Raw genomic sequence first — 65,991 nt, forward strand, 5'->3', positions numbered from 1 at the left:
CCACCTCTCTCTGCCTCTCGCTGGCCTTCTCTGACTTTCTCTGTCTTTTTCGGTGTCTTTCTGTCACTCTCTGTCTCCCTCTATCTCTCGCTGTTTCTCTCTATTTCTCTCTGTCTCTTTCTCTTTCTGCCCCTCTCTGTCTCACCTTGCCTCTCTCTGTCTCTCTCTGTCTCCCTCCGTCTCTCTCTGTCTCTCTTTGTCTCTCTCTGCCTCTCTCTGTCCCGCTCTGTCTGTCTCTATCTCTCTCTGTCTCTCCCTGTCCCTTTCTGACTTTCTCTGTCTTTCTCGGTGTCTCTCTGTCACGCCCTCTCTCCCTCTACCTCTCACTGCTTCTCTCTGTCTCTCTCTCTGTCTCTCTCTGGCTCTCGTTGTTTCTCCATCTCTCTCTCCCTTTCTCCGTTCCTCTCTAGCTCTCTTTGTGTCTGTATCTCTCTCTGTCTGTCTCTGTCTCTCCTTGTCCCTCCCTGTCCCTCTCTGACTTGCTCTGTCTTTCTCGGTATCTCTCTGTCACTCTCTGTCTCTCTCTATCTCTCGCTGTTTCTCTCTACTTGTCTCTGTCTCACTCTGTCTCCTTCTGTCCCTCTCTGTCTCTCCTTGCCTCTCTGTCTCTGTCTCTCTCTGTCTCTCTCCGCCTCTCTCGGTCTCTCTCCGTCTCTCTCTCTGTCTCACTCAGCCTCTCTCCGTCTCTCTCTGTCTCTCTTTGTCTCTCACTGCCTCACTCTGCCTCTCTCTGTCCCTCTCTGTCTGTCTCTGTCTCTCTCCATCTCACTCTGTCTCTCTTAGTCTCTCTTAATCTCTCTCTGCCTCTATCTGTCCCTCACTGTCTGTCTCTGTCTCTCTCGGTCTCTCTATCTCACTCTGTCTCTCTCTGCCTCTCTCTGTCTCTCTCTGTCTCTCCCGGTCTCTGTCTCTGTCTCCCTGTCTCTCTCTACCTCTCTCTGTCTCTATCTGCCTCTCTCCGTCCCTCTCTGTCTCTTTATGTCTCACTCCGTCTCTGTCTCTTTCTGTCCCTCTCTGTCTCTCCTTGCCTCTCCCTGTCCCTCTCTGACTTTCTCTGTCTTTCTCGGTGTCTCTCTGTCACTCTCTGTCTCTCTCTATCTCTCCCTGTTTCTCTCTACTTCTCTCTGTCTCTCTCTGTCTCTCCCGGTCTCTGTCTCTACCCTCCTGTCTCTCTCACCCTCTCTCCGTCTCTCTCTATCTGTCTCTCTCTCTATCTGTCTCTCTCTGTCTCTTTCTGTCTATCTCTGTCTCGCTCTGTCCCTCTCTGACTTTATTTGTCTTTCTCGGTGTCCCTCTGTCACTCTCTGTCTCTCTCTATCTCTCGCTGTTTCTCTTCACTTGTCTCTGTCTCTCTCTGTCTCTTTCTGTCCCTCTCTGTCTCTCTCCGTCTCTCTCTGTCTCTCTCTCTGCCTCTCTCTAACTCTCTGCCTCTCTCTGTCCCTCTATGTCTCTTTCTGTCTCTCTCCGTCTCTGTCTCTTTCTGTCCCTCTCTGTCTCTCCTTGCCTCTCTCTCTCTTTCTCTGTCTCTCTCTGTCTCTCTCCGCCTCTCTCGGTCTCTCTCCGTCTCTCTCTCTGTCTCTCTCAGCCTCTCTCTGTCTCTCCCTGCCTCTCTCTGTCTCTCTTTGTCTCTCACTGCCTCACTCTGCCTCTCTCTGTCCCTCTCTGTCTGTCTCTGTCTCTCTCCATCTCACTCTGTCTCTCTTAGTCTCTCTTAATCTCTCTCTGCCTCTCTCTGCCTCTATCTGTCCCTCACTGTCTCTCTCTGTCTCTCTCGGTCTCTCTATCTCACTCTGTCTCTCTCTGCCTCTCTCTGTCTCTCTCTGTCTCTCCCGGTCTCTGTCTCTGTCTCCCTGTCTCTCTCTACCTCTCTCTGTCTCTATCTGCCTCTCTCCGTCCCTCTCTGTCTCTTTCTGTCTCGGTCCGTCTCTGTCTCTTTCTGTCCCTCTCTGTCTCTCCTTGCCTCTCCCTGTCCCTCTCTGACTTTCTCTGTCTTTCTCGGTGTCTCTCTGTCACTCTCTGTCTCTCTCTATCTCTCGCTGTTTCTCTCTACTTGTCTCTGTCTCTCTCTCTGTCTCTTTCTGTCCCTCTCACTCTCTCCTTGCCACTCTCTGTCTCCCTCCGTCTCTCTCTGCCTCTCTCTGTCTCTCTCCGTCTCTCTCTGCCTCTCTCTGTCTCTCTCCGTCTCTCTCTGTCTGTCTTGATCATTAGCTTTCTGCCGCTCTCCGTTCTCTCTGGCTCTCTTTGTTTCTCTATCTCTCTCTCTCTCTCTCTCTCCCTCTCTCCGTCTCTCTCTATCACCCTCTCTCTGTCCCTCTCTGTCTCACTCTATCTCTCGCTGTTTCTCTCTACTTCTCTCTGTCTCTCTCTGTCTCTCTTTCTGTCCCTCTCTGTCTCTCCTTGCCTCTCTGTCTCCCTCTGTCTCTCTCTGTCCCTCTCTGTCTCACTCTATCTCTCGCTGTTTCTCTCTACTTCTCTCTGTCTCTCTCTCTCTCTCTTTCTGTCCCTCTCTGTCTCTCCTTGCCTCTCTGTCTCCCTCTGTCTCTCTCTGTCTCTCTCTGTCTCTCTCCGCCCCTCTCCGTCTCTCTCTGTCTCTCTCTGTCTCTCTCTGTCTCTCCCGGTCTCTGTCTCTACCCTCCTGTCTCTCTCTCCCTCTCTCCGTCTCTCTCTCTGTCTCTCTTTGTCTCTCACTGCCTCACTCTGCCTCTCTCTGTCCTCCTCTGTCTCTCTCTGTCTCTCCCGGTCTCTGTCTCTACCCTCCTGTCTCTCTCTCCCTCTCTCCGTCTCTCTGTATCTGTCTCTCTCTCTCTATCTGTCTCTCTCTGTCTCTTTCTGTCTCTCTCCGTCTCTCTCTGTCCTTCTCTGACTTTCTCTGTCCTTCTCGGTGTCTCTCTGTTACTCTCTGTCTCCCTCTATCTCTCGCTGTTTCTCTCTACGTCTCTCTGTCTCTCTCCGTCTCGTTCTGTCTCTCTCTCCACTTCTCTCGGCCTCTCTCTGTCACTCTCTGTCTCCCTCTATCTCTCGCTGTTTCTCTCTGCTTCTCTCTGTCTCTCTCCGTCTCTGTCTCTTTCTGTCCCTCTCTGTCTCTCCTTGCCTCTTTCTGTCACTTTCAGCGTCTCTCCGTCTCCCTCTGGCTCTCGTTGTTTCTACATCTCTCTCTGCCTTTCTCCGTTCCTCTCTTGCTCTGTTTGTATCTGTATCTCTCTCTGTCTGTCTCTGTCTCTCCTAGCCTATCCCTGTCCCTCTCTGACTTTCTCTGTCTTTCTCGGTGTCTCTCTGTCACTCTCTGTCTCTCTCTATCTCTCGCTGTTTCTCTCTACTTCTCTCTGTCTCTCTCTCTCCTTCTGTCCCTCTCTGTCTCTCCTTGCCTCTCTCTGTCTCTCTTTGTCTCTCTCTGTCTCTCCCTGCCTCTCTCTGTCTCTCTTTCTCTCTCTCTGCCCCTTTCTGCCTCTATCTGCCTCTCTCTGTCTCTCTCTACTTCTCTCTGTCCCTCTCTGTCTCTCTCTATCTCTTTCTGTCCCTCTATGTCTCTCCTTGCCTCTCTCTGTCTCTCTCTGCCTCTCTCTAACTCTCTGCCTCTCTCTGCCTCTCTCTGTCTCTCTCTGTCTCTCTCTCTGTGCCTCTCTGGCTCTCTTTATTTCTCTATCACTTTCTTCCTCTCTCCGTTTCTCACTGTCTCGTTCTGTCTCTCTCTCCACCTCTCTCTGCCTCTCGCTGGCCTTCTCTGACTTTCTCTGTCTTTTTGGGTGTCTCTCTGTCACTCTCTGTCTCCCTCTATCTCTCGCTGTTTCTCTCTATTTCTCTCTGTCTCTCTCTCTTTCTGCCCCTCTCTGTCTCACCTTGCCTCTCTCTGTCTCTCTCTGTCTCCCTCCGTCTCTCTCTGTCTCTCTTTGTCTCTCTCTGCCTCTCTCTGTCCCGCTCTGTCTGTCTCTATCTCTCTCTGTCTCTCCCTGTCCCTCTCTGACTTTCTCTGTCTTTCTCGGTGTCTCTCTGTCACGCCCTCTCTCCCTCTACCTCTCACTGCTTCTCTCTGTCTCTCTCTCTGTCTCTCTCTGGCTCTCGTTGTTTCTCCATCTCTCTCTCCCTTTCTCCGTTCCTCTCTAGCTCTCTTTGTGTCTGTATCTCTCTCTGTCTGTCTCTGTCTCTCCTTGTCCCTCCCTGTCCCTCTCTGACTTGCTCTGTCTTTCTCGGTATCTCTCTGTCACTCTCTGTCTCTCTCTATGTCTCGCTGTTTCTCTCTACTTGTCTCTGTCTCACTCTGTCTCCTTCTGTCCCTCTCTGTCTCTCCTTGCCTCTCTGTCTCTGTCTCTCTCTGTCTCTCTCCGCCTCTCTCGGTCTCTCTCCGTCTCTCTCTCTGTCTCTCTCAGCCTCTCTCCGTCTCTCTCTCTCTGTCTCTCTTTGTCTCTCACTGCCTCACTCTGCCTCTCTCTGTCCCTCTCTGTCTCTCTCTGTCTCTCCCGGTCTCTGTCTCTACTCTCCTGTCTCTCTCTCCCTCTCTCCGTCTCTCTGTATCTGTCTCTCTCTCTATCTGTCTCTCTCTGTCTCTTTCTGTCTCTCTCCGTCTCTCTCTGTCCTTCTCTGACTTTCTCTGTCCTTCTCGGTGTCTCTCTGTTACTCTCTGTCTCCCTTTATCTCTTGCTGTTTCTCTCTACGTCTCTCTGTCTCTCTCTCCACTTCTCTCGGCCTCTCTCTGTCACTCTCTGTCTCCCTCTATCTCTCGCTGTTTCTCTCTGCTTCTCTCTGTCTCTCTCCGTCTCTGTCTCTTTCTGTCCCTCTCTGTCTCTCCTTGCCTCTTTCTGTCACTTTCAGCGTCTCTCCGTCTCTCTCTGGCTCTCGTTGTTTCTACATCTCTCTCTGCCTTTCTCCGTTCCTCTCTTGCTCTGTTTGTATCTGTATCTCTCTCTGTCTGTCTCTGTCTCTCCTTGCCTCTCCCCGTCCCTCTCTGACTTTCTCTGTCTTTCTCGGTGTCTCTCTGTCACTCTCTGTCTCTCTCTGTCTCTCTCCGCCTCTCTCCGTCTCTCTCTGCCTCTCTCTGTCTCTCTCCGTCTCTCTCTGCCTCTCTCTGTCTCTCTCGGTCTCTCTGTGCCTCTCTGGCTCTCGTTATTTCTCTATCACTTTCTTCCTCTCTCCGTTTCTCTCTGTCTCGTTCTGTCTCTCTCTCCACCTCTCTCTGCCTCTCTCTGGCCTTCTCTGACTTGCTCTGTGTTTCTCGGTGTCTCTCGGTCACTCTCTGTCTCCCTCTACCTCTCGCTGTTTCTCTCTGCTTCTCTCTGTCTCTCTTTGTCTCTCTCTCTGTCTCTCTCTGCCTCTCTCTAACTCTCTGCCTCTCTCTGTCTCTCTCTGTGCCTCTCTGGCTCTCTTTATTTCTCGATCACTTTCTTCCTCTCTCCGTTCCTCTCTGTCCCGTTCTGTCCTCTCTCCACCTCTCTCTGCCTCTCTTTGGCCTTCTCTGACTTTCTCTGTCTTTCTCGGTGTCTCTCTGTCACTCTCTGTCTCCCTCTATCTCTCGCTGTTTCTCTCTATTTCTCTCTAACTATGTCTGTCTCTTTCTATCCCTCTCTGTCTCTCCTTGCCTCTCCCTGTCCCTCTCTGACTTTCTCTGTCTTTCTCGGTGTCTCTCTGTCACTCTCTGTCTCTCTCTATCTCTCGCTGTTTCTCTCTACTTGTCTCTGTCTCTCTCTCTGTCTCTTTCTGTCCCTCTCACTCTCTCCTTGCCACTCTCTGTCTCCCTCCGTCTCTCTCTGGCTCTCTCTGTCTCTCTCCGTCTCTCTCTGCCTCTCTCTGTCTCTCTCCGTCTCTCTCTGTCTGTCTTGATCATTAGCTTTCTGCCGCTCTCCGTTCTCTCTGGCTCTCTTTGTTTCTCTATCTCTCTCTCTCTCTCTCTCCCTCTCTCCGTCTCTCTCTATCACCCTCTCTCTGTCCCTCTCTGTCTCACTCTATCTCTCGCTGTTTCTCTCTACTTCTCTCTGTCTCTCTCTGTCTCTCTTTCTGTCCCTCTCTGTCTCTCCTTGCCTCTCTGTCTCCCTCTGTCTCTCTCTGTCCCTCTCTGTCTCACTCTATCTCTCGCTGTTTCTCTCTACTTCTCTCTGTCTCTCTCTCTCTCACTCTTTCTGTCCCTCTCTGTCTCTCCTTGCCTCTCTGTCTCCCTCTGTCTCTCTCTGTCTCTCTCTGTCTCTCTCCGCCCCTCTCCGTCTCTCTCTGTCTCTCTCTGTCTCTCTCTGTCTCTCCCGGTCTCTGTCTCTACCCTCCTGTCTCTCTCTCCCTCTCTCCGTCTCTCTCTCTCTCTCTTTGTCTCTCACTGCCTCACTCTGCCTCTCTCTGTCCCTCTCTGTCTCTCTCTGTCTCTCCCGGTCTCTGTCTCTACCCTCCTGTCTCTCTCTCCCTCTCTCCGTCTCTCTGTATCTGTCTCTCTCTCTCTATCTGTCTCTCTCTGTCTCTTTCTGTCTCTCTCCGTCTCTCTCTGTCCTTCTCTGACTTTCTCTGTCCTTCTCGGTGTCTCTCTGTTACTCTCTGTCTCCCTCTATCTCTCGCTGTTTCTCTCTACGTCTCTCTGTCTCTCTCCGTCTCGTTCTGTCTCTCTCTCCACCTCTCTCTGGCCTTCTCTGACTTTCTCTGTCTTTCTCGGTGTCTCTCTGTCACTCTCTGTCTCCCTCTATCTCTCGCTGTTTCTCTCCATTTCTCACTAACTCTCTCTGTCTCTTTCTGTCCCTCTCTGTCTCTCTCCGTCTCTCTCTGTCTGTCTTGATCATTAGCTTTCTGCCGCTCTCCGTCTCTCTCTATCTACCTCTCTCTGTCCCTCTCTGTCTCTCTTTATCTCTCGCTGTTTCTCTCTACTTCTCTCTGTCTCTCTTTCTCTCTTTCTGTCCCTCTCTGTCTCTCCTTGCCTCTCTCTGTCTCTCTCTGTCTCTCTCTGTCTCTCTCTGTCTCTCTCTGTCTCTCCCTGCCTCTCTCTGTCTCTCTTTCTCTCTCTCTGCCTCTTTCTGCCTCTATCTGCCTCTCTCTGTCTCTCTCTACTTCTCTCTGTCCCTCTCTGTCTCTCTCTATCTGCCTCCCTCTGTCCCTCTCTGTCACCCTCTATCTCCCACTGTTTCTCTCCATCTGTCTCTGTCTTTCTCGGTATCTCTCTGTCACTCTCTGTCTCTCTCTATCTCTCGCTGTTTCTCTCTACTTGTCTCTGTCTCACTCTGTCTCTTTCTGTCCCTCTCTGTCTCTCCTTGCCTCTCTGTCTCTGTCTCTCTCTGTCTCTCTCCGCCTCTCTCGGTCTCTCTCCATCTCTCTCGCTGTCTCTCTCAGCCTCTCTCCGTCTCTCTCTGTCTCTCTTTGTCTCTCACTGCCTCACTCTGCCGCTCTCTGTCCCTCTCTGTCTCTCTCTGTCTCTCCCGGTCTCTGTCTCTACCCTCCTGTCTCTCTCGCCCTCTCTCCGTCTCTCTGTATCTGTCTCTCTCTCTATCTGTCTCTCTCTGTCTCTTTCTGTCTCTCTCCGTCTCTCTCTGTCCTTCTCTGACTTTCTCTGTCCTTCTCGGTGTCTCTCTGTTACTCTCTGTCTCCCTCTATCTCTCGCTGTTTCTCTCTACTTCTCTCTGTCTCTCTCTCTCTTTCTGTCCCTCTCACTCTCTCCTTGCCTCTCTCTGTCTCTCTCGGCCTCTCTCTGTCACTCTCTGTCTCCCTCTATCTCTCGCTGTTTCTCTCTGCTTCTCTCTGTCTCTCTCCGTCTCTGTCTCTTTCTGTCCCTCTCTGTCTCTCCTTGCCTCTTTCTGTCACTTTCAGCGTCTCTCCGTCTCTCTCTGGCTCTCGCTGTTTCTCTCTACTTGTCTCTGTCTCTCTCTGTCTCTCTCCGCCTCTCTCCGTCTCTCTCTGTCTCTCTCTGTCTCTCTCTGTCTCTCTCTGTCTCTCTCTGCCTCTCTCTAACTCTCTGCCTCTCTCTGCCTCTCTCTGTGCCTCTCTGGCTCTGTTATTTCTCTATCGATTTCTTCCTCTCTCCGTTTCTCACTGTCTCGTTCTGTCTCTATCTCCACCTCTCTCTGCCTCTCGCTGGCCTTCTCTGACTTTCTCTGTCTTTTTCGGTGTCTTTCTGTCACTCTCTGTCTCCCTCTATCTCTCGCTGTTTCTTTCTATTTCTCTCTGTCTCTCTCTCTTTCTGCCCCTCTCTGTCTCACCTTGCCTCTCTCTGTCTCTCTCTGTCTCTCTCTCCCTCTCTCCGTCTCTCTCTATCTGCCCCTCCCTGTCCCTCTCTATCTCTCTCTATCTCTCGCTGTTTCTCTCTACTTTTCTCTGTCTCTCTCTGTCTCTTTCTGTCCCTCTCTGTCTCTCTCCGCCTCTCTCCGTCTCTCTCTGTCTCTCTCTGTCTCTCTCCGTCTCTCTCTGCCTCTCTCTGTCCCGCTCTGTCTGTCTCTATCTCTCTCTGTCTCTCCCTGTCCCTCTCTGACTTTCTCTGCCTCTCTCTCTCTCTTTCTGTCCCTCTCTGTCTCTCTCCGTCTCTCTCTGTCTGTCTTGATCATTAGCTTTCTGCCGCTCTTCGTCTCTCTCTATCTACCTCTCTCTGTCCCTCTCTGTCTCTCTTTATCTCTCGCTGTTTCTCTCTACTTCTCTCTGTCTCTCTCTCTCTCTTTCTGTCCCGCTCTGTCTCTCCTTGCCTCTCTCTGTCTCTCTCTGTCTCTCTCTGTCTCTCCCTGCCTCTCTCTGTCTCTCTTTCTCTCTCTCTGCCTCTTTCTGCCTCTATCTGCCTCTCTCTGTCTCTCTCTACTTCTCTCTGTCCCTCTCCGTCTCTCTCTATCTCTCGCTGTTTCTCTCTACTTCTCTCTGTCTCTCTCTATCTCTTTCTGTCCCTCTATGTCTCTCCTTGCCTCTCTCTGTCTCTCTCTGTCTCTCTCTGCCTCTCTCTAACGCTCTGCCTCTCTCTGCCTCTCTCTGTCTCTCTCTGTCTCTCTCTCTGTGCCTCTCTGGCTCTCTTTATTTCTCTATCACTTTCTTCCTCTCTCCGTTTCTCACTGTCTCGTTCTGTCTCTCTCTCCACCTCTCTCTGCCTCTCGCTGGCCTTCTCTGACTTTCTCTGTCTTTTTCGGTGTCTCTCTGTCACTCTCTGTCTCCCTCTATCTCTCGCTGTTTCTCTCTATTTCTCTCTGTCTCTTTCTCTTTCTGCCCCTCTCTGTCTCACCTTGCCTCTCTCTGTCTCTCTCTGTCTCCCTCCGTCTCTCTCTGTCTCTCTTTGTCTCTCTCTGCCTCTCTCTGTCCCGCTCTGACTGTCTCTATCTCTCTCTGTCTCTCCCTGTCCCTCTCTGACTTTCTCTGTCTTTCTCGGTGTCTCTCTGTCACGCCCTCTCTCCCTCTACCTCTCACTGCTTCTCTCTGTCTCTCTCTCTGTCTCTCTCTGGCTCTCGTTGTTTCTCCATCTCTCTCTCCCTTTCTCCGTTCCTCTCTAGCTCTCTTTGTGTCTGTATCTCTCTCTGTCTGTCTCTGTCTCTCCTTGTCCCTCCCTGTCCCTCTCTGACTTGCTCTGTCTTTCTCGGTATCTCTCTGTCACTCTCTGTCTCTCTCTATCTCTCGCTGTTTCTCTCTACTTGTCTCTGTCTCACTCTGTCTCCTTCTGTCCCTCTCTGTCTCTCCTTGCCTCTCTGTCTCTGTCTCTCTCTGTCTCTCTCCGCCTCTCTCGGTCTCTCTCCGTCTCTCTCTCTGTCTCTCTCAGCCTCTCTCCGTCTCTCTCTGTCTCTCTTTGTCTCTCACTGCCTCACTCTGCCTCTCTCTGTCCCTCTCTGTCTGTCTCTGTCTCTCTCCATCTCACTCTGTCTCTCTTAGTCTCTCTTAATCTCTCTCTGCCTCTATCTGTCCCTCACTGTCTGTCTCTGTCTCTCTCGGTCTCTCTATCTCACTCTGTCTCTCTCTGCCTCTCTCTGTCTCTCTCTGTCTCTCCCGGTCTCTGTCTCTGTCTCCCTGTCTCACTCTACCTCTCTCTGTCTCTATCTGCCTCTCTCCGTCCCTCTCTGTCTCTTTCTGTCTCACTCCGTCTCTGTCTCTTTCTGTCCCTCTCTGTCTCTCCTTGCCTCTCCCTGTCCCTCTCTGACTTTCTCTGTCTTTCTCGGTGTCTCTCTGTCACTCTCTGTCTCTCTCTATCTCTCCCTGTTTCTCTCTACTTCTCTCTGTCTCTCTCTGTCTCTCCCGGTCTCTGTCTCTACCCTCCTGTCTCTCTCTCCCTCTCTCCGTCTCTCTCTATCTGTCTCTCTCTCTATCTGTCTCTCTCTGTCTCTTTCTGTCTATCTCTGTCTCGCTCTGTCCCTCTCTGACTTTATCTGTCTTTCTCGGTGTCCCTCTGTCACTCTCTGTCTCTCTCTATCTCTCGCTGTTTCTCTCTACTTCTCTCTGTCTCTCTCTCTCTCTTTCTGTCCCTCTCTGTCTCTCCTTGCCTCTCTCTGTCTCCCTCTGTCTCTCTCTGTCTCTCTCTGTCTCTCTCCGCCTCTCTCCGTCTCTCTCTGTCTCTCTCTGTCTCTCTCTGTCTCTCTCTGTCTCTCTCTGTCTCTCTCCGCCTCTCTCCGTCTCTCTCTGCCTCTCCCTGTCTCTCTCTGTCTCTCCCTGCCTCTCTCTAACTCTCTGCCTCTCTCTGTCTCCCTCTGTCTCTCTCCGTCACTCTCTGTCCTTCTCTGTCTCTGTCCGTCGCTGTCTCTTTCTGTCTCTCTCCGTCTCTGTCCCCTTCTGTCTCTCTCTGTCTCTCTCTGTCTCTCTCTGTCTCCCTCTGTCTCTCTCTGTCTCTCTCCGCCTCTCTCCGTCTCTCTCTGGCACTCTCTGTCTCCCTCTATCTCTCGCTGTTTCTCTCTATTTCTCTCTGTCTCTCTCTCTTTCTGCCCCTCTCTGTCTCCCCTTGCCTCACTCTGTCTCTCTCTGTCTCCCTCCGTCTCTCTCTGTCTCTCTTTGTCTCTCTCTGCCTCTCTCTGTCCCGCTCTGTCTGTCTCTATCTCTCTCTGTCTCTCCCTGTCCCTCTCTGACTTTCTCTGTCTTTCTCGGTGTCTCTCTGTCACGCCCTCTCTCCCTCTACCTCTCACTGCTTCTCTCTGTCTCTCTCTCTGTCTCTCTCTGGCTCTCGTTGTTTCTCCATCTCTCTCCCTTTCTCCGTTCCTCTCTAGCTCTCTTTGTGTCTGTATCTCTCTCTGTCTGTCTCTGTCTCTCCTTGTCCCTCCCTGTCTCTCTCTGACTTGCTCTGTCTTTCTCGGTATCTCTCTGTCACTCTCTGTCTCTCTCTATCTCTCGCTGTTTCTCTCTACTTGTCTCTGTCTCACTCTGTCTCTTTCTGTCCCTCTCTGTCTCTCCTTGCCTCTCTGTCTCTGTCTCTCTCTGTCTCTCTCCGCCTCTCTCGGTCTCTCTCCATCTCTCTCTCTGTCTCTCTCAGCCTCTCTCCGTCTCTCTCTGTCTCTCTTTGTCTCTCACTGCCTCACTCTGCCGCTCTCTGTCCCTCTCTGTCTCTCTCTGTCTCTCCCGGTCTCTGTCTCTACCCTCCTGTCTCTCTCTCCCTCTCTCCGTCTCTCTGTATCTGTCTCTCTCTCTATCTGTCTCTCTCTGTCTCTTTCTGTCTCTCTCCGTCTCTCTCTGTCCTTCTCTGACTTTCTCTGTCCTTCTCGGTGTCTCTCTGTTACTCTCTGTCTCCCTCTATCTCTCGCTGTTTCTCTCTACTTCTCTCTGTCTCTCTCTCTCTTTCTGTCCCTCTCACTCTCTCCTTGCCTCTCTCTGTCTCTCTCGGCCTCTCTCTGTCACTCTCTGTCTCCCTCTATCTCTCGCTGTTTCTCTCTGCTTCTCTCTGTCTCTCTCCGTCTCTGTCTCTTTCTGTCCCTCTCTGTCTCTCCTTGCCTCTTTCTGTCACTTTCAGCGTCTCTCCGTCTCTCTCTGGCTCTCGTTGTTTCTACATCTCTCTCTGCCTTTGTCCGTTCCTCTCTTGCTCTGTTTGTATCTGTATCTCTCTCTGTCTGTCTCTGTCTCTCCTAGCCTCTCCCTGTCCCTCTCTGACTTTCTCTGTCTTTCTCGGTGTCTCTCTGTCACTCTCTGTCTCTCTCTATCTCTCGCTGTTTCTCTCTACTTGTCTCTGTCTCTCTCTGTCTCTCTCCGCCTCTCTCCGTCTCTCTCTGTCTCTCTCTGTCTCTCTCTGTCTCTCTCTGTCTCTCTCTGCCTCTCTCTAACTCTCTGCCTCTCTCTGCCTCTCTCTGTGCCTCTCTGGCTCTGTTATTTCTCTATCGATTTCTTCCTCTCTCCGTTTCTCACTGTCTCGTTCTGTCTCTATCTCCACCTCTCTCTGCCTCTCGCTGGCCTTCTCTGACTTTCTCTGTCTTTTTCGGTGTCTTTCTGTCACTCTCTGTCTCCCTCTATCTCTCGCTGTTTCTCTCTATTTCTCTCTGTCTCTTTCTCTTTCTGCCCCTCTCTGTCTCACCTTGCCTCTCTCTGTCTCTCTCTGTCTCCCTCCGTCTCTCTCTGTCTCTCTTTGTCTCTCTCTGCCTCTCTCTGTCCCGCTCTGTCTGTCTCTATCTCTCTCTGTCTCTCCCTGTCCCTTTCTGACTTTCTCTGTCTTTCTCGGTGTCTCTCTGTCACGCCCTCTCTCCCTCTACCTCTCACTGCTTCTCTCTGTCTCTCTCTCTGTCTCTCTCTGGCTCTCGTTGTTTCTCCATCTCTCTCTCCCTTTCTCCGTTCCTCTCTAGCTCTCTTTGTGTCTGTATCTCTCTCTGTCTGTCTCTGTCTCTCCTTGTCCCTCCCTGTCCCTCTCTGACTTGCTCTGTCTTTCTCGGTATCTCTCTGTCACTCTCTGTCTCTCTCTATCTCTCGCTGTTTCTCTCTACTTGTCTCTGTCTCACTCTGTCTCCTTCTGTCCCTCTCTGTCTCTCCTTGCCTCTCTGTCTCTGTCTCTCTCTGTCTCTCTCCGCCTCTCTCGGTCTCTCTCCGTCTCTCTCTCTGTCTCACTCAGCCTCTCTCCGTCTCTCTCTGTCTCTCTTTGTCTCTCACTGCCTCACTCTGCCTCTCTCTGTCCCTCTCTGTCTGTCTCTGTCTCTCTCCATCTCACTCTGTCTCTCTTAGTCTCTCTTAATCTCTCTCTGCCTCTATCTGTCCCTCACTGTCTGTCTCTGTCTCTCTCGGTCTCTCTATCTCACTCTGTCTCTCTCTGCCTCTCTCTGTCTCTCTCTGTCTCTCCCGGTCTCTGTCTCTGTCTCCCTGTCTCTCTCTACCTCTCTCTGTCTCTATCTGCCTCTCTCCGTCCCTCTCTGTCTCTTTCTGTCTCACTCCGTCTCTGTCTCTTTCTGTCCCTCTCTGTCTCTCCTTGCCTCTCCCTGTCCCTCTCTGACTTTCTCTGTCTTTCTCGGTGTCTCTCTGTCACTCTCTGTCTCTCTCTATCTCTCCCTGTTTCTCTCTACTTCTCTCTGTCTCTCTCTGTCTCTCCCGGTCTCTGTCTCTACCCTCCTGTCTCTCTCACCCTCTCTCCGTCTCTCTCTATCTGTCTCTCTCTCTATCTGTCTCTCTCTGTCTCTTTCTGTCTATCTCTGTCTCGCTCTGTCCCTCTCTGACTTTATTTGTCTTTCTCGGTGTCCCTCTGTCACTCTCTGTCTCTCTCTATCTCTCGCTGTTTCTCTTCACTTGTCTCTGTCTCTCTCTGTCTCTTTCTGTCCCTCTCTGTCTCTCTCCGTCTCTCTCTGTCTCTCTCTCTGCCTCTCTCTAACTCTCTGCCTCTCTCTGTCCCTCTATGTCTCTTTCTGTCTCTCTCCGTCTCTGTCTCTTTCTGTCCCTCTCTGTCTCTCCTTGCCTCTCTCTCTCTTTCTCTGTCTCTCTCTGTCTCTCTCCGCCTCTCTCGGTCTCTCTCCGTCTCTCTCTCTGTCTCTCTCAGCCTCTCTCTGTCTCTCCCTGCCTCTCTCTGTCTCTCTTTGTCTCTCACTGCCTCACTCTGCCTCTCTCTGTCCCTCTCTGTCTGTCTCTGTCTCTCTCCATCTCACTCTGTCTCTCTTAGTCTCTCTTAATCTCTCTCTGCCTCTCTCTGCCTCTATCTGTCCCTCACTGTCTCTCTCTGTCTCTCTCGGTCTCTCTATCTCACTCTGTCTCTCTCTGCCTCTCTCTGTCTCTCTCTGTCTCTCCCGGTCTCTGTCTCTGTCTCCCTGTCTCTCTCTACCTCTCTCTGTCTCTATCTGCCTCTCTCCGTCCCTCTCTGTCTCTTTCTGTCTCGGTCCGTCTCTGTCTCTTTCTGTCCCTCTCTGTCTCTCCTTGCCTCTCCCTGTCCCTCTCTGACTTTCTCTGTCTTTCTCGGTGTCTCTCTGTCACTCTCTGTCTCTCTCTATCTCTCGCTGTTTCTCTCTACTTGTCTCTGTCTCTCTCTCTGTCTCTTTCTGTCCCTCTCACTCTCTCCTTGCCACTCTCTGTCTCCCTCCGTCTCTCTCTGCCTCTCTCTGTCTCTCTCCGTCTCTCTCTGCCTCTCTCTGTCTCTCTCCGTCTCTCTCTGTCTGTCTTGATCATTAGCTTTCTGCCGCTCTCCGTTCTCTCTGGCTCTCTTTGTTTCTCTATCTCTCTCTCTCTCTCTCTCTCCCTCTCTCCGTCTCTCTCTATCACCCTCTCTCTGTCCCTCTCTGTCTCACTCTATCTCTCGCTGTTTCTCTCTACTTCTCTCTGTCTCTCTCTGTCTCTCTTTCTGTCCCTCTCTGTCTCTCCTTGCCTCTCTGTCTCCCTCTGTCTCTCTCTGTCCCTCTCTGTCTCACTCTATCTCTCGCTGTTTCTCTCTACTTCTCTCTGTCTCTCTCTCTCTCTCTTTCTGTCCCTCTCTGTCTCTCCTTGCCTCTCTGTCTCCCTCTGTCTCTCTCTGTCTCTCTCTGTCTCTCTCCGCCCCTCTCCGTCTCTCTCTGTCTCTCTCTGTCTCTCTCTGTCTCTCCCGGTCTCTGTCTCTACCCTCCTGTCTCTCTCTCCCTCTCTCCGTCTCTCTCTGTCTCTCTTTGTCTCTCACTGCCTCACTCTGCCTCTCTCTGTCCTCCTCTGTCTCTCTCTGTCTCTCCCGGTCTCTGTCTCTACCCTCCTGTCTCTCTCTCCCTCTCTCCGTCTCTCTGTATCTGTCTCTCTCTCTCTATCTGTCTCTCTCTGTCTCTTTCTGTCTCTCTCCGTCTCTCTCTGTCCTTCTCTGACTTTCTCTGTCCTTCTCGGTGTCTCTCTGTTACTCTCTGTCTCCCTCTATCTCTCGCTGTTTCTCTCTACGTCTCTCTGTCTCTCTCCGTCTCGTTCTGTCTCTCTCTCCACTTCTCTCGGCCTCTCTCTGTCACTCTCTGTCTCCCTCTATCTCTCGCTGTTTCTCTCTGCTTCTCTCTGTCTCTCTCCGTCTCTGTCTCTTTCTGTCCCTCTCTGTCTCTCCTTGCCTCTTTCTGTCACTTTCAGCGTCTCTCCGTCTCCCTCTGGCTCTCGTTGTTTCTACATCTCTCTCTGCCTTTCTCCGTTCCTCTCTTGCTCTGTTTGTATCTGTATCTCTCTCTGTCTGTCTCTGTCTCTCCTAGCCTATCCCTGTCCCTCTCTGACTTTCTCTGTCTTTCTCGGTGTCTCTCTGTCACTCTCTGTCTCTCTCTGTCTCTCTCTACTTCTCTCTGTCCCTCTCTGTCTCTCTCTATCTCTTTCTGTCCCTCTATGTCTCTCCTTGCCTCTCTCTGTCTCTCTCTGCCTCTCTCTAACTCTCTGCCTCTCTCTGCCTCTCTCTGTCTCTCTCTGTCTCTCTCTCTGTGCCTCTCTGGCTCTCTTTATTTCTCTATCACTTTCTTCCTCTCTCCGTTTCTCACTGTCTCGTTCTGTCTCTCTCTCCACCTCTCTCTGCCTCTCGCTGGCCTTCTCTGACTTTCTCTGTCTTTTTGGGTGTCTCTCTGTCACTCTCTGTCTCCCTCTATCTCTCGCTGTTTCTCTCTATTTCTCTCTGTCTCTCTCTCTTTCTGCCCCTCTCTGTCTCACCTTGCCTCTCTCTGTCTCTCTCTGTCTCCCTCCGTCTCTCTCTGTCTCTCTTTGTCTCTCTCTGCCTCTCTCTGTCCCGCTCTGTCTGTCTCTATCTCTCTCTGTCTCTCCCTGTCCCTCTCTGACTTTCTCTGTCTTTCTCGGTGTCTCTCTGTCACGCCCTCTCTCCCTCTACCTCTCACTGCTTCTCTCTGTCTCTCTCTCTGTCTCTCTCTGGCTCTCGTTGTTTCTCCATCTCTCTCTCCCTTTCTCCGTTCCTCTCTAGCTCTCTTTGTGTCTGTATCTCTCTCTGTCTGTCTCTGTCTCTCCTTGTCCCTCCCTGTCCCTCTCTGACTTGCTCTGTCTTTCTCGGTATCTCTCTGTCACTCTCTGTCTCTCTCTATGTCTCGCTGTTTCTCTCTACTTGTCTCTGTCTCACTCTGTCTCCTTCTGTCCCTCTCTGTCTCTCCTTGCCTCTCTGTCTCTGTCTCTCTCTGTCTCTCTCCGCCTCTCTCGGTCTCTCTCCGTCTCTCTCTCTGTCTCTCTCAGCCTCTCTCCGTCTCTCTCTCTCTGTCTCTCTTTGTCTCTCACTGCCTCACTCTGCCTCTCTCTGTCCCTCTCTGTCTCTCTCTGTCTCTCCCGGTCTCTGTCTCTACTCTCCTGTCTCTCTCTCCCTCTCTCCGTCTCTCTGTATCTGTCTCTCTCTCTATCTGTCTCTCTCTGTCTCTTTCTGTCTCTCTCCGTCTCTCTCTGTCCTTCTCTGACTTTCTCTGTCCTTCTCGGTGTCTCTCTGTTACTCTCTGTCTCCCTTTATCTCTTGCTGTTTCTCTCTACGTCTCTCTGTCTCTCTCTCCACTTCTCTCGGCCTCTCTCTGTCACTCTCTGTCTCCCTCTATCTCTCGCTGTTTCTCTCTGCTTCTCTCTGTCTCTCTCCGTCTCTGTCTCTTTCTGTCCCTCTCTGTCTCTCCTTGCCTCTTTCTGTCACTTTCAGCGTCTCTCCGTCTCTCTCTGGCTCTCGTTGTTTCTACATCTCTCTCTGCCTTTCTCCGTTCCTCTCTTGCTCTGTTTGTATCTGTATCTCTCTCTGTCTGTCTCTGTCTCTCCTTGCCTCTCCCCGTCCCTCTCTGACTTTCTCTGTCTTTCTCGGTGTCTCTCTGTCACTCTCTGTCTCTCTCTGTCTCTCTCCGCCTCTCTCCGTCTCTCTCTGCCTCTCTCTGTCTCTCTCCGTCTCTCTCTGCCTCTCTCTGTCTCTCTCGGTCTCTCTGTGCCTCTCTGGCTCTCGTTATTTCTCTATCACTTTCTTCCTCTCTCCGTTTCTCTCTGTCTCGTTCTGTCTCTCTCTCCACCTCTCTCTGCCTCTCTCTGGCCTTCTCTGACTTGCTCTGTGTTTCTCGGTGTCTCTCGGTCACTCTCTGTCTCCCTCTACCTCTCGCTGTTTCTCTCTGCTTCTCTCTGTCTCTCTTTGTCTCTCTCTCTGTCTCTCTCTGCCTCTCTCTAACTCTCTGCCTCTCTCTGTCTCTCTCTGTGCCTCTCTGGCTCTCTTTATTTCTCGATCACTTTCTTCCTCTCTCCGTTCCTCTCTGTCCCGTTCTGTCCTCTCTCCACCTCTCTCTGCCTCTCTTTGGCCTTCTCTGACTTTCTCTGTCTTTCTCGGTGTCTCTCTGTCACTCTCTGTCTCCCTCTATCTCTCGCTGTTTCTCTCTATTTCTCTCTAACTATGTCTGTCTCTTTCTATCCCTCTCTGTCTCTCCTTGCCTCTCCCTGTCCCTCTCTGACTTTCTCTGTCTTTCTCGGTGTCTCTCTGTCACTCTCTGTCTCTCTCTATCTCTCGCTGTTTCTCTCTACTTGTCTCTGTCTCTCTCTCTGTCTCTTTCTGTCCCTCTCACTCTCTCCTTGCCACTCTCTGTCTCCCTCCGTCTCTCTCTGCCTCTCTCTGTCTCTCTCCGTCTCTCTCTGCCTCTCTCTGTCTCTCTCCGTCTCTCTCTGTCTGTCTTGATCATTAGCTTTCTGCCGCTCTCCGTTCTCTCTGGCTCTCTTTGTTTCTCTATCTCTCTCTCTCTCTCTCTCCCTCTCTCCGTCTCTCTCTATCACCCTCTCTCTGTCCCTCTCTGTCTCACTCTATCTCTCGCTGTTTCTCTCTACTTCTCTCTGTCTCTCTCTGTCTCTCTTTCTGTCCCTCTCTGTCTCTCCTTGCCTCTCTGTCTCCCTCTGTCTCTCTCTGTCCCTCTCTGTCTCACTCTATCTCTCGCTGTTTCTCTCTACTTCTCTCTGTCTCTCTCTCTCTCACTCTTTCTGTCCCTCTCTGTCTCTCCTTGCCTCTCTGTCTCCCTCTGTCTCTCTCTGTCTCTCTCTGTCTCTCTCCGCCCCTCTCCGTCTCTCTCTGTCTCTCTCTGTCTCTCTCTGTCTCTCCCGGTCTCTGTCTCTACCCTCCTGTCTCTCTCTCCCTCTCTCCGTCTCTCTCTCTCTCTCTTTGTCTCTCACTGCCTCACTCTGCCTCTCTCTGTCCCTCTCTGTCTCTCTCTGTCTCTCCCGGTCTCTGTCTCTACCCTCCTGTCTCTCTCTCCCTCTCTCCGTCTCTCTGTATCTGTCTCTCTCTCTCTATCTGTCTCTCTCTGTCTCTTTCTGTCTCTCTCCGTCTCTCTCTGTCCTTCTCTGACTTTCTCTGTCCTTCTCGGTGTCTCTCTGTTACTCTCTGTCTCCCTCTATCTCTCGCTGTTTCTCTCTACGTCTCTCTGTCTCTCTCCGTCTCGTTCTGTCTCTCTCTCCACTTCTCTCGGCCTCTCTCTGTCACTCTCTGTCTCCCTCTATCTCTCGCTGTTTCTCTCTGCTTCTCTCTGTCTCTCTCCGTCTCTGTCTCTTTCTGTCCCTCTCTGTCTCTCCTTGCCTCTTTCTGTCACTTTCAGCGTCTCTCCGTCTCCCTCTGGCTCTCGTTGTTTCTACATCTCTCTCTGCCTTTCTCCGTTCCTCTCTTGCTCTGTTTGTATCTGTATCTCTCTCTGTCTGTCTCTGTCTCTCCTAGCCTCTCCCTGTCCCTCTCTGACTTTCTCTGTCTTTCTCGGTGTCTCTCTGTCACTCTCTGTCTCTCTCTATCTCTCGCTGTTTCTCTCTACTTCTCTCTGTCTCTCTCTCTCCTTCTGTCCCTCTCTGTCTCTCCTTGCCTCTCTCTGTCTCTCTTTGTCTCTCTCTGTCTCTCCCTGCCTCTCTCTGTCTCTCTTTCTCTCTCTCTGCCTCTTTCTGCCTCTATCTGCCTCTCTCTGTCTCTCTCTACTTCTCTCTGTCCCTCTCTGTCTCTCTCTATCTCTTTCTGTCCCTCTATGTCTCTCCTTGCCTCTCTCTGTCTCTCTCTGTCTCTCTCTGCCTCTCTCTAACTCTCTGCCTCTCTCTGCCTCTCTCTGTCTCTCTCTGTCTCTCTCTCTGTGCCTCTCTGGCTCTCTTTATTTCTCTATCACTTTCTTCCTCTCTCCGTTTCTCACTGTCTCGTTCTGTCTCTCTCTCCACCTCTCTCTGCCTCTCGCTGGCCTTCTCTGACTTTCTCTGTCTTTTTCGGTGTCTCTCTGTCACTCTCTGTCTCCCTCTATCTCTCGCTGTTTCTCTCTATTTCTCTCTGTCTCTCTCTCTTTCTGCCCCTCTCTGTCTCACCTTGCCTCTCTCTGTCTCTCTCTGTCTCCCTCCGTCTCTCTCTGTCTCTCTTTGTCTCTCTCTGCCTCTCTCTGTCCCGCTCTGTCTGTCTCTATCTCTCTCTGTCTCTCCCTGTCCCTCTCTGACTTTCTCTGTCTTTCTCGGTGTCTCTCTGTCACGCCCTCTCTCCCTCTACCTCTCACTGCTTCTCTCTGTCTCTCTCTCTGTCTCTCTCTGGCTCTCGTTGTTTCTCCATCTCTCTCTCCCTTTCTCCGTTCCTCTCTAGCTCTCTTTGTGTCTGTATCTCTCTCTGTCTGTCTCTGTCTCTCCTTGTCCCTCCCTGTCCCTCTCTGACTTGCTCTGTCTTTCTCGGTATCTCTCTGTCACTCTCTGTCTCTCTCTATGTCTCGCTGTTTCTCTCTACTTGTCTCTGTCTCACTCTGTCTCCTTCTGTCCCTCTCTGTCTCTCCTTGCCTCTCTGTCTCTGTCTCTCTCTGTCTCTCTCCGCCTCTCTCGGTCTCTCTCCGTCTCTCTCTCTGTCTCTCTCAGCCTCTCTCCGTCTCTCTCTCTCTGTCTCTCTTTGTCTCTCACTGCCTCACTCTGCCTCTCTCTGTCCCTCTCTGTCTCTCTCTGTCTCTCCCGGTCTCTGTCTCTACTCTCCTGTCTCTCTCTCCCTCTCTCCGTCTCTCTGTATCTGTCTCTCTCTCTATCTGTCTCTCTCTGTCTCTTTCTGTCTCTCTCCGTCTCTCTCTGTCCTTCTCTGACTTTCTCTGTCCTTCTCGGTGTCTCTCTGTTACTCTCTGTCTCCCTTTATCTCTTGCTGTTTCTCTCTACGTCTCTCTGTCTCTCTCTCCACTTCTCTCGGCCTCTCTCTGTCACTCTCTGTCTCCCTCTATCTCTCGCTGTTTCTCTCTGCTTCTCTCTGTCTCTCTCCGTCTCTGTCTCTTTCTGTCCCTCTCTGTCTCTCCTTGCCTCTTTCTGTCACTTTCAGTGTCTCTCCGTCTCTCTCTGGCTCTCGTTGTTTCTACATCTCTCTCTGCCTTTCTCCGTTCCTCTCTTGCTCTGTTTGTATATGTATCTCTCTCTGTCTGTCTCTGTCTCTCCTTGCCTCTCCCCGTCCCTCTCTGACTTTCTCTGTCTTTCTCGGTGTCTCTCTGTCACTCTCTGTCTCTCTCTGTCTCTCTCCGCCTCTCTCCGTCTCTCTCTGCCTCTCTCTGTCTCTCTCCGTCTCTCTCTGCCTCTCTCTGTCTCTCTCGGTCTCTCTGTGCCTCTCTGGCTCTCGTTATTTCTCTATCACTTTCTTCCTCTCTCCGTTTCTCTCTGTCTCGTTCTGTCTCTCCCTCCACCTCTCTCTGCCTCTCTCTGGCCTTCTCTGACTTGCTCTGTCTTTCTCGGTGTCTCTCGGTCACTCTCTGTCTCCCTCTACCTCTCGCTGTTTCTCTCTGCTTCTCTCTGTCTCTCTTTGTCTCTCTCTCTGTCTCTCTCTGCCTCTCTCTAACTCTCTGCCTCTCTCTGTCTCTCTCTGTGCCTCTCTGGCTCTCTTTATTTCTCGATCACTTTCTTCCTCTCTCCGTTCCTCTCTGTCCCGTTCTGTCCTCTCTCCACCTCTCTCTGCCTCTCTTTGGCCTTCTCTGACTTTCTCTGTCTTTCTCGGTGTCTCTCTGTCACTCTCTGTCTCCCTCTATCTCTCGCTGTTTCTCTCTATTTCTCTCTAACTATGTCTGTCTCTTTCTATCCCTCTCTGTCTCTCCTTGCCTCTCTCTGTCTCTCTCTGTCTCTCTCCGCCTCTCTCCGTCTCTCTCCGGCGCTGTCTGTCCCTCGTCTCTCTCTGTCTCTCACTGCCTCTCTCTAACCCTCTGCCTTTCTCCGCCTCTCTCCGTCTCTCTCTGCCTCTCTCTGTCTCTCTCTGTGCCTCTCTCTGCCTCTCTCTGCCTCTCTCTGTCTCTCTCTGTCTCTCTTTGTCCATCTCTGCCTCTCTCTGTCACGCCCTCTCTCCCTCTAACTCACGCTGTTTCTCTCTGCTTCTCTCTGTCTCTCTCTGTCTCTCTCTGTCTGTCTTGATCATTAGCTTTCTGCCGCTCTCCGTTCTCTCTGGCTCTCTTTGTTTCTCTATCTCTCTCTGTCTGTCTTGATCATTAGCTTTCTGCCGCTCTCCGTTCTCTCTGGCTCTCTTTGTTTCTCTATCTCTCTCTGTCTCTCTCTCCCTCTCTCCGTCTCTCTCTATCTGCCTCTCTCTGTCCCTCTCTGTCACCCTCTATCTCCCGCTGTTTCTCTCCATCTGTCTCTGTCTCTCTCTGTCTCTTTCTGTCCTTCTCTGTCTCTCTCTGTCTCTTTCTGTCCCTCTCTGTCTCTCCTTGCCTCTCTCTGTCCCCCTCTGTCTCTCTCTGTCTCTCTCTGTCTCTCTCTCTTCCTCTCTCTGTCTCTCTCTGTCTCTTTCTGTCCCTCTCTGCCTCTTTCTGTCCCTCTCTGTCTCTCCTTGCCTCTCTCTGTCTCCCTCTGTCTCTCTCTGTCTCTCTCTGTCTCTCTCTGTCTCTCTCTGTCTCTCCCTGCCTCTCTCTGTCTCTCTTTCTCTCTCTCTGCCTCTTTCTGCCTCTATCTGCCTCTCTCTGTCTCTCTCTACTTCTCTCTGTCCCTCTCTGTCTCTCTCTATCTGCCTCCCTCTGTCCCTCTCTGTCACCCTCTATCTCCCACTGTTTCTCTCCATCTGTCTCTGTCTTTCTCGGTATCTCTCTGTCACTCTCTGCCTCTCTCTATCTCTCGCTGTTTCTCTCTACTTGTCTCTGTCTCACTCTGTCTCTTTCTGTCCCTCTCTGTCTCTCCTTGCCTCTCTGTCTCTGTCTCTCTCTGTCTCTCTCCGCCTCTCTCGGTCTCTCTCCATCTCTCTCTCTGTCTCTCTCAGCCTCTCTCCGTCTCTCTCTGTCTATCTTTGTCTCTCACTGCCTCACTCTGCCGCTCTCTGTCCCTCTCTGTCTCTCTCTGTCTCTCCCGGTCTCTGTCTCTACCCTCCTGTCTCTCTCTCCCTCTCTCCGTCTCTCTGTATCTGTCTCTCTCTCTATCTGTCTCTCTCTGTCTCTTTCTGTCTCTCTCCGTCTCTCTCTGTCCTTCTCTGACTTTCTCTGTCCTTCTCGGTGTCTCTCTGTTACTCTCTGTCTCCCTCTATCTCTCGCTGTTTCTCTCTACTTCTCTCTGTCTCTCTCTCTCTTTCTGTCCCTCTCACTCTCTCCTTGCCTCTCTCTGTCTCTCTCGGCCTCTCTCTGTCACTCTCTGTCTCCCTCTATCTCTCGCTGTTTCTCTCTGCTTCTCTCTGTCTCTCTCCGTCTCTGTCTCTTTCTGTCCCTCTCTGTCTCTCCTTGCCTCTTTCTGTCACTTTCAGCGTCTCTCCGTCTCTCTCTGGCTCTCGTTGTTTCTACATCTCTCTCTGCCTTTGTACGTTCCTCTCTTGCTCTGTTTGTATCTGTATCTCTCTCTGTCTGTCTCTGTCTCTCCTAGCCTCTCCCTGTCCCTCTCTGACTTTCTCTGTCTTTCTCGGTGTCTCTCTGTCACTCTCTGTCTCTCTCTATCTCTCGCTGTTTCTCTCTACTTGTCTCTGTCTCTCTCTGTCTCTCTCCGCCTCTCTCCGTCTCTCTCTGTCTCTCTCTGTCTCTCTCTGTCTCTCTCTGTCTCTCTCTGCCTCTCTCTAACTCTCTGCCTCTCTCTGCCTCTCTCTGTGCCTCTCTGGCTCTGTTATTTCTCTATCGATTTCTTCCTCTCTCCGTTTCTCACTGTCTCGTTCTGTCTCTATCTCCACCTCTCTCTGCCTCTCGCTGGCCTTCTCTGACTTTCTCTGTCTTTTTCGGTGTCTTTCTGTCACTCTCTGTCTCCCTCTATCTCTCGCTGTTTCTTTCTATTTCTCTCTGTCTCTCTCTCTTTCTGCCCCTCTCTGTCTCACCTTGCCTCTCTCTGTCTCTCTCTGTCTCTCTCTCCCTCTCTCCGTCTCTCTCTATCTGCCCCTCCCTGTCCCTCTCTATCTCTCTCTATCTCTCGCTGTTTCTCTCTACTTTTCTCTGTCTCTCTCTGTCTCTTTCTGTCCCTCTCTGTCTCTCGCCGCCTCTCTCCGTCTCTCTCTGTCTCTCTCTGTCTCTCTCCGTCTCTCTCTGCCTCTCTCTGTCCCGCTCTGTCTGTCTCTATCTCTCTCTGTCTCTCCCTGTCCCTCTCTGACTTTCTCTGCCTCTCTCTCTCTCTTTCTGTCCCTCTCTGTCTCTCTCCGTCTCTCTCTGTCTGTCTTGATCATTAGCTTTCTGCCGCTCTCCGTCTCTCTCTATCTACCTCTCTCTGTCCCTCTCTGTCTCTCTTTATCTCTCGCTGTTTCTCTCTACTTCTCTCTGTCTCTCTCTCTCTCTTTCTGTCCCTCTCTGTCTCTCCTTGCCTCTCTCTGTCTCTCTCTGTCTCTCTCTGTCTCTCCCTGCCTCTCTCTGTCTCTCTTTCTCTCTCTCTGCCTCTTTCTGCCTCTATCTGCCTCTCTCTGTCTCTCTCTACTTCTCTCTGTCCCTCTCCGTCTCTCTCTATCTCTCGCTGTTTCTCTCTACTTCTCTCTGTCTCTCTCTATCTCTTTCTGTCCCTCTATGTCTCTCCTTGCCTCTCTCTGTCTCTCTCTGTCTCTCTCTGCCTCTCTCTAACTCTCTGCCTCTCTCTGCCTCTCTCTGTCTCTCTCTGTCTCTCTCTCTGTGCCTCTCTGGCTCTCTTTATTTCTCTATCACTTTCTTCCTCTCTCCGTTTCTCACTGTCTCGTTCTGTCTCTCTCTCCACCTCTCTCTGCCTCTCGCTGGCCTTCTCTGACTTTCTCTGTCTTTTTCGGTGTCTCTCTGTCACTCTCTGTCTCCCTCTATCTCTCGCTGTTTCTCTCTATTTCTCTCTGTCTCTTTCTCTTTCTGCCCCTCTCTGTCTCACCTTGCCTCTCTCTGTCTCTCTCTGTCTCCCTCCGTCTCTCTCTGTCACGCCCTCTCTCCCTCTACCTCTCACTGCTTCTCTCTGTCTCTCTCTCTGTCTCTCTCTGGCTCTCGTTGTTTCTCCATCTCTCTCTCCCTTTCTCCGTTCCTCTCTAGCTCTCTTTGTGTCTGTATCTCTCTCTATCTGTCTCTGTCTCTCCTTGTCCCTCCCTGTCCCTCTCTGACTTGCTCTGTCTTTCTCGGTATCTCTCTGTCACTCTCTGTCTCTCTCTATCTCTCGCTGTTTCTCTCTACTTGTCTCTGTCTCACTCTGTCTCCTTCTGTCCCTCTCTGTCTCTCCTTGCCTCTCTGTCTCTGTCTCTCTCTGTCTCTCTCCGCCTCTCTCGGTCTCTCTCCGTCTCTCTCTCTGTCTCTCTCAGCCTCTCTCCGTCTCTCTCTGTCTCTCTTTGTCTCTCACTGCCTCACTCTGCCTCTCTCTGTCCCTCTCTGTCTGTCTCTGTCTCTCTCCATCTCACTCTGTCCGTCTTAGTCTCTCTTAATCTCTCTCTGCCTCTATCTGTCCCTCACTGTCTGTCTCTGTCTCTCTCGGTCTCTCTATCTCACTCTGTCTCTCTCTGCCTCTCTCTGTCTCTCTCTGTCTCTCCCGGTCTCTGTCTCTGTCTCCCTGTCTCACTCTACCTCTCTCTGTCTCTATCTGCCTCTCTCCGTCTCTCTCTGTCTCTCTTTGTCTCTCACTGCCTCACTCTGCCTCTCTCTGTCCCTCTCTGTCTGTCTCTGTCTCTCTCCATCTCACTCTGTCTCTCTTAGTCTCTCTTAGTCTCTCTCTGCCTCTATCTGTCCCTCACTGTCTGTCTCTGTCTCTCTCGGTCTCTCTATCTCACTCTGTCTCTCTCTGCCTCTCTCTGTCTCTCTCTGTCTCTCCCGGTCTCTGTCTCTGTCTCCCTGTCTCTCTCTACCTCTCTCTGTCTCTATCTGCCTCTCTCCGTCCCTCTCTGTCTCTTTCTGTCTCACTCCGTCTCTGTCTCTTTCTGTCCCTCTCTGTCTCTCCTTGCCTCTCCCTGTCCCTCTCTGACTTTCTCTGTCTTTCTCGGTGTCTCTCTGTCACTCTCTGTCTCTCTCTATCTCTCGCTGTTTCTCTCTACTTGTCTCTGTCTCTCTCTCTGTCTCTTTCTGTCCCTCTCACTCTCTCCTTGCCACTCTCTGTCTCCCTCCGTCTCTCTCTGCCTCTCTCTGTCTCTCTCCGTCTCTCTCTGCCTCTCTCTGTCTCTCTCCGTCTCTCTCTGTCTGTCTTGATCATTAGCTTTCTGCCGCTCTCCGTTCTCTCTGGCTCTCTTTGTTTCTCTATCTCTCTCTCTCTCTCTCTCCCTCTCTCCGTCTCTCTCTATCACCCTCTCTCTGTCCCTCTCTGTCTCACTCTATCTCTCGCTGTTTCTCTCTACTTCTCTCTGTCTCTCTCTGTCTCTCTTTCTGTCCCTCTCTGTCTCTCCTTGCCTCTCTGTCTCCCTCTGTCTCTCTCTGTCCCTCTCTGTCTCACTCTATCTCTCGCTGTTTCTCTCTACTTCTCTCTGTCTCTCTCTCTCTCTCTCTTTCTGTCCCTCTCTGTCTCTCCTTGCCTCTCTGTCTCCCTCTGTCTCTCTCTGTCTCTCTCTGTCTCTCTCCGCCCCTCTCCGTCTCTCTCTGTCTCTCTCTGTCTCTCTCTGTCTCTCCCGGTCTCTGTCTCTACCCTCCTGTCTCTCTCTCCCTCTCTCCGTCTCTCTCTGTCTCTCTTTGTCTCTCACTGCCTCACTCTGCCTCTCTCTGTCCCTCTCTGTCTCTCTCTGTCTCTCCCGGTCTCTGTCTCTACCCTCCTGTCTCTCTCTCCCTCTCTCCGTCTCTCTGTATCTGTCTCTCTCTCTCTATCTGTCTCTCTCTGTCTCTTTCTGTCTCTCTCCGTCTCTCTCTGTCCTTCTCTGACTTTCTCTGTCCTTCTCGGTGTCTCTCTGTTACTCTCTGTCTCCCTCTATCTCTCGCTGTTTCTCTCTACGTCTCTCTGTCTCTCTCCGTCTCGTTCTGTCTCTCTCTCCACTTCTCTCGGCCTCTCTCTGTCACTCTCTGTCTCCCTCTATCTCTCGCTGTTTCTCTCTGCTTCTCTCTGTCTCTCTCCGTCTCTGTCTCTTTCTGTCCCTCTCTGTCTCTCCTTGCCTCTTTCTGTCACTTTCAGCGTCTCTCCGTCTCCCTCTGGCTCTCGTTGTTTCTACATCTCTCTCTGCCTTTCTCCGTTCCTCTCTTGCTCTGTTTGTATCTGTATCTCTCTCTGTCTGTCGCTGTCTCTCCTAGCCTCTCCCTGTCCCTCTCTGACTTTCTCTGTCTTTCTCGGTGTCTCTCTGTCACTCTCTGTCTCTCTCTATCTCTCGCTGTTTCTCTCTACTTCTCTCTGTCTCTCTCTCTCCTTCTGTCCCTCTCTGTCTCTCCTTGCCTCTCTCTGTCTCTCTTTGTCTCTCTCTGTCTCTCCCTGCCTCTCTCTGTCTCTCTTTCTCTCTCTCTGCCTCTTTCTGCCTCTATCTGCCTCTCTCTGTCTCTCTCTACTTCTCTCTGTCCCTCTCTGTCTCTCTCTATCTCTTTCTGTCCCTCTATGTCTCTCCTTGCCTCTCTCTGTCTCTCTCTGTCTCTCTCTGCCTCTCTCTAACTCTCTGCCTCTCTCTGCCTCTCTCTGTCTCTCTCTGTCTCTCTCTGTGCCTCTCTGGCTCTTTTATTTCTCTATCGATTTCTTCCTCTCTCCGTTTCTCTCTGTCTCGTTCTGTCTCTCTCTCCACCTCTCTCTGCCTCTCGCTGGCCTTCTCTGACTTTCTCTGTCTTTCTCGGTGTCTCTCTGTCACTCTCTGTCTCCCTCTATCTCTCGCTGTTTCTCTCCATTTCTCACTAACTCTCTCTGTCTCTTTCTGTCCCTCTCTGTCTCTCTCCGTCTCTCTCTGTCTGTCCTGATCATTAGCTTTCTGCCGCTCTCCGTCTCTCTCTATCTGCCTCTCTCTGTCCCTCTCTGTCTCTCTCTATCTCTCGCTGTTTCTCTCTACTTCTCTCTGTCTCTCTCTCTCTTTCTGTCTCTCTCTGTCTCTCTCTACTTCTCTCTGTCCCTCTCTATCTCTCGCTGTTTCTCTCTACTTCTCTCTGTCTCTCTCTATCTCTTTCTGTCCCTCTATGTCTCTCCTTGCCTCTCTCTGTCTCTCTCTGTCTCTCTCTGCCTCTCTCTAACTCTCTGCCTCTCTCTGCCTCTCTCTGTCTCTCTCTGTCTCTCTCTCTGTGCCTCTCTGGCTCTCTTTATTTCTCTATCACTTTCTTCCTCTCTCCGTTTCTCACTGTCTCGTTCTGTCTCTCTCTCCACCTCTCTCTGCCTCTCGCTGGCCTTCTCTGACTTTCTCTGTCTTTTTCGGTGTCTCTCTGTCACTCTCTGTCTCCCTCTATCTCTCGCTGTTTCTCTCTATTTCTCTCTGTCTCTCTCTCTTTCTGCCCCTCTCTGTCTCACCTTGCCTCTCTCTGTCTCTCTCTGTCTCCCTCCGTCTCTCTCTGTCTCTCTTTGTCTCTCTCTGCCTCTCTCTGTCCCGCTCTGTCTGTCTCTATCTCTCTCTGTCTCTCCCTGTCCCTCTCTGACTTTCTCTGTCTTTCTCGGTGTCTCTCTGTCACGCCCTCTCTCCCTCTACCTCTCACTGCTTCTCTCTGTCTCTCTCTCTGTCTCTCTCTGGCTCTCGTTGTTTCTCCATCTCTCTCTCCCTTTCTCCGTTCCTCTCTAGCTCTCTTTGTGTCTGTATCTCTCTCTGTCTGTCTCTGTCTCTCCTTGTCCCTCCCTGTCCCTCTCTGACTTGCTCTGTCTTTCTCGGTATCTCTCTGTCACTCTCTGTCTCTCTCTATGTCTCGCTGTTTCTCTCTACTTGTCTCTGTCTCACTCTGTCTCCTTCTGTCCCTCTCTGTCTCTCCTTGCCTCTCTGTCTCTGTCTCTCTCTGTCTCTCTCCGCCTCTCTCGGTCTCTCTCCGTCTCTCTCTCTGTCTCTCTCAGCCTCTCTCCGTCTCTCTCTCTCTGTCTCTCTTTGTCTCTCACTGCCTCACTCTGCCTCTCTCTGTCCCTCTCTGTCTCTCTCTGTCTCTCCCGGTCTCTGTCTCTACTCTCCTGTCTCTCTCTCCCTCTCTCCGTCTCTCTGTATCTGTCTCTCTCTCTATCTGTCTCTCTCTGTCTCTTTCTGTCTCTCTCCGTCTCTCTCTGTCCTTCTCTGACTTTCTCTGTCCTTCTCGGTGTCTCTCTGTTACTCTCTGTCTCCCTTTATCTCTTGCTGTTTCTCTCTACGTCTCTCTGTCTCTCTCTCCACTTCTCTCGGCCTCTCTCTGTCACTCTCTGTCTCCCTCTATCTCTCGCTGTTTCTCTCTGCTTCTCTCTGTCTCTCTCCGTCTCTGTCTCTTTCTGTCCCTCTCTGTCTCTCCTTGCCTCTTTCTGTCACTTTCAGTGTCTCTCCGTCTCTCTCTGGCTCTCGTTGTTTCTACATCTCTCTCTGCCTTTCTCCGTTCCTCTCTTGCTCTGTTTGTATCTGTATCTCTCTCTGTCTGTCTCTGTCTCTCCTTGCCTCTCCCCGTCCCTCTCTGACTTTCTCTGTCTTTCTCGGTGTCTCTCTGTCACTCTCTGTCTCTCTCTGTCTCTCTCCGCCTCTCTCCGTCTCTCTCTGCCTCTCTCTGTCTCTCTCCGTCTCTCTCTGCCTCTCTCTGTCTCTCTCGGTCTCTCTGTGCCTCTCTGGCTCTCGTTATTTCTCTATCACTTTCTTCCTCTCTCCGTTTCTCTCTGTCTCGTTCTGTCTCTCTCTCCACCTCTCTCTGCCTCTCTCTGGCCTTCTCTGACTTTCTCTGTCTTTCTCGGTGTCTCTCGGTCACTCTCTGTCTCCCTCTACCTCTCGCTGTTTCTCTCTGCTTCTCTCTGTCTCTCTTTGTCTCTCTCTCTGTCTCTCTCTGCCTCTCTCTAACTCTCTGCCTCTCTCTGTCTCTCTCTGTGCCTCTCTGGCTCTCTTTATTTCTCGATCACTTTCTTCCTCTCTCCGTTCCTCTCTGTCCCGTTCTGTCCTCTCTCCACCTCTCTCTGCCTCTCTTTGGCCTTCTCTGACTTTCTCTGTCTTTCTCGGTGTCTCTCTGTCACTCTCTGTCTCCCTCTATCTCTCGCTGTTTCTCTCTATTTCTCTCTAACTATGTCTGTCTCTTTCTATCCCTCTCTGTCTCTCCTTGCCTCTCTCTGTCTCTCTCTCTCTCTCTCCGCCTCTCTCCGTCTCTCTCCGGCGCTGTCTGTCCCTCGTCTCTCTCTGTCTCTCACTGCCTCTCTCTAACCCTCTGCCTCTCTCCGCCTCTCTCCGTCTCTCTCTGCCTCTCTCTGTCTCTCTCTGTGCCTCTCTCTGCCTCTCTCTGTCTCTCTCTGTCTCTCTTTGTCCATCTCTGCCTCTCTCTGTCACGCCCTCTCTCCCTCTAACTCTCGCTGTTTCTCTCTGCTTCTCTCTGTCTCTCTCTGTCTCTCTCTGTCTGTCTTGATCATTAGCTTTCTGCCGCTCTCCGTTCTCTCTGGCTCTCTTTGTTTCTCTATCTCTCTCTGTCTCTCTCTCCCTCTCTCCGTCTCTCTCTATCTGCCTCTCTCTGTCCCTCTCTGTCACCCTCTATCTCCCGCTGTTTCTCTCCATCTGTCTCTCTCTGTCTCTTTCTGTCCCTCTCTGTCTCTCTCTGTCTCTTTCTGTCCCTCTCTGTCTCTCCTTGCCTCTCTCTGTCCCCCTCTGTCTCTCTCTGTCTCTCTCTGTCTCTCTCTCTTCCTCTCTCTGTCTCTCTCTGTCTCTTTCTGTCCCTCTCTGCCACTTTCTGTCCCTCTCTGTCTCTCCTTGCCTCTCTCTGTCTCCCTCTGTCTCTCTCTGTCTCTCTCCTCCTCTCTCCGTCTCTCTCTGTCTCTCTCTGTCTCTCTCTGTCTCTCTCCGCCTCTCTCGGTCTCTCTCCGTCTCTCTCTCTGTCTGTCTCCTTCTCTCTCTATCTGCCTCTCTCTGTCCCTCTATGTCTCTTTCTGTCGCTCTCCGTCTCTGTCTCTTTCTGTCCCTCTCTGTCTCTCCTTGCCTCTTTCTGTCACTTTCAGTGTCTCTCCGTCTCTCTCTGGCTCTCGTTGTTTCTACATCTCTCTCTGCCTTTCTCCGTTCCTCTCTTGCTCTGTTTGTATCTGTATCTCTCTCTGTCTGTCTCTGTCTCTCCTTGCCTCTCCCTGTCCCTCTCTGACTTTCTCTGTCTTTCTCGGTGTCTCTCTGTCACTCTCTGTCTCTCTCTGTCTCTCTCCGCCTCTCTCCGTCTCTCTCTGCCTCTCTCTGTCTCTCTCCGTCTCTCTCTGCCTCTCTCTGTCTCTCTCGGTCTCTCTGTGCCTCTCTGGCTCTCGTTATTTCTCTATCACTTTCTTCCTCTCTCCGTTTCTCTCTGTCTCGTTCTGTCTCTCTCTCCACCTCTCTCTCTGCCTCTCTCTGGCCTTCTCTGACTTTCTCTGTCTTTCTCGGTGTCTCTCGGTCACTCTCTGTCTCCCTCTACCTCTCGCTGTTTCTCTCTGCTTCTCTCTGTCTCTCTTTGTCTCTCTCTCTGTCTCTCTCTGCCTCTCTCTAACTCTCTGCCTCTCTCTGTCTCTCTCTGTGCCTCTCTGGCTCTCTTTATTTCTCGATCACTTTCTTCCTCTCTCCGTTCCTCTCTGTCTCGTTCTGTCCTCTCTCCACCTCTCTCTGCCTCTCTTTGGCCTTCTCTGACTTTCTCTGTCTTTCTCGGTGTCTCTCTGTCACTCTCTGTCTCCCTCTATCTCTCGCTGTTTCTCTCTATTTCTCTCTGTCTCTCTCTGTCTCTCTTTCTGTCCCTCTCTGTCTCTCCTTGCCTCTCTGTCTCCCTCTGTCTCTCGCTGTCCCTCTCTGTCTCACTCTATCTCTCGCTGTTTCTCTCTACTTCTCTCTGTCTCTCTCTCTCTCTCTTTCTGTCCCTCTCTGTCTCTCCTTGCCTCTCTGTCTCCCTCTGTCTCTCTCTGTCTCTCTCTGTCTCTCTCCGCCCCTCTCCGTCTCTCTCTGTCTCTCTCTGTCTCTCTCTGTCTCTCCCGGTCTCTGTCTCTGTCTCCCTGTCTCTCTCTACCTCTCTCTGTCGCTATCTGCCTCTCTCTGTCCCTCTCTGTCTCTTTCTGTCTCTCTCCGTCTCTGTCTCTTTCTGTCCCTCTCTGTCTCTCCTTGCCTCTCCCTGTCCCTCTCTGACTTTCTCTGTCTTTCTCGGTGTCTCTCTGTCACTCTCTGTCTCTCTCCATCTCTCGCTGTTTCTCTCTACTTCTCTCTGTCTCTCTCTCTCTCTCTCTTTCTGTCGCTCTCTGTCTCTCCTTGCCTCTCTCTGTCTCCCTCTGTCTCTCTCTTTCTCTCTCCGCCTCTCTCCGTCTCTCTCTGTCTCTCTCTGTCTCTCTCTGTCTCTCTCTGCCTCTCTCTAACTCTCTGCCTCTCTCTGCCTCTCTCTGTCTCTCTCTGTGCCTCTCTGGCTCTTTTATTTCTCTATCGATTTCTTCCTCTCTCCGTTTCTCTCTGTCTCGTTCTGTCTCTCTCTCCACCTCTCTCTGGCCTTCTCTGACTTTCTCTGTCTTTCTCGGTGTCTCTCTGTCACTCTCTGTCTCCCTCTATCTCTTGCTGTTTCTCTCCATTTCTCTCTAACTCTCTCTGTCTCTTTCTGTTCCTCTCTGTCTCTCCTTGCCTCTCTCTGTCTCCCTCTGTCTCTCTTTGTCTCTCACCGCCTCTCTCCGTCTCTCTCCTTCTCTCTCTGTCTCTCTCCGTCTCTCTCTGTCTGTCTTGATCATTAGCTTTCTGCCGCTCTCCGTCTCTCTCTATCTGCCTCTCTCTGTCCCTCTCTGTCTCTCTCTGTTTCTTTCTGTCCCTCTCTGTCTCTCCTTGCCTCTCTCTGTCTCCCTCTGTCTCTCTCTGTCTCTCTCCGCCTCTCTCCGTCTCTCTCTGTCTCTCTCTGTCTCTCTCCGTCTCTCTCTGTCTGTCTTGATCATTAGCTTTCTGCCGCTCTCCGTTCTCTCTGGCTCTCTTTGTTTCTCTGTCTCTCTCTGTCACTCTCTGTCTCTCTCTCTCTGTCTCTGTCTCTCTCTGTCTCTCTCCGCCTCTCTCGGTCTCTCTCCGTCTCTCTCTCTGTCTGTCTCCTTCTCTCTCTATCTGCCTCTCTCTGTCCCTCTATGTCTCTTTCTGTCTCTCTCCGTCTCTGTCTCTTTCTGTCCCTCTCTGTCTCTCCTTGCCTCTCTCTGTCTGTCTCTGTCTCTCTCTCTTTCTGTCCCTCTCTGTCTCTCCTTGCCTCTCTCTGTCTCCCTCTGTCTCTCTCTGTCTCTCTCCGTCTCTCTCTGTCTCTCTCGGTCTCCCTCTGTCTCTCTCTCCCTCTCTCCGTCTCTCTCTATCTGCCTCTCTCTGTCCCTCTCTGTCTCTCTCTATCTCTCGCTGTTTATCTCTACTTCTCTCTGTCTCGCTCTATCTCTTTCTGTCCTTCTCTGTCTCTCCTTGCCTCTCTCTGTCTCTGTCTGTCTCTCTCTGTCTCTCTCTGTCTCTCTCCGCCTCTCTCCGTCTCTCTCTGTCCCTCTCTGTCTGTCTCTGTCTCTCTCCATCTCACTCTGTCTCTCTTAGTCTCTCTTAGTCTCTCTCTGCCTCTATCTGTCCCTCACTGTCTGTCTCTGTCTCTCTCGGTCTCTCTATCTCACTCTGTCTCTCTCTGCCTCTCTCTGTCTCTCTCTGTCTCTCCCGGTCTCTGTCTCTGTCTCCCTGTCTCTCTCTACCTCTCTCTGTCTCTATCTGCCTCTCTCCGTCCCTCTCTGTCTCTTTCTGTCTCACTCCGTCTCTGTCTCTTTCTGTCACTCTCTGTCTCTCTCTATCTCTCGCTGTTTCTCTCTACTTGTCTCTGTCTCTCTCTGTCTCTTTCTGTCCCTCTCTGTCTCTCTCTGTCTCTTTCTGTCCCTCTCACTCTCTCCTTGCCACTCTCTGTCTCCATCTGTCTCTCTCTGTCTCTCTCCACCTCTCTCCGTCTCTCTCTGCCTCTCTCTGTCTCTCTCCGTCTCTCTCTGTCTGTCTTGATCATTAGCTTTCTGCCGCTCTCCGTTCTCTCTGGCTCTCTTTGTTTCTCTATCTCTCTCTGTCTCTCTCTCCCTCTCTCCGTCTCTCTCTATCACCCTCTCTCTGTCCCTCTCTGTCTCACTCTATCTCTCGCTGTTTCTCTCTACTTCTCTCTGTCTCTCTCTCTCTCTCTTTCTGTCCCTCTCTGTCTCTCCTTGCCAATCTGTCTCCCTCTGTCTCTCTCTGTCCCTCTCTGCTCACTCTATCTCTCGCTGTTTCTCTCTACTTCTCTCTGTCTCTCTCTCTCTCTCTCTTTCTGTCCCTCTCTGTCTCTCCTTGCCTCTCTGCCTCTCTCTGTCTCTCTCTGTGCCTCTCTGGCTCTTTTATTTCTCTATCGATTTCTTCCTCTCTCCGTTTCTCTCTGTCTCGTTCTGTCTCTCTCTCCACCTCTCTCTGGCCATCTCTGACTTTCTCTGTCTTTCTCGGTGTCTCTCTGTCACTCTCTGTCTCCCTGTATCTCTCGCTGTTTCTCTCCATTTCTCTCTAACTCTCTCTGTCTCTTTCTGTTCCTCTCTGTCTCTCCTTGCCTCTCTCTGTCTCCCTCTGTCTCTCTTTGTCTCTCACCGCCTCTCTCCGTCTCTCTCCATCTCTCTCTGTCTCTCTCTCTCTCTGTCTGTCTCCGTCTCTGTCTATCTCTCGCTGTTTCTCGCTACTTCTCTCTGTCTCTCTCTGTCTCTCTCTCTGTCTCTCTCCATCTCTCTCTGTCTCTCTCTCTCTGTGTCTGTCTCCGTCTCTGTCTATCTCTCTCTGTTTCTCTCTACTTCTCTCTGTCTCTCTCTCTCTCTTTCTGTCCCTCTCTTTCTCTCTCTATCTCTCGCTGTTTCTCTCCACTTGTCTCTGTCTCTCTCTGTCTCTTTCTGTCTCTCTGTCTCTCTCTGTCTTTTTCTGTCCCTCTCTCTCTCCTTGCCACTCTCTGTCTCCCTCTGTCTCTCTCTGTCTCTCTCCGCCTCTCTCCGTCTCTCGCTGCCTCTCTCTGTCTCTCCGTCCCTCTCTGTCTGTCTTGATCATTAGCTTTCTGCCGCTCTCCGTTCTCTCTGTCTCCCTCTGTCTCTCTCTGTCTCTCTCTGTCTCTCTCAGCCTCTCTCCGTCTCTCTCTGTCTCTCTCTGTCTCTCCCTGCCTCTCTCTGTCTCTCTTTCTCTCTCTCTTTCTCTCTCTCTGCCTCGTTCTGTCTCTATCTGCCTCTCTCTGTCTCTCGCTACTTCTCTCTGTCCCTCTCTGTCTCTCTCTGTCTCTCTCCGTCTCTCTCTGTCTCTCTCCGTCTCCCTCTGTCTGTCTTGATCATTAGCTTTCTGCCGCTCTCCGTTCTCTCTGGCTCTCTTTGTTTCTCTATCACTTTCTTCCTCTCTCCGTTTCTCTCTGTCTCGTTCTGTCTCTCTCTCCACCTCTCTCTGCCTCTCTCTGGCCTTCTCTGACTTTCTCTGTCTTTCTCGGTGTCTCTCTTTCACTCTCTGTCTCTCTCTATCTCTCGCTGTTTCTCTTCACTTGTCTCTGTCTCTCTCTGTCTCTTTCTGTCCCTCTCTGTCTCTCCTTGCCCCTCTCTGTCTCCCTCTGTCTCTCTCTGTCTCTCTCTGTCTCTCTCCGCCTCTCTCCGTCTCTCTCTGTCTCTCTCTGTCTCTCTCCGTCTCTCTCTGTCTCTCTCTCTCTCTCTGTCTGTCTCCGTCTCTGTCTATCTGCCTCTCTCTGTCCCTCTCTGTCCCGCCTTGACTTTCTCTGTCTTTCTCGGTGTCTCTCTGTCACTCTCTGTCTCTCTCCATCTCTCGCTGTTTCTCTCTACTTCTCTCTGTCTCTCTCTCTCTCTTTCTGTCCCTCTCTGTCTCTCCTTGCCCCTCTCTGTCTCCCTCTGTCTCTCTCTGTCTCTCTCTGTCCTTCTCTGTCTCTCTCCGTCTCTGTCTCTTTATGTCTCTCTCCGTCTCTGTCCCTTTCTGTCCCTCTCTGTCTCTCTCTATCTCTCGCTGTTTCTCTCTACTTCTCTCCGTCTCTCTTTCTCTCTTTCTGTCCCTCTCTGTCTCTCCTTGCCTCTCTCTGTCTCTCTCTGTCTCTCTCTGTCTCTCCCTGCCTCTCTCTGTCTCTCTTTCTCTCTCTCTGCCTCTTTCTGCCTCTATCAGCCTCTCTCTGTCTCTCTCTACTTCTCTCTGTCCCTCTCTGTCTCTCTCTATCTCTCGCTGTTTCTCTCTACTTCTCTCTGTCTCTCTCTATCTCTTTCTGTCCCTCTATGTCTCTCCTTGCCTCTCTCTGTCTCTCTCTGCCTCTCTCTAACTCTCTGCCTCTCTCTGCCTCTCTCTGTCTCTCTCTGTCTCTCTCTGTGCCTCTCTGGCTCTCTTTATTTCTCTATCACTTTCTTCCTCTCTCCGTTTCTCACTGTCTCGTTCTGTCTCTCTCTCCACCTCTCTCTGCCTATCGCTGGCCTTCTCTGACTTTCTCTGTCTTTTTCGGTGTCTCTCTGTCACTCTCTGTCTCCCTCTATCTCTCGCTGTTTCTCTCTGCTTCTCTCTGTCTCTCTTTGTCTCTCTCTCTGTCTCTCTCTGCCTCTCTCTAACTCTCTGCCTCTCTCTGTCTCTCTCTGTGCCTCTCTGGCTCTCTTTATTTCTCGATCACTTTCTTCCTCTCTCCGTTCCTCTCTGTCTCGTTCTGTCCTCTCTCCACCTCTCTCTGCCTCTCTTTGGCCTTCTCTGACTTTCTCTGTCTTTCTCGGTGTCTCTCTGTCGCTCTCTGTCTCCCTCTATCTCTCGCTGTTTCTCTCTACTTCTCTCTGTCTCTCTCTGTCTCTCTTTCTGTCCCTCTCTGTCTCTCCTTGCCTCTCTGTCTCCCTCTGTCTCTCGCTGTCCCTCTCTGTCTCACTCTATCTCTCGCTGTTTCTCTCTACTTCTCTCTGTCTCTCTCTCTCTCTCTTTCTGTCCCTCTCTGTCTCTCCTTGCCTCTCAGTCTCCCTCTGTCTCTCTCTGTCTCTCTCTGTCTCTCTCCGCCCCTCTCCGTCTCTCTCTGTCTCTCTCTGTCTCTCTCTGTCTCTCCCGGTCTCTGTCTCTGTCTCCCTGTCTCTCTCTACCTCTCTCTGTCGCTATCTGCCTCTCTCTGTCCCTCTCTGTCTCTTTCTGTCTCTCTCCGTCTCTGTCTCTTTCTGTCCCTCTCTGTCTCTCCTTGCCTCTCCCTGTCCCTCTCTGACTTTCTCTGTCTTTCTCGGTGTCTCTCTGTCACTCTCTGTCTCTCTCCATCTCTCGCTGTTTCTCTCTACTTCTCTCTGTCTCTCTCTCTCTCTTTCTGTCGCTCTCTGTCTCTCCTTGCCTCTCTCTGTCTCCCTCTGTCTCTCTCTTTCTCTCTCCGCCTCTCTCCGTCTCTCTCTGTCTCTCTCTGTCTCTCTCTGTCTCTCTCTGCCTCTCTCTAACTCTCTGCCTCTCTCTGCCTCTCTCTGTCTCTCTCTGTGCCTCTCTGGCTCTTTTATTTCTCTATCGATTTCTTCCTCTCTCCGTTTCTCTCTGTCTCGTTCTGTCTCTCTCTCCACCTCTCTCTGGCCTTCTCTGACTTTCTCTGTCTTTCTCGGTGTCTCTCTGTCACTCTCTGTCTCCCTCTATCTCTTGCTGTTTCTCTCCATTTCTCTCTAACTCTCTCTGTCTCTTTCTGTTCCTCTCTGTCTCTCCTTGCTTCTCTCTGTCTCCCTCTGTCTCTCTTTGTCTCTCACCGCCTCTCTCCGTCTCTCTCTGTCTCTCTCTGTCTCTCTCCGTCTCTCTCTGTCTGTCTTGATCATTAGCTTTCTGCCGCTCTCCGTTCTCTCTGGCTCTCTTTGTTTCTCTGTCTCTCTCTGTCACTCTCTGTCTCTCTCTCTCTGTCTCTGTCTCTCTCTGTCTCTCTCCGCCTCTCTCGGTCTCTCTCCGTCTCTCTCTCTGTCTGTCTCCTTCTCTCTCTATCTGCCTCTCTCTGTCCCTCTATGTCTCTTTCTGTCTCTCTCCGTCTCTGTCTCTTTCTGTCCCTCTCTGTCTCTCCTTGCCTCTCTCTGTCTGTCTCTGTCTCTCTCTCTTTCTGTCCCTCTCTGTCTCTCCTTGCCTCTCTCTGTCTCCCTCTGTCTCTCTCTGTCTCTCTCCGTCTCTCTCTGTCTCTCTCGGTCTCCCTCTGTCTCTCTCTCCCTCTCTCCGTCTCTCTCTATCTGCCTCTCTCTGTCCCTCTCTGTCTCTCTCTATCTCTCGCTGTTTATCTCTACTTCTCTCTGTCTCGCTCTATCTCTTTCTGTCCTTCTCTGTCTCTCCTTGCCTCTCTCTGTCTCTGTCTGTCTCTCTCTGTCTCTCTCTGTCTCTCTCCGCCTCTCTCCGTCTCTCTCTGTCTCTCTCTGTCTCTCTCCATCTCTCTCTGTCTCTCTCTCTCTCTGTCTGTCTCCGTCTCTGTCTATCTCTCGCTGTTTCTCGCTACTTCTCTCTGTCTCTCTCTGTCTCTCTCTGTCTCCGTCTCTGTCTATCTCTCGCTGTTTCTCTCTACTTCTCTCTGTCTCTCTCTCTCTCTCTTTCTGTCCCTCTCTTTCTCTCTCTATCTCTCGCTGTTTCTCTCCACTTGTCTCTGTCTCTCTCTGTCTCTTTCTGTCTCTCTCTGTCTCTCTCTGACTCTCTCTGTCTCTTTTTGTCCCTCTCACTCTCTCCTTGCCACTCTCTGTCTCTCTCTGTCTCTCTCTGTCTCTCTCTGTCTCTTTTTGTCCCTCTCACTCTCTCCTTGCCACTCTCTGTCTCCCTCTGTCTCTCTCTCTGTCTCTCTCTCTGTCTCTCTCCGCCTCTCTCCGTCTCTCGCTGCCTCTCTCTGTCTCTCTCCGTCCCTCTCTGTCTGTCTTGATCATTAGCTTTCTGCCGCTCTCCGTTCTCTCTGTCTCCCTCTGTCTCTCTCTGTCTCTCTCAGCCTCTCTCCGTCTCTCTCTATCTCTCTCTGTCTCTCCCTGCCTCTCTCTGTCTCTCTTTCTCTCTCTCTTTCTCTCTCTCTGCCTCGTTCTGTCTCTATCTGCCTCTCTCTGTCTCTCGCTACTTCTCTCTGTCCCTCTCTGTCTCTCTCGGTCTCCCTCTGTCTCTCTCTCCCTCTCTCCGTCTCTCTCTATCTGCCTCTCTCTGTCCCTCTCTGTCTCTCTCTATCTCTCCCTGTTTCTCTCTACTTCTCTCTGTCTCTCTCTGTTTCTCCCGGTCTCTGTCTCTACCCTCCTGTCTCTCTCTCCCTCTCTCCGTCTCTCTCTATCTGTCTCTCTCTGTCTCTTTCTGTCTATCTCAGTCTCTCTCTGTCCCTCTCTGACTTTCTCTGTCTTTCTCGGTGTCTCTCTGTCACTCTCTGTCCCTCTCTATCTCTCGCTGTTTCTCTCTACTTGTCTCTGTCTCTCTCTGTCTCTTTCTGTCCCTCTCTGTCTCTCTCTGTCTCTTCCTGTCCCTCTCTGTCTCTCCTTGCCTCTCTCTGTCTCCCTCTGTCTCTCTCTGTATTCCGCCTCTCTCCGTCTCTCTCTGTCTCTCTCTCCCTCTCTCCGTCTCTCTCTATCTGCCCCTCTCTGTCCCTCTCTATCTCTCTCTATCTCTCGCTGTTTCTCTCTACTTTTCTCTGTCTCTCTCTGTCTCTCTCTGTCTCTCTCTGCCTCTCTCTGTCTCTCTTTCTCTCTCTCTGCCTCTCTCTCCCTCTATCTGCCTCTCTCTGTCTCTCTCTGTCTCTTTCTGTCCCTCTCTGTCTCTTTCTGTCCCTCTCTGTCTCTCCTTGCCTCTCTCTCTCTTTCTCTGTCTCTCTCTGTCTCTCTCCGCCTCTCTCGGTCTCTCTCCGTCTCTCTCTCTGTCTCTCTCAGCCTCTCTCTGTCTCTCCTTGCCTCTCTCTGTCTCTCTCTGTCTCTCTCTGTCTCTCTCTGTCTCTCTCTGTCTCTCCCTGCCTCTCTCTGTCTCTCTTTCTCTCTCTCTGCCTCTTTCTGCCTCTATCTGCCTCTCTCTGTCTCTCTCTACTTCTCTCTGTCCCTCTCTGTCTCTCTCTATCTGCCTCCCTCTGTCCCTCTCTGTCACCCTCTATCTCCCACTGTTTCTCTCCATCTGTCTCTGTCTTTCTCGGTATCTCTCTGTCACTCTCTGTCTCTCTCTATCTCTCGCTGTTTCTCTCTACTTGTCTCTGTCTCACTCTGTCTCTTTCTGTCCCTCTCTGTCTCTCCTTGCCTCTCTGTCTCTGTCTCTCTCTGTCTCTCTCCGCCTCTCTCGGTCTCTCTCCATCTCTCTCTCTGTCTCTCTCAGCCTCTCTCCGTCTCTCTCTGTCTATCTTTGTCTCTCACTGCCTCACTCTGCCGCTCTCTGTCCCTCTCTGTCTCTCTCTGTCTCTCCCGGTCTCTGTCTCTACCCTCCTGTCTCTCTCTCCCTCTCTCCGTCTCTCTGTATCTGTCTCTCTCTCTATCTGTCTCTCTCTGTCTCTTTCTGTCTCTCTCCGTCTCTCTCTGTCCTTCTCTGACTTTCTCTGTCCTTCTCGGTGTCTCTCTGTTACTCTCTGTCTCCCTCTATCTCTCGCTGTTTCTCTCTACTTCTCTCTGTCTCTCTCTCTCTTTCTGTCCCTCTCACTCTCTCCTTGCCTCTCTCTGTCTCTCTCGGCCTCTCTCTGTCACTCTCTGTCTCCCTCTATCTCTCGCTGTTTCTCTCTGCTTCTCTCTGTCTCTCTCCGTCTCTGTCTCTTTCTGTCCCTCTCTGTCTCTCCTTGCCTCTTTCTGTCACTTTCAGCGTCTCTCCGTCTCTCTCTGGCTCTCGTTGTTTCTACATCTCTCTCTGCCTTTGTACGTTCCTCTCTTGCTCTGTTTGTATCTGTATCTCTCTCTGTCTGTCTCTGTCTCTCCTAGCCTCTCCCTGTCCCTCTCTGACTTTCTCTGTCTTTCTCGGTGTCTCTCTGTCACTCTCTGTCTCTCTCTATCTCTCGCTGTTTCTCTCTACTTGTCTCTGTCTCTCTCTGTCTCTCTCCGCCTCTCTCCGTCTCTCTCTGTCTCTCTCTGTCTCTCTCTGTCTCTCTCTGTCTCTCTCTGCCTCTCTCTAACTCTCTGCCTCTCTCTGCCTCTCTCTGTGCCTCTCTGGCTCTGTTATTTCTCTATCGATTTCTTCCTCTCTCCGTTTCTCACTGTCTCGTTCTGTCTCTATCTCCACCTCTCTCTGCCTCTCGCTGGCCTTCTCTGACTTTCTCTGTCTTTTTCGGTGTCTTTCTGTCACTCTCTGTCTCCCTCTATCTCTCGCTGTTTCTTTCTATTTCTCTCTGTCTCTCTCTCTTTCTGCCCCTCTCTGTCTCACCTTGCCTCTCTCTGTCTCTCTCTGTCTCTCTCTCCCTCTCTCCGTCTCTCTCTATCTGCCCCTCCCTGTCCCTCTCTATCTCTCTCTATCTCTCGCTGTTTCTCTCTACTTTTCTCTGTCTCTCTCTGTCTCTTTCTGTCCCTCTCTGTCTCTCTCCGCCTCTCTCCGTCTCTCTCTGTCTCTCTCTGTCTCTCTCCGTCTCTCTCTGCCTCTCTCTGTCCCGCTCTGTCTGTCTCTATCTCTCTCTGTCTCTCCCTGTCCCTCTGTGACTTTCTCTGCCTCTCTCTCTCTCTTTCTGTCCCTCTCTGTCTCTCTCCGTCTCTCTCTGTCTGTCTTGATCATTAGCTTTCTGCCGCTCTCCGTCTCTCTCTATCTACCTCTCTCTGTCCCTCTCTGTCTCTCTTTATCTCTCGCTGTTTCTCTCTACTTCTCTCTGTCTCTCTCTCTCTCTTTCTGTCCCTCTCTGTCTCTCCTTGCCTCTCTCTGTCTCTCTCTGTCTCTCTCTGTCTCTCCCTGCCTCTCTCTGTCTCTCTTTCTCTCTCTCTGCCTCTTTCTGCCTCTATCTGCCTCTCTCTGTCTCTCTCTACTTCTCTCTGTCCCTCTCCGTCTCTCTCTATCTCTCGCTGTTTCTCTCTACTTCTCTCTGTCTCTCTCTATCTCTTTCTGTCCCTCTATGTCTCTCCTTGCCTCTCTCTGTCTCTCTCTGTCTCTCTCTGCCTCTCTCTAACTCTCTGCCTCTCTCTGCCTCTCTCTGTCTCTCTCTGTCTCTCTCTCTGTGCCTCTCTGGCTCTCTTTATTTCTCTATCACTTTCTTCCTCTCTCCGTTTCTCACTGTCTCGTTCTGTCTCTCTCTCCACCTCTCTCTGCCTCTCGCTGGCCTTCTCTGACTTTCTCTGTCTTTTTCGGTGTCTCTCTGTCACTCTCTGTCTCCCTCTATCTCTCGCTGTTTCTCTCTATTTCTCTCTGTCTCTTTCTCTTTCTGCCCCTCTCTGTCTCACCTTGCCTCTCTCTGTCTCTCTCTGTCTCCCTCCGTCTCTCTCTGTCACGCCCTCTCTCCCTCTACCTCTCACTGCTTCTCTCTGTCTCTCTCTCTGTCTCTCTCTGGCTCTCGTTGTTTCTCCATCTCTCTCTCCCTTTCTCCGTTCCTCTCTAGCTCTCTTTGTGTCTGTATCTCTCTCTGTCTGTCTCTGTCTCTCCTTGTCCCTCCCTGTCCCTCTCTGACTTGCTCTGTCTTTCTCGGTATCTCTCTGTCACTCTCTGTCTCTCTCTATCTCTCGCTGTTTCTCTCTACTTGTCTCTGTCTCACTCTGTCTCCTTCTGTCCCTCTCTGTCTCTCCTTGCCTCTCTGTCTCTGTCTCTCTCTGTCTCTCTCCGCCTCTCTCGGTCTCTCTCCGTCTCTCTCTCTGTCTCTCTCAGCCTCTCTCCGTCTCTCTCTGTCTCTCTTTGTCTCTCACTGCCTCACTCTGCCTCTCTCTGTCCCTCTCTGTCTGTCTCTGTCTCTCTCCATCTCACTCTGTCTCTCTTAGTCTCTCTTAATCTCTCTCTGCCTCTATCTGTCCCTCACTGTCTGTCTCTGTCTCTCTCGGTCTCTCTATCTCACTCTGTCTCTCTCTGCCTCTCTCTGTCTCTCTCTGTCTCTCCCGGTCTCTGTCTCTGTCTCCCTGTCTCACTCTACCTCTCTCTGTCTCTATCTGCCTCTCTCCGTCTCTCTCTGTCTCTCTTTGTCTCTCACTGCCTCACTCTGCCTCTCTCTGTCCCTCTCTGTCTGTCTCTGTCTCTCTCCATCTCACTCTGTCTCTCTTAGTCTCTCTTAGTCTCTCTCTGCCTCTATCTGTCCCTCACTGTCTGTCTCTGTCTCTCTCGGTCTCTCTATCTCACTCTGTCTCTCTCTGCCTCTCTCTGTCTCTCTCTGTCTCTCCCGGTCTCTGTCTCTGTCTCCCTGTCTCTCTCTACCTCTCTCTGTCTCTATCTGCCTCTCTCCGTCCCTCTCTGTCTCTTTCTGTCTCACTCCGTCTCTGTCTCTTTCTGTCCCTCTCTGTCTCTCCTTGCCTCTCCCTGTCCCTCTCTGACTTTCTCTGTCTTTCTCGGTGTCTCTCTGTCACTCTCTGTCTCTCTCTATCTCTCGCTGTTTCTCTCTACTTGTCTCTGTCTCTCTCTCTGTCTCTTTCTGTCCCTCTCACTCTCTCCTTGCCACTCTCTGTCTCCCTCCGTCTCTCTCTGCCTCTCTCTGTCTCTCTCCGTCTCTCTCTGCCTCTCTCTGTCTCTCTCCGTCTCTCTCTGTCTGTCTTGATCATTAGCTTTCTTCCGCTCTCCGTTCTCTCTGGCTCTCTTTGTTTCTCTATCTCTCTCTCTCTCTCTCTCCCTCTCTCCGTCTCTCTCTATCACCCTCTCTCTGTCCCTCTCTGTCTCACTCTATCTCTCGCTGTTTCTCTCTACTTCTCTCTGTCTCTCTCTGTCTCTCTTTCTGTCCCTCTCTGTCTCTCCTTGCCTCTCTGTCTCCCTCTGTCTCTCTCTGTCCCTCTCTGTCTCACTCTATCTCTCGCTGTTTCTCTCTACTTCTCTCTGTCTCTCTCTCTCTCTCTTTCTGTCCCTCTCTGTCTCTCCTTGCCTCTCTGTCTCCCTCTGTCTCTCTCTGCCTCTCTCTGTCTCTCTCCGCCTCTCTCTAACTCTCTGCCTCTCTCTGCCTCTCTCTGTCTCTCTCTGTCTCTCTCTGTGCCTCTCTGGCTCTTTTATTTCTCTATCGATTTCTTCCTCTCTCCGTTTCTCTCTGTCTCGTTCTGTCTCTCTCTCCACCTCTCTCTGCCTCTCGCTGGCCTTCTCTGACTTTCTCTGTCTTTCTCGGTGTCTCTCTGTCACTCTCTGTCTCCCTCTATCTCTCGCTGTTTCTCTCCATTTCTCACTAACTCTCTCTGTCTCTTTCTGTCCCTCTCTGTCTCTCTCCGTCTCTCTCTGTCTGTCCTGATCATTAGCTTTCTGCCGCTCTCCATCTCTCTCTATCTGCCTCTCTCTGTCCCTCTCTGTCTCCCTCTATCTCTCGCTGTTTCTCTCTGCTTCTCTCTGTCTCTCTCCGTCTCTGTCTCTTTCTGTCCCTCTCTGTCTCTCCTTGCCTCTTTCTGTCACTTTCAGCGTCTCTCCGTCTCTCTCTGGCTCTCGTTGTTTCTACATCTCTCTCTGCCTTTGTACGTTCCTCTCTTGCTCTGTTTGTATCTGTATCTCTCTCTGTCTGTCTCTGTCTCTCCTAGCCTCTCCCTGTCCCTCTCTGACTTTCTCTGTCTTTCTCGGTGTCTCTCTGTCACTCTCTGTCTCTCTCTATCTCTCGCTGTTTCTCTCTACTTGTCTCTGTCTCTCTCTGTCTCTCTCCGCCTCTCTCCGTCTCTCTCTGTCTCTCTCTGTCTCTCTCTGTCTCTCTCTGTCTCTCTCTGCCTCTCTCTAACTCTCTGCCTCTCTCTGCCTCTCTCTGTGCCTCTCTGGCTCTGTTATTTCTCTATCGATTTCTTCCTCTCTCCGTTTCTCACTGTCTCGTTCTGTCTCTATCTCCACCTCTCTCTGCCTCTCGCTGGCCTTCTCTGACTTTCTCTGTCTTTTTCGGTGTCTTTCTGTCACTCTCTGTCTCCCTCTATCTCTCGCTGTTTCTTTCTATTTCTCTCTGTCTCTCTCTCTTTCTGCCCCTCTCTGTCTCACCTTGCCTCTCTCTGTCTCTCTCTGTCTCTCTCTCCCTCTCTCCGTCTCTCTCTATCTGCCCCTCCCTGTCCCTCTCTATCTCTCTCTATCTCTCGCTGTTTCTCTCTACTTTTCTCTGTCTCTCTCTGTCTCTTTCTGTCCCTCTCTGTCTCTCTCCGCCTCTCTCCGTCTCTCTCTGTCTCTCTCTGTCTCTCTCCGTCTCTCTCTGCCTCTCTCTGTCCCGCTCTGTCTGTCTCTATCTCTCTCTGTCTCTCCCTGTCCCTCTCTGACTTTCTCTGCCTCTCTCTCTCTCTTTCTGTCCCTCTCTGTCTCTCTCCGTCTCTCTCTGTCTGTCTTGATCATTAGCTTTCTGCCGCTCTCCGTCTCTCTCTATCTACCTCTCTCTGTCCCTCTCTGTCTCTCTTTATCTCTCGCTGTTTCTCTCTACTTCTCTCTGTCTCTCTCTCTCTCTTTCTGTCCCTCTCTGTCTCTCCTTGCCTCTCTCTGTCTCTCTCTGTCTCTCTCTGTCTCTCCCTGCCTCTCTCTGTCTCTCTTTCTCTCTCTCTGCCTCTTTCTGCCTCTATCTGCCTCTCTCTGTCTCTCTCTACTTCTCTCTGTCCCTCTCCGTCTCTCTCTATCTCTCGCTGTTTCTCTCTACTTCTCTCTGTCTCTCTCTATCTCTTTCTGTCCCTCTATGTCTCTCCTTGCCTCTCTCTGTCTCTCTCTGTCTCTCTCTGCCTCTCTCTAACTCTCTGCCTCTCTCTGCCTCTCTCTGTCTCTCTCTGTCTCTCTCTCTGTGCCTCTCTGGCTCTCTTTATTTCTCTATCACTTTCTTCCTCTCTCCGTTTCTCACTGTCTCGTTCTGTCTCTCTCTCCACCTCTCTCTGCCTCTCGCTGGCCTTCTCTGACTTTCTCTGTCTTTTTCGGTGTCTCTCTGTCACTCTCTGTCTCCCTCTATCTCTCGCTGTTTCTCTCTATTTCTCTCTGTCTCTTTCTCTTTCTGCCCCTCTCTGTCTCACCTTGCCTCTCTCTGTCTCTCTCTGTCTCCCTCCGTCTCTCTCTGTCACGCCCTCTCTCCCTCTACCTCTCACTGCTTCTCTCTGTCTCTCTCTCTGTCTCTCTCTGGCTCTCGTTGTTTCTCCATCTCTCTCTCCCTTTCTCCGTTCCTCTCTAGCTCTCTTTGTGTCTGTATCTCTCTCTGTCTGTCTCTGTCTCTCCTTGTCCCTCCCTGTCCCTCTCTGACTTGCTCTGTCTTTCTCGGTATCTCTCTGTCACTCTCTGTCTCTCTCTATCTCTCGCTGTTTCTCTCTACTTGTCTCTGTCTCACTCTGTCTCCTTCTGTCCCTCTCTGTCTCTCCTTGCCTCTCTGTCTCTGTCTCTCTCTGTCTCTCTCCGCCTCTCTCGGTCTCTCTCCGTCTCTCTCTCTGTCTCTCTCAGCCTCTCTCCGTCTCTCTCTGTCTCTCTTTGTCTCTCACTGCCTCACTCTGCCTCTCTCTGTCCCTCTCTGTCTGTCTCTGTCTCTCTCCATCTCACTCTGTCTCTCTTAGTCTCTCTTAATCTCTCTCTGCCTCTATCTGTCCCTCACTGTCTGTCTCTGTCTCTCTCGGTCTCTCTATCTCACTCTGTCTCTCTCTGCCTCTCTCTGTCTCTCTCTGTCTCTCCCGGTCTCTGTCTCTGTCTCCCTGTCTCACTCTACCTCTCTCTGTCTCTATCTGCCTCTCTCCGTCTCTCTCTGTCTCTCTTTGTCTCTCACTGCCTCACTCTGCCTCTCTCTGTCCCTCTCTGTCTGTCTCTGTCTCTCTCCATCTCACTCTGTCTCTCTTAGTCTCTCTTAGTCTCTCTCTGCCTCTATCTGTCCCTCACTGTCTGTCTCTGTCTCTCTCGGTCTCTCTATCTCACTCTGTCTCTCTCTGCCTCTCTCTGTCTCTCTCTGTCTCTCCCGGTCTCTGTCTCTGTCTCCCTGTCTCTCTCTACCTCTCTCTGTCTCTATCTGCCTCTCTCCGTCCCTCTCTGTCTCTTTCTGTCTCACTCCGTCTCTGTCTCTTTCTGTCCCTCTCTGTCTCTCCTTGCCTCTCCCTGTCCCTCTCTGACTTTCTCTGTCTTTCTCGGTGTCTCTCTGTCACTCTCTGTCTCTCTCTATCTCTCGCTGTTTCTCTCTACTTGTCTCTGTCTCTCTCTCTGTCTCTTTCTGTCCCTCTCACTCTCTCCTTGCCACTCTCTGTCTCCCTCCGTCTCTCTCTGCCTCTCTCTGTCTCTCTCCGTCTCTCTCTGCCTCTCTCTGTCTCTCTCCGTCTCTCTCTGTCTGTCTTGATCATTAGCTTTCTTCCGCTCTCCGTTCTCTCTGGCTCTCTTTGTTTCTCTATCTCTCTCTCTCTCTCTCTCCCTCTCTCCGTCTCTCTCTATCACCCTCTCTCTGTCCCTCTCTGTCTCACTCTATCTCTCGCTGTTTCTCTCTACTTCTCTCTGTCTCTCTCTGTCTCTCTTTCTGTCCCTCTCTGTCTCTCCTTGCCTCTCTGTCTCCCTCTGTCTCTCTCTGTCCCTCTCTGTCTCACTCTATCTCTCGCTGTTTCTCTCTACTTCTCTCTGTCTCTCTCTCTCTCTCTTTCTGTCCCTCTCTGTCTCTCCTTGCCTCTCTGTCTCCCTCTGTCTCTCTCTGCCTCTCTCTGTCTCTCTCCGCCTCTCTCTAACTCTCTGCCTCTCTCTGCCTCTCTCTGTCTCTCTCTGTCTCTCTCTGTGCCTCTCTGGCTCTTTTATTTCTCTATCGATTTCTTCCTCTCTCCGTTTCTCTCTGTCTCGTTCTGTCTCTCTCTCCACCTCTCTCTGCCTCTCGCTGGCCTTCTCTGACTTTCTCTGTCTTTCTCGGTGTCTCTCTGTCACTCTCTGTCTCCCTCTATCTCTCGCTGTTTCTCTCCATTTCTCACTAACTCTCTCTGTCTCTTTCTGTCCCTCTCTGTCTCTCTCCGTCTCTCTCTGTCTGTCCTGATCATTAGCTTTCTGCCGCTCTCCATCTCTCTCTATCTGCCTCTCTCTGTCCCTCTCTGTCTCCCTCTATCTCTCGCTGTTTCTCTCTGCTTCTCTCTGTCTCTCTCCGTCTCTGTCTCTTTCTGTCCCTCTCTGTCTCTCCTTGCCTCTTTCTGTCACTTTCAGCGTCTCTCCGTCTCTCTCTGGCTCTCGTTGTTTCTACATCTCTCTCTGCCTTTGTACGTTCCTCTCTTGCTCTGTTTGTATCTGTATCTCTCTCTGTCTGTCTCTGTCTCTCCTAGCCTCTCCCTGTCCCTCTCTGACTTTCTCTGTCTTTCTCGGTGTCTCTCTGTCACTCTCTGTCTCTCTCTATCTCTCGCTGTTTCTCTCTACTTGTCTCTGTCTCTCTCTGTCTCTCTCCGCCTCTCTCCGTCTCTCTCTGTCTCTCTCTGTCTCTCTCTGTCTCTCTCTGTCTCTCTCTGCCTCTCTCTAACTCTCTGCCTCTCTCTGCCTCTCTCTGTGCCTCTCTGGCTCTGTTATTTCTCTATCGATTTCTTCCTCTCTCCGTTTCTCACTGTCTCGTTCTGTCTCTATCTCCACCTCTCTCTGCCTCTCGCTGGCCTTCTCTGACTTTCTCTGTCTTTTTCGGTGTCTTTCTGTCACTCTCTGTCTCCCTCTATCTCTCGCTGTTTCTTTCTATTTCTCTCTGTCTCTCTCTCTTTCTGCCCCTCTCTGTCTCACCTTGCCTCTCTCTGTCTCTCTCTGTCTCTCTCTCCCTCTCTCCGTCTCTCTCTATCTGCCCCTCCCTGTCCCTCTCTATCTCTCTCTATCTCTCGCTGTTTCTCTCTACTTTTCTCTGTCTCTCTCTGTCTCTTTCTGTCCCTCTCTGTCTCTCTCCGCCTCTCTCCGTCTCTCTCTGTCTCTCTCTGTCTCTCTCCGTCTCTCTCTGCCTCTCTCTGTCCCGCTCTGTCTGTCTCTATCTCTCTCTGTCTCTCCCTGTCCCTCTCTGACTTTCTCTGCCTCTCTCTCTCTCTTTCTGTCCCTCTCTGTCTCTCTCCGTCTCTCTCTGTCTGTCTTGATCATTAGCTTTCTGCCGCTCTCCGTCTCTCTCTATCTACCTCTCTCTGTCCCTCTCTGTCTCTCTTTATCTCTCGCTGTTTCTCTCTACTTCTCTCTGTCTCTCTCTCTCTCTTTCTGTCCCTCTCTGTCTCTCCTTGCCTCTCTCTGTCTCTCTCTGTCTCTCTCTGTCTCTCCCTGCCTCTCTCTGTCTCTCTTTCTCTCTCTCTGCCTCTTTCTGCCTCTATCTGCCTCTCTCTGTCTCTCTCTACTTCTCTCTGTCCCTCTCCGTCTCTCTCTATCTCTCGCTGTTTCTCTCTACTTCTCTCTGTCTCTCTCTATCTCTTTCTGTCCCTCTATGTCTCTCCTTGCCTCTCTCTGTCTCTCTCTGTCTCTCTCTGCCTCTCTCTAACTCTCTGCCTCTCTCTGCCTCTCTCTGTCTCTCTCTGTCTCTCTCTCTGTGCCTCTCTGGCTCTCTTTATTTCTCTATCACTTTCTTCCTCTCTCCGTTTCTCACTGTCTCGTTCTGTCTCTCTCTCCACCTCTCTCTGCCTCTCGCTGGCCTTCTCTGACTTTCTCTGTCTTTTTCGGTGTCTCTCTGTCACTCTCTGTCTCCCTCTATCTCTCGCTGTTTCTCTCTATTTCTCTCTGTCTCTTTCTCTTTCTGCCCCTCTCTGTCTCACCTTGCCTCTCTCTGTCTCTCTCTGTCTCCCTCCGTCTCTCTCTGTCACGCCCTCTCTCCCTCTACCTCTCACTGCTTCTCTCTGTCTCTCTCTCTGTCTCTCTCTGGCTCTCGTTGTTTCTCCATCTCTCTCTCCCTTTCTCCGTTCCTCTCTAGCTCTCTTTGTGTCTGTATCTCTCTCTGTCTGTCTCTGTCTCTCCTTGTCCCTCCCTGTCCCTCTCTGACTTGCTCTGTCTTTCTCGGTATCTCTCTGTCACTCTCTGTCTCTCTCTATCTCTCGCTGTTTCTCTCTACTTGTCTCTGTCTCACTCTGTCTCCTTCTGTCCCTCTCTGTCTCTCCTTGCCTCTCTGTCTCTGTCTCTCTCTGTCTCTCTCCGCCTCTCTCGGTCTCTCTCCGTCTCTCTCTCTGTCTCTCTCAGCCTCTCTCCGTCTCTCTCTGTCTCTCTTTGTCTCTCACTGCCTCACTCTGCCTCTCTCTGTCCCTCTCTGTCTGTCTCTGTCTCTCTCCATCTCACTCTGTCTCTCTTAGTCTCTCTTAATCTCTCTCTGCCTCTATCTGTCCCTCACTGTCTGTCTCTGTCTCTCTCGGTCTCTCTATCTCACTCTGTCTCTCTCTGCCTCTCTCTGTCTCTCTCTGTCTCTCCCGGTCTCTGTCTCTGTCTCCCTGTCTCACTCTACCTCTCTCTGTCTCTATCTGCCTCTCTCCGTCTCTCTCTGTCTCTCTTTGTCTCTCACTGCCTCACTCTGCCTCTCTCTGTCCCTCTCTGTCTGTCTCTGTCTCTCTCCATCTCACTCTGTCTCTCTTAGTCTCTCTTAGTCTCTCTCTGCCTCTATCTGTCCCTCACTGTCTGTCTCTGTCTCTCTCGGTCTCTCTATCTCACTCTGTCTCTCTCTGCCTCTCTCTGTCTCTCTCTGTCTCTCCCGGTCTCTGTCTCTGTCTCCCTGTCTCTCTCTACCTCTCTCTGTCTCTATCTGCCTCTCTCCGTCCCTCTCTGTCTCTTTCTGTCTCACTCCGTCTCTGTCTCTTTCTGTCCCTCTCTGTCTCTCCTTGCCTCTCCCTGTCCCTCTCTGACTTTCTCTGTCTTTCTCGGTGTCTCTCTGTCACTCTCTGTCTCTCTCTATCTCTCGCTGTTTCTCTCTACTTGTCTCTGTCTCTCTCTCTGTCTCTTTCTGTCCCTCTCACTCTCTCCTTGCCACTCTCTGTCTCCCTCCGTCTCTCTCTGCCTCTCTCTGTCTCTCTCCGTCTCTCTCTGCCTCTCTCTGTCTCTCTCCGTCTCTCTCTGTCTGTCTTGATCATTAGCTTTCTTCCGCTCTCCGTTCTCTCTGGCTCTCTTTGTTTCTCTATCTCTCTCTCTCTCTCTCTCCCTCTCTCCGTCTCTCTCTATCACCCTCTCTCTGTCCCTCTCTGTCTCACTCTATCTCTCGCTGTTTCTCTCTACTTCTCTCTGTCTCTCTCTGTCTCTCTTTCTGTCCCTCTCTGTCTCTCCTTGCCTCTCTGTCTCCCTCTGTCTCTCTCTGTCCCTCTCTGTCTCACTCTATCTCTCGCTGTTTCTCTCTACTTCTCTCTGTCTCTCTCTCTCTCTCTTTCTGTCCCTCTCTGTCTCTCCTTGCCTCTCTGTCTCCCTCTGTCTCTCTCTGTCTCTCTCTGTCTCTCTCCGCCTCTCTCTAACTCTCTGCCTCTCTCTGCCTCTCTCTGTCTCTCTCTGTCTCTCTCTGTGCCTCTCTGGCTCTTTTATTTCTCTATCGATTTCTTCCTCTCTCCGTTTCTCTCTGTCTCGTTCTGTCTCTCTCTCCACCTCTCTCTGCCTCTCGCTGGCCTTCTCTGACTTTCTCTGTCTTTCTCGGTGTCTCTCTGTCACTCTCTGTCTCCCTCTATCTCTCGCTGTTTCTCTCCATTTCTCACTAACTCTCTCTGTCTCTTTCTGTCCCTCTCTGTCTCTCTCCGTCTCTCTCTGTCTGTCCTGATCATTAGCTTTCTGCCGCTCTCCATCTCTCTCTATCTGCCTCTCTCTGTCCCTCTCTGTCTCTCTCTATCTCTCGCTGTTTCTCTCTACTTCTCTCTGTCTCTCTCTCTCTTTCTGTCTCTCTCTGTCTCTCTCTACTTCTCTCTGTCCCTCTCTGTCTCTCTCTATCTCTCGCTGTTTCTCTCTACTTCTCTCTGTCTCTCTCTATCTCTTTCTGTCCCTCTATGTCTCTCCTTGCCTCTCTCTGTCTCTCTCTGTCTCTCTCTGCCTCTCTCTAACTCTCTGCCTCTCTCTGCCTCTCTCTGTCTCTCTCTGTCTCTCTCTCTGTGCCTCTCTGGCTCTCTTTATTTCTCTATCACTTTCTTCCTCTCTCCGTTTCTCACTGTCTCGTTCTGTCTCTCTCTCCACCTCTCTCTGCCTCTCGCTGGCCTTCTCTGACTTTCTCTGTCTTTTTCGGTGTCTCTCTGTCACTCTCTGTCTCCCTCTATCTCTCGCTGTTTCTCTCTATTTCTCTCTGTCTCTCTCTCTTTCTGCCCCTCTCTGTCTCACCGTGCCTCTCTCTGTCTCTCTCTGTCTCCCTCCGTCTCTCTCTGTCTCTCTTTGTCTCTCTCTGCCTCTCTCTGTCCCGCTCTGTCTGTCTCTATCTCTCTCTGTCTCTCCCTGTCCCTCTCTGACTTTCTCTGTCTTTCTCGGTGTCTCTCTGTCACGCCCTCTCTCCCTCTACCTCTCACTGCTTCTCTCTGTCTCTCTCTCTGTCTCTCTCTGGCTCTCGTTGTTTCTCCATCTCTCTCTCCCTTTCTCCGTTCCTCTCTAGCTCTCTTTGTGTCTGTATCTCTCTCTGTCTGTCTCTGTCTCTCCTTGTCCCTCCCTGTCCCTCTCTGACTTGCTCTGTCTTTCTCGGTATCTCTCTGTCACTCTCTGTCTCTCTCTATGTCTCGCTGTTTCTCTCTACTTGTCTCTGTCTCACTCTGTCTCCTTCTGTCCCTCTCTGTCTCTCCTTGCCTCTCTGTCTCTGTCTCTCTCTGTCTCTCTCCGCCTCTCTCGGTCTCTCTCCGTCTCTCTCTCTGTCTCTCTCAGCCTCTCTCCGTCTCTCTCTCTCTGTCTCTCTTTGTCTCTCACTGCCTCACTCTGCCTCTCTCTGTCCCTCTCTGTCTCTCTCTGTCTCTCCCGGTCTCTGTCTCTACTCTCCTGTCTCTCTCTCCCTCTCTCCGTCTCTCTGTATCTGTCTCTCTCTCTATCTGTCTCTCTCTGTCTCTTTCTGTCTCTCTCCGTCTCTCTCTGTCCTTCTCTGACTTTCTCTGTCCTTCTCGGTGTCTCTCTGTTACTCTCTGTCTCCCTTTATCTCTTGCTGTTTCTCTCTACGTCTCTCTGTCTCTCTCTCCACTTCTCTCGGCCTCTCTCTGTCACTCTCTGTCTCCCTCTATCTCTCGCTGTTTCTCTCTGCTTCTCTCTGTCTCTCTCCGTCTCTGTCTCTTTCTGTCCCTCTCTGTCTCTCCTTGCCTCTTTCTGTCACTTTCAGTGTCTCTCCGTCTCTCTCTGGCTCTCGTTGTTTCTACATCTCTCTCTGCCTTTCTCCGTTCCTCTCTTGCTCTGTTTGTATCTGTATCTCTCTCTGTCTGTCTCTGTCTCTCCTTGCCTCTCCCCGTCCCTCTCTGACTTTCTCTGTCTTTCTCGGTGTCTCTCTGTCACTCTCTGTCTCTCTCTGTCTCTCTCCGCCTCTCTCCGTCTCTCTCAGCCTCTCTCTGTCTCTCTCCGTCTCTCTCTGCCTCTCTCTGTCTCTCTCGGTCTCTCTGTGCCTCTCTGGCTCTCGTTATTTCTCTATCACTTTCTTCCTCTCTCCGTTTCTCTCTGTCTCGTTCTGTCTCTCTCTCCACCTCTCTCTGCCTCTCTCTGGCCTTCTCTGACTTTCTCTGTCTTTCTCGGTGTCTCTCGGTCACTCTCTGTCTCCCTCTACCTCTCGCTGTTTCTCTCTGCTTCTCTCTGTCTCTCTTTGTCTCTCTCTCTGTCTCTCTCTGCCTCTCTCTAACTCTCTGCCTCTCTCTGTCTCTCTCTGTGCCTCTCTGGCTCTCTTTATTTCTCGATCACTTTCTTCCTCTCTCCGTTCCTCTCTGTCCCGTTCTGTCCTCTCTCCACCTCTCTCTGCCTCTCTTTGGCCTTCTCTGACTTTCTCTGTCTTTCTCGGTGTCTCTCTGTCACTCTCTGTCTCCCTCTATCTCTCGCTGTTTCTCTCTATTTCTCTCTAACTATGTCTGTCTCTTTCTATCCCTCTCTGTCTCTCCTTGCCTCTCTCTGTCTCTCTCTCTCTCTCCGCCTCTCTCCGTCTCTCTCCGGCGCTGTCTGTCCCTCGTCTCTCTCTGTCTCTCACTGCCTCTCTCTAACCCTCTGCCTCTCTCCGCCTCTCTCCGTCTCTCTCTGCCTCTCTCTGTCTCTCTCTGTGCCTCTCTCTGCCTCTCTCTGCCTCTCTCTGTCTCTCTCTGTCTCTCTTTGTCCATCTCTGCCTCTCTCTGTCACGCCCTCTCTCCCTCTAACTCTCGCTGTTTCTCTCTGCTTCTCTCTGTCTCTCTCTGTCTCTCTCTGTCTGTCTTGATCATTAGCTTTCTGCCGCTCTCCGTTCTCTCTGGCTCTCTTTGTTTCTCTATCTCTCTCTGTCTCTCTCTCCCTCTCTCCGTCTCTCTCTATCTGCCTCTCTCTGTCCCTCTCTGTCACCCTCTATCTCCCGCTGTTTCTCTCCATCTGTCTCTCTCTGTCTCTTTCTGTCCCTCTCTGTCTCTCTCTGTCTCTTTCTGTCCCTCTCTGTCTCTCCTTGCCTCTCTCTGTCCCCCTCTGTCTCTCTCTGTCTCTCTCTGTCTCTCTCTCTTCCTCTCTCTGTCTCTCTCTGTCTCTTTCTGTCCCTCTCTGCCTCTTTCTGTCCCTCTCTGTCTCTCCTTGCCTCTCTCTGTCTCCCTCTGTCTCTCTCTGTCTCTCTCCTCCTCTCTCCGTCTCTCTCTGTCTCTCTCTGTCTCTCTCTGTCTCTCTCCGCCTCTCTCGGTCTCTCTCCGTCTCTCTCTCTGTCTGTCTCCTTCTCTCTCTATCTGCCTCTCTCTGTCCCTCTATGTCTCTTTCTGTCGCTCTCCGTCTCTGTCTCTTTCTGTCCCTCTCTGTCTCTCCTTGCCTCTTTCTGTCACTTTCAGTGTCTCTCCGTCTCTCTCTGGCTCTCGTTGTTTCTACATCTCTCTCTGCCTTTCTCCGTTCCTCTCTTGCTCTGTTTGTATCTGTATCTCTCTCTGTCTGTCTCTGTCTCTCCTTGCCTCTCCCTGTCCCTCTCTGACTTTCTCTGTCTTTCTCGGTGTCTCTCTGTCACTCTCTGTCTCTCTCTGTCTCTCTCCGCCTCTCTCCGTCTCTCTCTGCCTCTCTCTGTCTCTCTCCGTCTCTCTCTGCCTCTCTCTGTCTCTCTCGGTCTCTCTGTGCCTCTCTGGCTCTCGTTATTTCTCTATCACTTTCTTCCTCTCTCCGTTTCTCTCTGTCTCGTTCTGTCTCTCTCTCCACCTCTCTCTCTGCCTCTCTCTGGCCTTCTCTGACTTTCTCTGTCTTTCTCGGTGTCTCTCGGTCACTCTCTGTCTCCCTCTACCTCTCGCTGTTTCTCTCTGCTTCTCTCTGTCTCTCTTTGTCTCTCTCTCTGTCTCTCTCTGCCTCTCTCTAACTCTCTGCCTCTCTCTGTCTCTCTCTGTGCCTCTCTGGCTCTCTTTATTTCTCGATCACTTTCTTCCTCTCTCCGTTCCTCTCTGTCTCGTTCTGTCCTCTCTCCACCTCTCTCTGCCTCTCTTTGGCCTTCTCTGACTTTCTCTGTCTTTCTCGGTGTCTCTCTGTCACTCTCTGTCTCCCTCTATCTCTCGCTGTTTCTCTCTATTTCTCTCTGTCTCTCTCTGTCTCTCTTTCTGTCCCTCTCTGTCTCTCCTTGCCTCTCTGTCTCCCTCTGTCTCTCGCTGTCCCTCTCTGTCTCACTCTATCTCTCGCTGTTTCTCTCTACTTCTCTCTGTCTCTCTCTCTCTCTCTTTCTGTCCCTCTCTGTCTCTCCTTGCCTCTCTGTCTCCCTCTGTCTCTCTCTGTCTCTCTCTGTCTCTCTCCGCCCCTCTCCGTCTCTCTCTGTCTCTCTCTGTCTCTCTCTGTCTCTCCCGGTCTCTGTCTCTGTCTCCCTGTCTCTCTCTACCTCTCTCTGTCGCTATCTGCCTCTCTCTGTCCCTCTCTGTCTCTTTCTGTCTCTCTCCGTCTCCGTCTCTCTCTGTCTCTCTCTGTCTCTCTCCGTCTCTCTCTGTCTGTCTTGATCATTAGCTTTCTGCCGCTCTCCGTTCTCTCTGGCTCTCTTTGTTTCTCTGTCTCTCTCTGTCACTCTCTGTCTCTCTCTCTCTGTCTCTGTCTCTCTCTGTCTCTCTCCGCCTCTCTCGGTCTCTCTCCGTCTCTCTCTCTGTCTCTCTCAGCCTCTCTCCGTCTCTCTCTGTCTCTCTTTGTCTCTCACTGCCTCACTCTGCCTCTCTCTGTCCCTCTCTGTCTGTCTCTGTCTCTCTCCATCTCACTCTGTCTCTCTTAGTCTCTCTTAATCTCTCTCTGCCTCTATCTGTCCCTCACTGTCTGTCTCTGTCTCTCTCGGTCTCTCTATCTCACTCTGTCTCTCTCTGCCTCTCTCTGTCTCTCTCTGTCTCTCCCGGTCTCTGTCTCTGTCTCCCTGTCTCACTCTACCTCTCTCTGTCTCTATCTGCCTCTCTCCGTCTCTCTCTGTCTCTCTTTGTCTCTCACTGCCTCACTCTGCCTCTCTCTGTCCCTCTCTGTCTGTCTCTGTCTCTCTCCATCTCACTCTGTCTCTCTTAGTCTCTCTTAGTCTCTCTCTGCCTCTATCTGTCCCTCACTGTCTGTCTCTGTCTCTCTCGGTCTCTCTATCTCACTCTGTCTCTCTCTGCCTCTCTCTGTCTCTCTCTGTCTCTCCCGGTCTCTGTCTCTGTCTCCCTGTCTCTCTCTACCTCTCTCTGTCTCTATCTGCCTCTCTCCGTCCCTCTCTGTCTCTTTCTGTCTCACTCCGTCTCTGTCTCTTTCTGTCCCTCTCTGTCTCTCCTTGCCTCTCCCTGTCCCTCTCTGACTTTCTCTGTCTTTCTCGGTGTCTCTCTGTCACTCTCTGTCTCTCTCTATCTCTCGCTGTTTCTCTCTACTTGTCTCTGTCTCTCTCTCTGTCTCTTTCTGTCCCTCTCACTCTCTCCTTGCCACTCTCTGTCTCCCTCCGTCTCTCTCTGCCTCTCTCTGTCTCTCTCCGTCTCTCTCTGCCTCTCTCTGTCTCTCTCCGTCTCTCTCTGTCTGTCTTGATCATTAGCTTTCTTCCGCTCTCCGTTCTCTCTGGCTCTCTTTGTTTCTCTATCTCTCTCTCTCTCTCTCTCCCTCTCTCCGTCTCTCTCTATCACCCTCTCTCTGTCCCTCTCTGTCTCACTCTATCTCTCGCTGTTTCTCTCTACTTCTCTCTGTCTCTCTCTGTCTCTCTTTCTGTCCCTCTCTGTCTCTCCTTGCCTCTCTGTCTCCCTCTGTCTCTCTCTGTCCCTCTCTGTCTCACTCTATCTCTCGCTGTTTCTCTCTACTTCTCTCTGTCTCTCTCTCTCTCTCTTTCTGTCCCTCTCTGTCTCTCCTTGCCTCTCTGTCTCCCTCTGTCTCTCTCTGTCTCTCTCTGTCTCTCTCCGCCTCTCTCTAACTCTCTGCCTCTCTCTGCCTCTCTCTGTCTCTCTCTGTCTCTCTCTGTGCCTCTCTGGCTCTTTTATTTCTCTATCGATTTCTTCCTCTCTCCGTTTCTCTCTGTCTCGTTCTGTCTCTCTCTCCACCTCTCTCTGCCTCTCGCTGGCCTTCTCTGACTTTCTCTGTCTTTCTCGGTGTCTCTCTGTCACTCTCTGTCTCCCTCTATCTCTCGCTGTTTCTCTCCATTTCTCACTAACTCTCTCTGTCTCTTTCTGTCCCTCTCTGTCTCTCTCCGTCTCTCTCTGTCTGTCCTGATCATTAGCTTTCTGCCGCTCTCCATCTCTCTCTATCTGCCTCTCTCTGTCCCTCTCTGTCTCTCTCTATCTCTCGCTGTTTCTCTCTACTTCTCTCTGTCTCTCTCTCTCTTTCTGTCTCTCTCTGTCTCTCTCTACTTCTCTCTGTCCCTCTCTGTCTCTCTCTATCTCTCGCTGTTTCTCTCTACTTCTCTCTGTCTCTCTCTATCTCTTTCTGTCCCTCTATGTCTCTCCTTGCCTCTCTCTGTCTCTCTCTGTCTCTCTCTGCCTCTCTCTAACTCTCTGCCTCTCTCTGCCTCTCTCTGTCTCTCTCTGTCTCTCTCTCTGTGCCTCTCTGGCTCTCTTTATTTCTCTATCACTTTCTTCCTCTCTCCGTTTCTCACTGTCTCGTTCTGTCTCTCTCTCCACCTCTCTCTGCCTCTCGCTGGCCTTCTCTGACTTTCTCTGTCTTTTTCGGTGTCTCTCTGTCACTCTCTGTCTCCCTCTATCTCTCGCTGTTTCTCTCTATTTCTCTCTGTCTCTCTCTCTTTCTGCCCCTCTCTGTCTCACCGTGCCTCTCTCTGTCTCTCTCTGTCTCCCTCCGTCTCTCTCTGTCTCTCTTTGTCTCTCTCTGCCTCTCTCTGTCCCGCTCTGTCTGTCTCTATCTCTCTCTGTCTCTCCCTGTCCCTCTCTGACTTTCTCTGTCTTTCTCGGTGTCTCTCTGTCACGCCCTCTCTCCCTCTACCTCTCACTGCTTCTCTCTGTCTCTCTCTCTGTCTCTCTCTGGCTCTCGTTGTTTCTCCATCTCTCTCTCCCTTTCTCCGTTCCTCTCTAGCTCTCTTTGTGTCTGTATCTCTCTCTGTCTGTCTCTGTCTCTCCTTGTCCCTCCCTGTCCCTCTCTGACTTGCTCTGTCTTTCTCGGTATCTCTCTGTCACTCTCTGTCTCTCTCTATGTCTCGCTGTTTCTCTCTACTTGTCTCTGTCTCACTCTGTCTCCTTCTGTCCCTCTCTGTCTCTCCTTGCCTCTCTGTCTCTGTCTCTCTCTGTCTCTCTCCGCCTCTCTCGGTCTCTCTCCGTCTCTCTCTCTGTCTCTCTCAGCCTCTCTCCGTCTCTCTCTCTCTGTCTCTCTTTGTCTCTCACTGCCTCACTCTGCCTCTCTCTGTCCCTCTCTGTCTCTCTCTGTCTCTCCCGGTCTCTGTCTCTACTCTCCTGTCTCTCTCTCCCTCTCTCCGTCTCTCTGTATCTGTCTCTCTCTCTATCTGTCTCTCTCTGTCTCTTTCTGTCTCTCTCCGTCTCTCTCTGTCCTTCTCTGACTTTCTCTGTCCTTCTCGGTGTCTCTCTGTTACTCTCTGTCTCCCTTTATCTCTTGCTGTTTCTCTCTACGTCTCTCTGTCTCTCTCTCCACTTCTCTCGGCCTCTCTCTGTCACTCTCTGTCTCCCTCTATCTCTCGCTGTTTCTCTCTGCTTCTCTCTGTCTCTCTCCGTCTCTGTCTCTTTCTGTCCCTCTCTGTCTCTCCTTGCCTCTTTCTGTCACTTTCAGTGTCTCTCCGTCTCTCTCTGGCTCTCGTTGTTTCTACATCTCTCTCTGCCTTTCTCCGTTCCTCTCTTGCTCTGTTTGTATCTGTATCTCTCTCTGTCTGTCTCTGTCTCTCCTTGCCTCTCCCCGTCCCTCTCTGACTTTCTCTGTCTTTCTCGGTGTCTCTCTGTCACTCTCTGTCTCTCTCTGTCTCTCTCCGCCTCTCTCCGTCTCTCTCAGCCTCTCTCTGTCTCTCTCCGTCTCTCTCTGCCTCTCTCTGTCTCTCTCGGTCTCTCTGTGCCTCTCTGGCTCTCGTTATTTCTCTATCACTTTCTTCCTCTCTCCGTTTCTCTCTGTCTCGTTCTGTCTCTCTCTCCACCTCTCTCTGCCTCTCTCTGGCCTTCTCTGACTTTCTCTGTCTTTCTCGGTGTCTCTCGGTCACTCTCTGTCTCCCTCTACCTCTCGCTGTTTCTCTCTGCTTCTCTCTGTCTCTCTTTGTCTCTCTCTCTGTCTCTCTCTGCCTCTCTCTAACTCTCTGCCTCTCTCTGTCTCTCTCTGTGCCTCTCTGGCTCTCTTTATTTCTCGATCACTTTCTTCCTCTCTCCGTTCCTCTCTGTCCCGTTCTGTCCTCTCTCCACCTCTCTCTGCCTCTCTTTGGCCTTCTCTGACTTTCTCTGTCTTTCTCGGTGTCTCTCTGTCACTCTCTGTCTCCCTCTATCTCTCGCTGTTTCTCTCTATTTCTCTCTAACTATGTCTGTCTCTTTCTATCCCTCTCTGTCTCTCCTTGCCTCTCTCTGTCTCTCTCTCTCTCTCCGCCTCTCTCCGTCTCTCTCCGGCGCTGTCTGTCCCTCGTCTCTCTCTGTCTCTCACTGCCTCTCTCTAACCCTCTGCCTCTCTCCGCCTCTCTCCGTCTCTCTCTGCCTCTCTCTGTCTCTCTCTGTGCCTCTCTCTGCCTCTCTCTGCCTCTCTCTGTCTCTCTCTGTCTCTCTTTGTCCATCTCTGCCTCTCTCTGTCACGCCCTCTCTCCCTCTAACTCTCGCTGTTTCTCTCTGCTTCTCTCTGTCTCTCTCTGTCTCTCTCTGTCTGTCTTGATCATTAGCTTTCTGCCGCTCTCCGTTCTCTCTGGCTCTCTTTGTTTCTCTATCTCTCTCTGTCTCTCTCTCCCTCTCTCCGTCTCTCTCTATCTGCCTCTCTCTGTCCCTCTCTGTCACCCTCTATCTCCCGCTGTTTCTCTCCATCTGTCTCTCTCTGTCTCTTTCTGTCCCTCTCTGTCTCTCTCTGTCTCTTTCTGTCCCTCTCTGTCTCTCCTTGCCTCTCTCTGTCCCCCTCTGTCTCTCTCTGTCTCTCTCTGTCTCTCTCTCTTCCTCTCTCTGTCTCTCTCTGTCTCTTTCTGTCCCTCTCTGCCTCTTTCTGTCCCTCTCTGTCTCTCCTTGCCTCTCTCTGTCTCCCTCTGTCTCTCTGTCTCTCTCCTCCTCTCTCCGTCTCTCTCTGTCTCTCTCTGTCTCTCTCTGTCTCTCTCCGCCTCTCTCGGTCTCTCTCCGTCTCTCTCTCTGTCTGTCTCCTTCTCTCTCTATCTGCCTCTCTCTGTCCCTCTATGTCTCTTTCTGTCGCTCTCCGTCTCTGTCTCTTTCTGTCCCTCTCTGTCTCTCCTTGCCTCTTTCTGTCACTTTCAGTGTCTCTCCGTCTCTCTCTGGCTCTCGTTGTTTCTACATCTCTCTCTGCCTTTCTCCGTTCCTCTCTTGCTCTGTTTGTATCTGTATCTCTCTCTGTCTGTCTCTGTCTCTCCTTGCCTCTCCCTGTCCCTCTCTGACTTTCTCTGTCTTTCTCGGTGTCTCTCTGTCACTCTCTGTCTCTCTCTGTCTCTCTCCGCCTCTCTCCGTCTCTCTCTGCCTCTCTCTGTCTCTCTCCGTCTCTCTCTGCCTCTCTCTGTCTCTCTCGGTCTCTCTGTGCCTCTCTGGCTCTCGTTATTTCTCTATCACTTTCTTCCTCTCTCCGTTTCTCTCTGTCTCGTTCTGTCTCTCTCTCCACCTCTCTCTCTGCCTCTCTCTGGCCTTCTCTGACTTTCTCTGTCTTTCTCGGTGTCTCTCGGTCACTCTCTGTCTCCCTCTACCTCTCGCTGTTTCTCTCTGCTTCTCTCTGTCTCTCTTTGTCTCTCTCTCTGTCTCTCTCTGCCTCTCTCTAACTCTCTGCCTCTCTCTGTCTCTCTCTGTGCCTCTCTGGCTCTCTTTATTTCTCGATCACTTTCTTCCTCTCTCCGTTCCTCTCTGTCTCGTTCTGTCCTCTCTCCACCTCTCTCTGCCTCTCTTTGGCCTTCTCTGACTTTCTCTGTCTTTCTCGGTGTCTCTCTGTCACTCTCTGTCTCCCTCTATCTCTCGCTGTTTCTCTCTATTTCTCTCTGTCTCTCTCTGTCTCTCTTTCTGTCCCTCTCTGTCTCTCCTTGCCTCTCTGTCTCCCTCTGTCTCTCGCTGTCCCTCTCTGTCTCACTCTATCTCTCGCTGTTTCTCTCTACTTCTCTCTGTCTCTCTCTCTCTCTCTTTCTGTCCCTCTCTGTCTCCCTCTGTCTCTCTCTGTCTCTCTCTGTCTCTCTCCGCCCCTCTCCGTCTCTCTCTGTCTCTCTCTGTCTCTCTCTGTCTCTCCCGGTCTCTGTCTCTGTCTCCCTGTCTCTCTCTACCTCTCTCTGTCGCTATCTGCCTCTCTCTGTCCCTCTCTGTCTCTTTCTGTCTCTCTCCGTCTCCGTCTCTCTCTGTCTCTCTCTGTCTCTCTCCGTCTCTCTCTGTCTGTCTTGATCATTAGCTTTCTGCCGCTCTCCGTTCTCTCTGGCTCTCTTTGTTTCTCTGTCTCTCTCTGTCACTCTCTGTCTCTCTCTCTCTGTCTCTGTCTCTCTCTGTCTCTCTCCGCCTCTCTCGGTCTCTCTCCGTCTCTCTCTCTGTCTGTCTCCTTCTCTCTCTATCTGCCTCTCTCTGTCCCTCTATGTCTCTTTCTGTCTCTCTCCGTCTCTGTCTCTTTCTGTCCCTCTCTGTCTCTCCTTGCCTCTCTCTGTCTGTCTCTGTCTCTCTCTCTTTCTGTCCCTCTCTGTCTCTCCTTGCCTCTCTCTGTCTCCCTCTGTCTCTCTCTGTCTCTCTCCGTCTCTCTCTGTCTCTCTCGGTCTCCCTCTGTCTCTCTCTCCCTCTCTCCGTCTCTCTCTATCTGCCTCTCTCTGTCCCTCTCTGTCTCTCTCTATCTCTCGCTGTTTATCTCTACTTCTCTCTGTCTCGCTCTATCTCTTTCTGTCCTTCTCTGTCTCTCCTTGCCTCTCTCTGTCTCTGTCTGTCTCTCTCTGTCTCTCTCTGTCTCTCTCCGCCTCTCTCCGTCTCTCTCTGTCTCTCTCTGTCTCTCTCCATCTCTCTCTGTCTCTCTCTCTCTCTGTCTGTCTCCGTCTCTGTCTATCTCTCGCTGTTTCTCGCTACTTCTCTCTGTCTCTCTCTGTCTCTCTCTGTCTCCGTCTCTGTCTATCTCTCGCTGTTTCTCTCTACTTCTCTCTGTCTCTCTCTCTCTCTTTCTGTCCCTCTCTTTCTCTCTCTATCTCTCGCTGTTTCTCTCCACTTGTCTCTGTCTCTCTCTGTCTCTTTCTGTCTCTCTCTGTCTCTCTCTGTCTCTCTCTGTCTCTTTTTGTCCCTCTCACTCTCTCCTTGCCACTCTCTGTCTCTCTCTGTCTCTCTCTGTCTCTCTCTGTCTCTTTTTGTCCCTCTCACTCTCTCCTTGCCACTCTCTGTCTCCCTCTGTCTCTCTCTCTGTCTCTCTCTCTGTCTCTCTCCGCCTCTCTCCGTCTCTCGCTGCCTCTCTCTGTCTCTCTCCGTCCCTCTCTGTCTGTCTTGATCATTAGCTTTCTGCCGCTCTCCGTTCTCTCTGTCTCCCTCTGTCTCTCTCTGTCTCTCTCAGCCTCTCTCCGTCTCTCTCTATCTCTCTCTGTCTCTCCCTGCCTCTCTCTGTCTCTCTTTCTCTCTCTCTTTCTCTCTCTCTGCCTCGTTCTGTCTCTATCTGCCTCTCTCTGTCTCTCGCTACTTCTCTCTGTCCCTCTCTGTCTCTCTCGGTCTCCCTCTGTCTCTCTCTCCCTCTCTCCGTCTCTCTCTATCTGCCTCTCTCTGTCCCTCTCTGTCTCTCTCTATCTCTCCCTGTTTCTCTCTACTTCTCTCTGTCTCTCTCTGTTTCTCCCGGTCTCTGTCTCTACCCTCCTGTCTCTCTCTCCCTCTCTCCGTCTCTCTCTATCTGTCTCTCTCTGTCTCTTTCTGTCTATCTCAGTCTCTCTCTGTCCCTCTCTGACTTTCTCTGTCTTTCTCGGTGTCTCTCTGTCACTCTATGTCCCTCTCTATCTCTCGCTGTTTCTCTCTACTTGTCTCTGTCTCTCTCTGTCTCTTTCTGTCCCTCTCTGTCTCTCTCTGTCTCTTCCTGTCCCTCTCTGTCTCTCCTTGCCTCTCTCTGTCTCCCTCTGTCTCTCTCTGTATTCCGCCTCTCTCCGTCTCTCTCTGTCTCTCTCTCCCTCTCTCCGTCTCTCTCTATCTGCCCCTCTCTGTCCCTCTCTATCTCTCTCTATCTCTCGCTGTTTCTCTCTACTTTTCTCTGTCTCTCTCTGTCTCTCTCTGTCTCTCTCTGCCTCTCTCTGTCTCTCTTTCTCTCTCTCTGCCTCTCTCTCCCTCTATCTGCCTCTCTCTGTCTCTCTCTGTCTCTTTCTGTCCCTCTCTGTCTCTTTCTGTCCCTCTCTGTCTCTCCTTGCCTCTCTCTCTCTTTCTCTGTCTCTCTCTGTCTCTCTCCGCCTCTCTCGGTCTCTCTCCGTCTCTCTCTCAGCCTCTCTCTGTCTCTCCCTGCCTCTCTCTGTCTCTCTTTGTCTCTCACTGCCTCACTCTGCCTCTCTCTGTCCCTCTCTGTCTGTCTCTGTCTCTCTCCATCTCACTCTGTCTCTCTTAGTCTCTCTTAGTCTCTCTCTGCCTCTCTCTGCCTCTATCTGTCCCTCACTGTCTGTCTCTGTCTCTTTCGGTCTCTCTATCTCACTCTGTCTCTCTCTGCCTCTCTCTGTCTCTCTCTGTCTCTCCCGGTCTCTCTCCATCTCACTCTGTCTCTCTTAGTCTCTCTTAATCTCTCTCTGCCTCTCTCTGCCTCTATCTGTCCCTCACTGTCTGTCTCTGTCTCTCTCGGTCTCTCTCTGTCTATCTCTGTCTCGCTCTGTCCCTCTCTGACTTTATCTGTCTTTCTCGGTGTCCCTCTGTCACTCTCTGTCTCTCTCTATCTCTCGCTGTTTCTCTTCACTTGTCTCTGTCTCTCTCTGTCTCTTTCTGTCCCTCTCTGTCTCTCTCCGTCTCTCTCTGTCTCTCTCTCTGCCTCTCTCTAACTCTCTGCCTCTCTCTGTCCCTCTATGTCTCTTTCTGTCTCTCTCCGTCTCTGTCTCTTTCTGTCCCTCTCTGTCTCTCCTTGCCTCTCTCTCTCTTTCTCTGTCTCTCTCCGCCTCTCTCGGTCTCTCTCCGTCTCTCTCAGCCTCTCTCTGTCTCTCCCTGCCTCTCTCTGTCTCTCTCTGTCTCTTTCTGTCCCTCTCTGTCTCTCTCTGTCTCTTTCTGTCCCTCTCACTCTCTCCTTGCCACTCTCTGTCTCCCTCCGTCTCTCTCTGCCTCTCTCTGTCTCCCTCCGTCTCTCTTTGCCTCTCTCTGTCTCTCTCCGTCTCTCTCTGCCTCTCTCTGTCTCTCTCCGTCTCTCTCTGTCTGTCTTGATCATTAGCTTTCTGCCGCTCTCCGTTCTCTCTGGCTCTCTTTGTTTCTCTATCTCTCTCTGTCTCTCTCTCCCGCTCTCCGTCTCTCTCTATCACCCTCTCGCTGTCCCTCTCTGTCTCACTCTATCTCTCGCTGTTTCTCTCTACTTCTCTCTGTCTCTCTCTCTGTCTCTCTCTGTCTCTCTCCGCCCCTCTCCGTCTCTCTCTGTCTCTCTCTGTCTCTGTCTGTCTCTCCCGGTCTCTGTCTCTGTCTCCCTGTCTCTCTCTACCTCTCTCTGTCGCTATCTGCCTCTCTCTGTCCCTCTCTGTCTCTTTCTGTCTCTCTCCGTCTCTGTCTCTTTCTGTCCCTCTCTGTCTCTCCTTGCCTCTCTGTCTCCCTCTGTCTCTCTCTGTCCCTCTCTGTCTCACTCTATCTCTCGCTGTTTCTCTCTACTTCTCTCTGGCTCTCTCTCTCTCTCTTTCTGTCCCTCTCTGTCTCTCCTTGCCTCTCTGTCTCCCTCTGTCTCTCTCTGTCTCTCTCTGTCTCTCTCCGCCCCTCTCCGTCTCTCTCTGTCTCTCTCTGTCTCTCTCTGTCTCTCCCGGTCTCTGTCTCTGTCTCCCTGTCTCTCTCTCCCTCTCTCCGTCTCTCTCTATCTGTCTCTCTCTCTATCTGCCTCTCTCTGTCCCTCTCTGTCTCTCTCTATCTCTCGCTGTTTATCTCTACTTCTCTCTGTCTCGCTCTATCTCTTTCTGTCCTTCTCTGTCTCTCCTTGCCTCTCTCTGTCTCTGTCTGTCTCTCTCTGTCTCTCTCTGTCTCTCTCCGCCTCTCTCCGTCTCTCTCTGTCTCTCTCTGTCTCCCTCCATCTCTCTCTGTCTGTCTCCGTCTCTGTCTATCTCTCGCTGTTTCTCGCTACTTCTCTCTGTCTCTCTCTGTCTCTCTCTGTCTCTCTCCATCTCTCTCTGTCTCTCTCTCTCTCTGTCTGTCTCCGTCTCTGTCTATCTCTCGCTGTTTCTCTCTACTTCTCTCTGTCTCTCTCTCTCTCTCTTTCTGTCCCTCTCTTTCTCTCTCTATCTCTCGCTGTTTCTCTCCACTTGTCTCTGTCTCTCTCTGTCTCTTTCTGTCTCTCTCTGTCTCTCTCTGTCTCTCTCTGTCTCTTTTTGTCCCTCTCACTCTCTCCTTGCCACTCTCTGTCTCTCTCTGTCTCTCTCTGTCTCTTTTTGTCCCTCTCACTCTCTCCTTGCCACTCTCTGTCTCCCTCTGTCTCTCTCTGTCTCTCTCCGCCTCTCTCCGTCTCTCGCTGCCTCTCTCTGTCTCTCTCCGTCCCTCTCTGTCTGTCTTGATCATTAGCTTTCTGCCGCTCTCCGTTCTCTCTGTCTCCCTCTGTCTCTCTCTGTCTCTCTCAGCCTCTCTCCGTCTCTCTCTGTCTCTCTCTGTCTCTCCCTGCCTCTCTCTGTCTCTCTTTCTCTCTCTCTTTCTCTCTCTCTGCCTCGTTCTGTCTCTATCTGCCTCTCTCTGTCTCTCGCTACTTCTCTCTGTCCCTCTCTGTCTCTCTCGGTCTCCCTCTGTGTCTCTCTCCCTCTCTCCGTCTCTCTCTATCTGCCTCTCTCTGTCCCTCTCTGTCTCTCTCTATCTCTCCCTGTTTCTCTC

Source organism: Diachasmimorpha longicaudata, unplaced genomic scaffold (genome assembly GCF_034640455.1).
Source record: "Diachasmimorpha longicaudata isolate KC_UGA_2023 unplaced genomic scaffold, iyDiaLong2 ctg00000067.1, whole genome shotgun sequence".
Taxonomy (NCBI): domain Eukaryota; kingdom Metazoa; phylum Arthropoda; class Insecta; order Hymenoptera; family Braconidae; genus Diachasmimorpha; species Diachasmimorpha longicaudata.